Source organism: Monodelphis domestica, chromosome 1, assembly GCF_027887165.1.
Source record: "Monodelphis domestica isolate mMonDom1 chromosome 1, mMonDom1.pri, whole genome shotgun sequence".
Taxonomy (NCBI): Eukaryota; Metazoa; Chordata; class Mammalia; order Didelphimorphia; family Didelphidae; genus Monodelphis; species Monodelphis domestica.
The window spans coordinates 202,728,404-202,795,819 of NC_077227.1; the positions used below are offsets into that span (position 1 = coordinate 202,728,404).

General features: G+C 38.4%; 2 protein-coding genes across 2 annotated transcripts in view; both read left to right on the forward strand.

Annotated features, from left to right (window-relative positions):
* Window positions 1-6,305: 6,305 nt before the first annotated feature.
* KNSTRN (kinetochore localized astrin (SPAG5) binding protein) lies at window positions 6,306-18,649 on the forward strand. Its single transcript, XM_007480048.3, has 9 exons — window positions 6,306-6,503; window positions 6,732-6,826; window positions 15,209-15,329; window positions 16,058-16,102; window positions 16,297-16,402; window positions 16,592-16,685; window positions 17,545-17,606; window positions 17,936-18,010; window positions 18,411-18,649. The coding sequence occupies exons 1-9, from the start codon at window positions 6,445-6,447 to the stop codon at window positions 18,540-18,542; spliced, it is 789 nt and encodes a 262-aa protein (XP_007480110.1). The 5' UTR covers window positions 6,306-6,444; the 3' UTR covers window positions 18,543-18,649.
* A 45,403-nt stretch (window positions 18,650-64,052) lies between these two features.
* The window catches only part of IVD (isovaleryl-CoA dehydrogenase), a 17,953-nt gene continuing 14,589 nt past the window's right edge, over window positions 64,053-67,416 (forward strand). Inside the window, exons 1-3 of the mRNA XM_001381031.3 lie at window positions 64,053-64,272; window positions 66,306-66,395; window positions 66,697-66,748. Coding sequence (XP_001381068.2) covers window positions 64,132-64,272; window positions 66,306-66,395; window positions 66,697-66,748 — 283 coding nt within the window. The 5' untranslated portion in view covers window positions 64,053-64,131. The remainder of the gene's footprint in view (window positions 64,273-66,305; window positions 66,396-66,696; window positions 66,749-67,416) is intronic.

Consider the following 67,416-nt stretch of genomic DNA (forward strand, 5'->3'; position numbering starts at 1 on the left):
ATTCGTAGCTGTGCTCTTTGTGGTGGCAAAAAATTGGAAAATGAGGGGATGCCATTCAATTGGGGAATGGCTGAACAAATTGTGGTATATGTTGGTGATTTAATACTATTGTGCTCAAAAGAATAATAAAGTGGAGGAATTCCGTGGGAACTGGAATAACCTCTAGCAAGTGATCCAGAGTGAAAGGAGCAGAACCAGGAGAATATTGTACACAGAGACTGATACACTGTGGTACAATAAAATGTAAAGGATTTCTCCATTAGTGGCAATGCAGTGATCCTAAACAACCTGGAGAGATCTATGAGAAAGAACACTATCCACATTCAGAAGAAATACTGTGGGAGTAGAAACACCAAAGAAAAACGACTGCTTGAATACATTGGTTGAGGGGGATATAGTTGGGTATATAGACTCTAAATGAACATCCCAGTGCAAACATCAACATGGAAATAGGTTATGATCAAGGACACATGTAATACCCAATGAAATTGTGTGTGGGCTACCGGAAGGGTAGGGGTAGGGGAGGGAGGGATAGAATATGATTCTTGTAACCAAGGAATAATGTTCTAAATTGACTAAATAAAATTTTAAAAAATAATACCTTTCCTGCAAATATGCAAATCCTCACCTTGTTTGGGGAAGGGCTGAGAGTCTGATGGCCCACCTCTTAATTAGTGATTACTAATTAAAGATGTCTTGGGATATTCAAAGGAAAAGCTGAATAATGAGTTCCCAAAAATGTATATATGTACCTGGGCCAGGTTTTTCCATTTGTATGATAAAGATTGAGAGAGTCTTGATCAGTCAATTAATATATTATTTTAAAATTAAGAAAACCAGCCTCAAGGTAATTTTAATCACTACATTATCTATTTCTATCTGCGTCTCATTTAGCTTTTCCTTTTAAAATCTGGGTGCTATCTCACTTGGTACATATAGGTCCAATATTGATAATGCTTTGTTTTCCATAGTAAATCCCCACCCCCACCCGCATCATAATATATGTTCATCCTTTCCAATTATATCTATTTTAACCCCAACTCTGTCAGTGATCATGACTGCCACCCCTGCCTTTTCTGGATCAGCTGAGGCATGGTATACTCTGCTCGAGCTATTTGTCTCTCATTTTTAAAGTATTCCTTATAAATAACACATTGGCACATCTTGGTTTTTTATCCTTTCTACTATCCATTTTCTTCACGTGTTTGAATTCATCCCATTATATTAAAGATCAAAGGTACTAGTTGTGCATTTCCATTTACTCCATTTCTCCTCCCTGTTTGTACCCCTCTTCCTTTCTTTCTGTTGTATCCCTCCTCAGATGTCCAGTTTCCTTTGACCAATACCTCTCCTATTCACATCCCTTCTCCCAAATCCTCCCTTATCCTGTCCCCTTGTCCTCCTAGTTCCAAACTGGTCCACCTTTCCAAAAATCACTCTCATCCCTTGCCCTTCACCTTTTATTTCTTTCCACCTTTCCCAAAATCCTTTCCTTATTACCCAACTGTACCATCCTATTTATTATTCCCTTCCTTACCCCCCCTACTCTTGATATTCCCCTCCTTTCCTTCCCTCCCTTTTCTTATCTCCTTATCCTTTTTTTCCCAGTCCTTCCTTTATCCCATCTCCATTCCTTCCTGTTTCTCTATATATTAAGAAAATTTTTACCATTCTAATTGTGTATGTTGTTCTCCCTTTACCCCAGGTCTGATGAGAGTTGAGTTCTAATATTCCCAGCCCTCCAGTCCTTCAACCCCTTTTTCATAGCAAATCCTCTTCTCTTTTCTCCTCCATATGAGATAGTCATTCCACCCTTACTTGTCCTGATTTAGTCCATTACCATTTGGGCTCATTCTATTACATTCCCTCAACCTTGAGTCTTCTATTTATATCTGCCCCTTCAAAATACCTGGGCAATGATACCATCTCCTATAATATTTTGCCATACCAGAATCAAACAACTTGACCTTTTGGGCTGCTTATGATTAGTCTTTCATTAACATTGTTTGTTTCTTGTAGATTAAGTTCTCTGCTGATTTCTGGGTTTTTCTCCAGGAATAGTTGAAATTCCTTTAGTTCATTAAATATCTATTTTTTTCCTTTTGTAATTATGCTTATCTTAGCTGGGAATGTTATTCTTGGTTTAAGCCCAGTTCTTTTGCTCTGTGAAATCCTATGTTCCAAGTCCTGTGTTCTTTTAATGTTGTGGCTACTAAGTCTTATATTATTCTGACTGTAGATCCCTAGCATTTCAATTTTTTTTTATTGTGGTTTGTAGTATTTTCTCCTTAACCTGAGGACTATGGAACTTAGCAATGATATTCCTATGCAGGACTCTTGGTCCTTTTTGAGGTGGTGATAGGTGGATTCTTTTGATTTTTATCTTACCCTCTCAATCTAGAATTTCTGGTCAGCTTTCCTTGATGATTTCTTGAAGTATGGAGTCTAAACTGTTGGGTTTTTTTATTGTAACTTCCCAGCAGAACAATTATTCTTATATCATCTCTCCTTGATCTATTTTCCAGGTCAGGTGTTTTTATAATAAGCTATTTCATATTCTCTTATATTATTTCATTCTTTTGATTTTGGTTTATTATTTCTTATTGTCTTAGGAAATCATTACCTTCTCTTTGTCTAGTTATGGTTCTTAAAACATTATTTTCTTCCAGAAGTGTCTGGATCTCTTTTCCCATTTGGGTGATCTTTCTTTCATGATTTTCTTGCATTGCTCCTATTATTTTTTCTAGTTTTTTCCTCCACTTCTCTCATTTCGTGTGAAGATAGGATTAATTCTCCCCTTGTCTATTTTTAGCTAATAAAGTCAAGAACTTAAAGTACTCCTACTTACCATTAAGTATGAGAGTTCACAAGTCACTTACTAGAGTAAACTCACACCTCCAAAGGCCACTGCTCCCCTCCCCACCCCCACCCCACACAGTGCAAACTGAAAGATGGTCATTGGTTTTTGTGAAGAAGGGGGAGTGACATGAAGTGAGGTGGGAAAAAAGAAGCACAAAAGAAGAGACCAGCATGGTCTAGCATGCATTCCTTTCCTGTTTTTCAAGATATTGGTTCTAGAGATTCCTGGCATTTGGAGTGAGTGGTTAAGATTCTTGCCATGGCTTTGGATGAGGCTGGGTTGGTGGAACTCTAGCTGAGGATTACTAGGAAATCCACATGGAGATTGGACTTGGGGAAGCCTTGCTGGGGCTGAGCTGGACATGGGAGCAGCACTTAGGGTGGTAGGCTAGATAATTCTCTACCTTCTTCTGAAAGGGTAAAATTAGGGGTTATTGACTGAAAATATTATACTAGTGGTTGCCAGGGATTAATTCAATCCCAATAAAATACCAAAGTCAGTTTGGAATTTTTTATGGTGTTTTAATTACAACAGAGGGAAGAAATTAAGGAGAGAGAGAGAGAGAGAGAGAGAGAGAGAGAGAGAGAGAGAGAGAGAGAGAGAGAGAGGGAGAGGGAGAGGGAGAGGGAGAGGGAGAGGGAGAGGGAGAGGGAGAGGGAGAGGGAGAGGGAGAGGGAGAGGGAGAGGGAGAGGGAGAGGGAGAGGGAGAGGGAGAGGGAGAGGGAGAGGGAGAGGGAGAGGGAGAGGGAGAGGGAGAGGGAGAGGGAGAGAGGAAAGAGAAATTAAACTGTTCCAGCCCTGGCTGAGCAGGGGCCTTCTCAATCTATCTTGGCTACCAGCCATGAGGCCTCCTCTGAGATGAGGGGTCTCGTAGGAGGATAGTGTTTAGGAGGTAAAGGAAAAAAGGAATCAGCCTAAACCACTCACCAAGCATGATAAGAACTTCTCCCAGTCACCTCACCAGTGTAAAATTGAGATTTGAACTCTGGACTTCAATCCCCACAAGCCCTTGCTCCACTTCCCCAAAATGCTTTGTAATCCCAAGGAATTCTGAGGTGGGCAAGATCGAGAAGGTATTTAAGTTGATTACAAAGGCTTTTGAGGGCTCTTTTGGACTGCCATTTTAGTGCAGATGTGTCTCTTCTGTGATGTGAGGTTATCTGGCCTAGGCTTCTGGCCTAGGCACGTGTTTTTTCTTATTCTGTATTTTCTTTAATCTTTAACTTTTAATAAACCTCTAAAAAATATAATACTCCTTGCAGAGAGAAACTAATTTCTACCTGCCTCAGTCTCCCCTAAATTTTAACTGTTACACCAGAAAGCAACAAACTGCCAAACCACCAAGACTCCCTGCACACTGCCACGAGCCACACAAGAGAGAACCACATCTCTGCAAGAGAGCCCGGAGAGAGGAAGTGACATGAAATATATAGACCATTCTTTACATCACTTCCTGTGTCTCACATGTACCACTGGTAGCTTAAGCTTGACTTAGGACAGCCCAGGAGGTCTGTCAGTTGTTTCTTATTCGTCACTTGCTAGCACATGTCTGTCATAGGCCATCCTCCTCAACACTTAATCCTTAAGTAGGGGTGTATACATTACTGGTTGCTAGGATGTTAAAGACTAATCAGGGTGGAGAAAATCTGAAATTCACACTTCTTACATTTTTCTACTTTCACTCTTTCCACCTCTTTGTAAATGAAGTTTCTAAAAATCTTTTTGACTTAAGTTATAATATTTTTAAATTGGCGACCACAATATTACTTTATAATTCTCATATTTAGCATAAACCCTAAATTTAAACTCTTACTCGTGTAAACAACAAAATTTTTGCACTGATCTTGTTTTTAAAAAAGTAATTTAAAAAATGCAAAAATTGGGAGACGTGGAACACCGTCTTATACTGTCAGACACAATAGATGGAGCTAAGTAGCACAGTGAATAGATCACTAGGCCTAGAATAAGGAAGACCTGGAGTAAAGAAGACTTGAGTTCAAATCAGATCTGAGATACTTAGTAGCTATTACCCTGGAGAAGTCACTTAACCTTGTTTGTCTCAGTTTCCTCATCTATAAAATAAGCTGGAGTAGGAAATGGCAAACTACTCCAGTATCTTTGCCAAGAAAAACCCCAAAAGGGGTCACAACAACAACACCCACATATATATGATATTATTTATATAGCCTATAGAAATGTGCTTGGATTTATTATTATTTAGTGAGATAACTGGTTTACATCTGGATTCTGGAATATCTTTCAATCTGACTCTCCACCTCCTTAATTTTCCACTCTTGTCCTTAATGCCAAAATTCTAAAAGGATTTGATTAATAAAAACACAAGATCACAGAATGAGAATATTGTACACAGTAATAACAATAATGTATAATGATCAGCTGTGAATGACTTAACTAACAAGGCATGGATCCAGAACTACTCCAAGGGACACATGACAAAAAAGAATATCCATCACCATAGAAGGAATAAATGGAGTCCAAATGTAGATGGAAACATATCATGTTATTTTCTCCATGAATTTTTCTCTAGCAGAAACAAAATGTATTTTATTTCTTAACATGGCAAACAGGGAAATATATATTATATGATAATATATGTCCAACCTATATCATACTACCTGCCATCAGGGAATTTTTGTACATAGCTAATGTAAGAATTTGTTTCTTTTGAATAAGCACATTTATTATAATTTATTACATATTATAACAAATCACATGTATTATATATGTTATATGTGTGTTGTATATATTCTATTGTTATAAATAAAACAAATGGAAATTTAAAAAATAAAACAATTGAAGGAAATGCTCAAGCCCAGTTAGAAGTTAATAAAAATAAAGGTGTATATTTTTCCTGTTTTAAATTCATGAGCCTCATTAAATCTATCCTTGTACCAACACACAAACACCTTTTGGGGGCCTATAGAGCTGGAGTGAAGAATTGTTGTTTGCTTGAGATCATATGCCTGAGAAATGACTAGACTTGGACATACCTAGGTAGATCTTATTCATTATTAAATAAGATACTTTATTAAACCCATTTTCATGTATCGAATGGGACACTGGACTTGGGAGTCAGGGAGCCCTGGCTACCAATCCTACCCTTCGATACTTCATAGCTGTGTGTCTCTCAAAAACACAACTAATGGCTCAATGACTCAGTTTCCTAATCTGTAAAATGAGGGACTTAGTCTTTGATGCTCCTCTCAGACCTAAATCTACAACCCCCGTAATATTGAAAATAACTTCAACTAAAAGGCTTCTGAAGGTGGCTATGCCCGCACCTCAAGGTCTCCTCCAGTTCTTAATCTCTAAATCCACAAAACTCTTATAATTCCTTCCAAAGCGAATTTCTACAGACTCATCTCCAATCTTTCCCAGACCTACTTCAGACTACGTCGAGACCACGCCTGACGTACCACATGGAGACGCCCAGCTCTTTTGTTCCGTACATATGGCTGCCGCCTATACTCAGAGCCCGCCCCCTCACTCCTTCCACCGGAAGTTTCTGTTTGAAATAGTGGAGGCACACGCGGCTGGCGGTTTTTGTAACTATTTGGGTGGTGATGGAGAGCGGGTGCAGATTAGGAGCTGGGGACCCAGCCCCTGCCATTGAGCGTCCGGGGTAAGAGTCCGGTTGAATAGAGGATGGGGCTCGGAGTCTTGGGGAGAGGGAGGAAAGGCGGCTTCAGGGAGTTGACGGGGGAGGGCGGGTCTCCTCCCGGGAGGTCCCGGGGACCAGCCCTGCGGGAGTGCCGCCCTCCGCACCCCTTCCCTCCAGCTGGCCAAGGCTCCTGGACTCGCTGCGGGCCGAAGCGCTGCGCCGCTTCCATTGAATCCTTGTTCACTGCAGGATCCAGCCTGGCCCCACTGCGAGAGTCAGCATATCCAGATCCGCGTTCACCTACTCGGCTCCATCGGCAGCGTTGGGTGGTGGTCAGGCCATGGGTGAGTGATTGGGGGAGGCAGGGGCTTGGCTTTGCAGACTAGCGTGGGATAGCAGATATGACTGCGTATGGCGTCTCCACTGGCATTCAGCCTACTATGCTATGCCCTAGGAGCTGGGAATACTAACACAATGAAGAAAATCCTTGCTCTCCGTGAGCTAACATTTAAGCATCCTGTTCTAAGTCTGGTGATAGACCACAGATAATACAAAGAAGAGAAAAAAAAGATCTGTAATGGGATGGAGGGTGAGAGGGGCAGTGGGATATAGGTAATAATAACAATAACTGGGGACAACTAACTAGTGGTTCAGTGGCTAGAGCCAGCGCCAGAGACAGAAGGTCCTGGGTTCAGACATTTCCTAGCTGTGTGACCCTGGGCAAGTCACTTAATCCCCATGACCTAGCCTTTACCGCTCTTCTGCCTTGGAACCAAACTTCTAAGATGGAAGTTAGTGATAGTGGTTTTTTTTTTCAAATAATCATAACAATAACATATAACTCTTACTATATGCCAAGTTTTTTACAATTATTTCTTCACTTGATCCTCCCAGCAACTATGTTATTATCCCATTTTACAGATGAGGAAATTGAGGCAAATGGAAGGAAATGACTTTCCTAGAAAGTGGCTAAGGTGAAATTTTTATTCATGTCTCCCTGACTCCAGAAGGACCTGCAAAATAAAGCATACTAATTAGGAAAGGGCACTTGGGCTCCTTTATTCTCCCTTTACTTTATTACAATTTCACTACAGTCTCATCTCTCAAGTATTTAGTTATTTAGTTAGATGTCTCTCAGATCTGTGTATCTAACCCTGATCTCTGCTTATCTCCAGCCTCACTTCTCCCACTTCCTGTACTAGATTCAACATGTCCAAAAATAAACTCATTATCTTTCCTCCCAAATCTTCCCAATTACTGTGGGAAGGGAGCCTCTTAGCTAAGTGTCATCCGCACTCACTCACCCCTCCCCTTCCACATGCAAACTATTGCCAAGACCAGTTGTTACTTTACCTGGCATCTCTTGCATATGTCTTCACTTCTCTGATGTTGCCACTATCCAGGTGCAGGCCCTCCTCTCCTTAGGCCTGGAGTACTACCAGAGCCTACTGGGTACTCTCTTGCCACAAATTTTCTCTAGTCCAACCTCCACTCAATTGGCAAAGTGCTCTTTCTAAACACAGATCTAATCACATCACCTGATTTGCCCAGTAAACTTCAGTGACTCCTTATCATTTCTAGGATAAAATATGAAAACATCTTTGGCATTCAGTGTTCTTTATAATGGATTCCCCCACCCTCAATTCTACTTACCCCAACCTGGACAACAAGAACAGTTTGTCCTTTTTGACTTTATACCACTAGTCCTTAGTACAGTGCTTTGCAAAGTGCCAGAAAAAGAGAAAACCGGTGTGAATTCTCTGAGAACCTTCTGACTTAGACTTTATTTTTTTTTTTAATTCTTACCTTCCATCTCAAAATCAATACTATGTATCGGTCCCATAACAGAAAAGCAATAAATAAGGCAATGTTGGTAAAGTGACTTACCTAGTGTTACACAGCTAACATGGTTAATATGGAGTTGAAATTGAAAATAAGTAAGGCATTTGAGTATAAGAAAGTATCTGACTGCCCTCAAATCCCCTGGCCAGGACTACTACCACTGAAAAAATTGGTGGTTGTGATTGAATTGATGTAAATAATCTTAGGGGAATTGTAGAGAATGGGTGGGGTATCATATAACCAAAGGCAGCAGTTGGCCTGATTTTGAAAAAAGGAGAAGTAACAAGAACCTTCAAATTACAGGCTAGAGAGCATGAAAAGGAGCGACTAGATGCTGGGAGACAAATTGGGAGTCTTTTGTTACAATGCAAGTGAAAAATGACATGAGTTTCAGTGAGAGTGGTGGTCATGTGAATAGAAAGATTCAAATCCCACCTCTGAAACCCAGACTTGTATGAACTTGATGCAAAGAAAAATGAGCAGAATCTAGAGAATAATCTATACAGTAACAGCAATTTTAGAAGAATAATTAATTTTGAAAAACTTAGCAATTCTGACAGTAACCCACCACAATTCCAAAGGACTCATCATGAAAAAGACTATCTACCTCCAGAAAGATAACTGATCAATTCAGAGTACAGAGAGATATTTTTCCTTTTTTCTTTTTTTGCTTATTTTAGAACAAGGTTAATGTGGAAATTTGTTTTGCATGACTGTGCATTTGTAATGGATTTTGTTTTTCTTGTCTTATTGGTGAGGGAGTGGGTAGAGAAGAGGTAGAGAATTTGTAACTGAAAATAAAAGAATTTTTTAAATCTCTGCTTTAAAAAATAAAATTTTAAAAAGATATATTAATAAAATCCATTTTAAAAAAGAATGAAAGAAAGTGGTTAAAATGAAATAGCAAGTTCTGAGATACTGCTATTGTGTGCTTAGTGAGTTTAAGCCTATTCTCTGCCTTCCTGTCTCCATTCCTTTTTTTCCCATCTTAGTCCTTTTGCATGTGTCAGCTATAAAGATTAAAATTTTAGGGGGGAAACTGATGGAGGTAGAAATTAGTTTCTCTCTGCAAGGAGTATTATATTTTTAGAAGTTTATTAAAGGTTAAGGATTAAAGAAAATTACAGAATAAGAAAGCACGTGTCTAGGCCCAGAGAGGCCTAGACACAACCTCACCTACATTATGAAAAGAGCCGTGTCTGCTTGCAAGCGGAAACAGGAAAAACAAAGACAAAACCCTTTCCAATCAGGTTAAATACCCCATCTCGATTGAGAATTCAGTGATATTACAAAGCATTCTGGGGAAGTGGAACAAGGACTTATGGGGATTGAAGTCTTGGATTCAAGTCTCCATTTTTACATCCCCTTTTGATCCTCTGGGAAGAAGTACTTCCCCAAAGGATCATAAAAACATAATCAATTTAAAGATTACAATAATTTAAGGATAAGAGGAAAACAACAAAACAAAGCAAAACCAATAATTGCTAGACGCATTGACAAAAAGCCAGTTAGGGGGCAGTCCCCTTTGGCATGAAAGTATACATACAAATAAATGTTCAATCAACCACACCCAAAGTTCAATTTGGATTTCTTTTTTGTGCAGCTTGTGATCTGGAGGCATCTTCATGGTGTCTTCTCCAACAGTTCAGTTTCTGGATTCGGAGAGATAGTATCTTTCTTTACCTAAAATTCTTCTAAAAGGAATTTAAACTTTGCAACTTAAAATAATGATATTTTTTACATTCCCCTGTTAAGAGGGTGATTGAAAAATACAGGATTACTTAGGGATGCGTGGCTGAGGTATAATGTATATGAATCAATTGGTAAGAGAAATTAAAAAGACATCAGAAAATCCAAATAAAAAAGAAAATACTGGATGAAAATAAAAGTCTTATGTGTAAAAATTTTAAGTAAAAGAAAAATAAATCTATAACAGGTTCTTGAATCAGGGCCCAATCAAAATGATCTAAGCAATGATACATTTACCTAGTCAGTAGCCAGGACTACAGAAAGTTACCACACTATGAAAGACAGAGTGGAAAAAAAAAAAAGGACCAGATTATAAAAGCCAAGTAGGAGCCAAGTTTGAGATACTTGGTAGAATGTGGAACAAGGAAGACCTGCCTTTAACACATGTTAAAACAGCCGCAACCTCAAACCCCAAACATGTTCAAGTCCTCTTTATCTAGGTTCAAAATTACATCAATCCCACCAGGATTGGTTGGTCTCTCTGACCTTGTGCTCAATTGGCACTATGCAGTTTAGCTTTGTGCTTCTTTGGCACTGTGCAATGGCTTTTTTGTGTATATCTTGTCCTGGAATCAGATAGAATCATTAAGCAAAGTTCTATAATTCTTTTAAATAATCAGTGGCATAATTTTTATAGTCTGTAGCTTTTTTGGCATGCTTTAGCAAATGTATTTTAAACTTATAGTACTGAAAAGTCAAAAAGTTAAAGAAAATCTTAATGCTGGTGACATGTGCTTCAAATATAAAAAAGGAGAGGGAAAAAAACTGAAAAAGTATATTGTACATGCAAGAAAAATATAATAATAAAAGTCTTTAAAAAATTCAAAAATATAGCTTATAATCATTGACACACTGTGTCAGCTAAGAAAATATAGAATACAAGGCTTTCTCACCAAAAATGAGGTCCATTTCCTCCTTATATTTGGCCATGATCCACTGTAAGTATGAGCAAATGAATTGAACAAGGTAACATTTTTCATTGTTAAAGAACAGTACAAATATGTAGTTATCAATATCCCCAAAATTCTCAATAGCCCAATTAATTGCAATAGCAAACAAACACACTATCATATTTCACATGAGTTGCTGTATGACATTTTAAAAAACCTATGAACTGATGGATATTTGTCACAATTTTTACAAACATAGCAATCTTTCAACCTTGGTGAATAAACATATTTTTAAACAAAGTAAAACTCATGTTGGCTTTAGAACATTGTCGAGAAATATCATTCTGGTGGAAGTAGTGAGCTGAAGAGTATAAATGAGAGGTGCTCCTTTTTTGGAGGCTTTTTAGGGGTACAAGTGCCCTGAGATTAACTGCCCCAATTTCCATTCACATATTTAGAAATGCAGGAAGGTTGGGGGGTTATAAAATGTATTTCACTTCAGCTACTAAAATGTGCCTTACCTCATGGTAGGGGCAGGCAAAAATGACCAGAGATTGTTAAAAAAAAATTCCAAAAATCATGTTTAAAAAACCCTTAAAATCAGTTGAGATATTTAGCACATTAAATTTTCCAAAAGTTATTATACAATTGTAACCAGTTCTGATGAAGTCTATCTACAAAGTCGAAAATAGTAAAGCTCTTTTTTCATATATGGGCTTAATTGCAATGATCTCAATATGGTTATAGGGGAAAAGCAACAGAATTTAACAGTAGTTAACCCAGTACATTACAATGATTCAGTGTAACAGAATAATATTGAATGCAGTAATATATGAATTTAAAATCACAAAGTTAAACCTTAAACAAAGCAATCAGTAAAATGCAATAGAATACAGAGATTTGTATAAACCATTGGAGTCTGAAATGCCTTAAAACTTTATAACCTCCAGTCTTTTTAAAGTTCCTTGGGTTATTATCCATTTAAATGCCTATTGTCAGAAGGCAAATTGATAAGGGGTAAGAAATGAGGTCCAAGCCATCTGCTCAGGGCCACACGGCCATGAAGTGTCTCAGGCCAGATTTCAACCAGAGACCTCCCATTTCTAGGCCTGGCTCTCAGTCCACTGAGATACCCAGCTGCCTCCCCAAAGTTAGCTAAAAGGTTGTATAGAGCTGAATAGCCTCCCTGACACGCAGGTGAAATCAATAAAAGGATCAATGCAATTAAAAGATATCCTTGTAAAATAGCCATGCTTTTAAGTTCCTGTTTTGAAAGTCTCTTCTCTCCCTTTTTCTCTCTCCCCTCCGATATCGCCCATGTGGAGGCCAATACCCCCGTTTTTTTACCAGCTAGTAGAAATGAGTCCTGAGTGATGAGCGGATCTGTTGGGCAGGCAGGTCACCAGGTGGTCGAGATCTGGGGTTAAACAGGGACCGGGTGAGCGAGAGAGAACACCGGGGTGGGCAGGGCTGGGACAGGAACATAGACAAGCAGGGCCAGGAGCCAGAGCGGGCAGCCAGGGTGGGAAAGTGAACTGCAATCTGGGTCAAACAGCAAACCAGTCTGGAGCGGATGGCTGCAGGCAGGCAGGGAGAAGTGGCCGAGCTGGGTGGGGTGAGCTATCTAATGGCTGGAATGAGCAGCAGCTTTATGAGGGTAAAAAGCCTTGGCCAGAGAAACGTGCTTTAAAAAAAATTCTAGGCAGTAGCTATGAAAAGCTGAACTAAAGTAGAGAAAAGAATCAGAAGATTGAGATATTTCATTTACCCTTTGTGGTCTCCAAACTGTAATGATTAAAATTTTAGGGGGGAACTGATAGAGGCAGAAATTAGTTTCTCTCTGCAAGGAGTATTATATTTTTAGAGGTTTATTAAAGGTTAAGGATTAAAGAAAATTACAGAATAAGAAAGCGCATGTCTATCACCTACAAGAGCCATGTCTGCTTGCAAGCAGGAACAGGAAAGACAAAGCCAAAACCCTTTCCAGTCAGGTTAAATACCCCATCTCTCAATCTGGGCCCAGGTGAGAGTTCAGTGATATTACAAAGCATTCTGGGGAAGTGGAGCAAGGACTTCTGGGAATTGAAGTCCTGGATTCAAGTCTCCATTTTTACACAGCCATTTAGTTACATTTATATCCCCTCTTTTCCAGTCTTGGAACTTCACAAATGGGCACTCATTGAACCCGTGTACTATCTTGAGTAGTATTACTTAGATGTGACCTTTTTTATCCCAAGGAGATAAAATTTAGTGATTCAAAGTTCCTCTTCCTAGAACCCTGGTGGCAAACCTATGACACAACACGCATAGCCATTTTCAATGACCTGCAGCCTCATGGGGCCGCATAAAGAGAAGTATGGGGCGGCATGCCAAGAAGGACGTTTCATCCTTGGCTCCTGCACAACCAGGCTACTGTAGTAGCCGAGGATAAAACATTTGCTGTAGTGTAGTGTAGACACTCTGTGCTAGAGGTCTGTAAGACAAAACAACAGAACTCTGGCACTGAGCATCTAGTTCTGGGACTTCCAGTTGGGCCATTAGGAGATCTTTGACCTCACTTCTGGCTGGCGGAGTAGGGAGCCGTGGAATGCCAAGGGGGACGCATCTCTGGGGACCCTGTAATTGCTGTTACCAGTTACCACATAATCGCAGCAACCATCATCCAATCTACTGTTCTGGGATGTCTTGGATTTCTAATTGACCATCATTACTGAGATAAGTGAGGGGGAGGCTGGGAGAGACAAGGGCCTATGCTATGGGTGCCGTTTATCCATCAGGAGGCTTTATGTGCCCAGGTAGGATTCACCGACTTAAACGACTTAATTTCAGTTGTTACAAAAATAGTTAACTTAATAGCTGCTCACTCCCTTCACAAGCAAGAATTTTCTGCACTTTTACTAGAGGTTGATTACACCTACAGTGGACTGCTGATGTACAGTAATATAAGATGGCTGAGCTGAGGCAAAGTTCTGGAGTGCTTTGAAGAAATTAAGGTATTTCTTGGGAAACTTTCCTCAGTTCAGTGACGATAAGTGAGTCAACACCCTGATGTTTTTTAAGAGTTCTCTGTTCATATTAATGAACTGAACTTAAAGTTACAAGGTTTTGGCAAAAAGTATTGATGTTATGTTTGGATACGTAAAAGCTTTTTAAAGTAAACTTAAAATTTTCAAGCAAGTTGTAGAAACTAAAACTTCTAAGTATGTTCCTCAAGTAACAAAGTATTTTGAGAAGACTAGTGCAGCTGTACAAAATGAAGTGGAACCCTTGCATATAAAGTAGCAGCATGCTTTAGGCTCATTACTTGACCAGTTCAGTGATAGATTTAATCAATTTGGAAGCCTAGAACAGACCAGGAAAATAATTAAGTATCCTGATGTAGTAGTCTACAGTAGTTTGGAATTAAGTGGTTTCCAATGGATGCAAATTGATGATTTGGAGATGCCACTTCCAGAATTTCAAGACAGTATCTTGGCTCGGGTGTTTGTCCACTTGAGGTCAAAGCTTGAGAATCTGGAAAGGTGCTGCTTGGAGAATCAAGAGGAGTGCCACTACAAACAGGAAATTTGGAGTGCCTAGAACTGATTACTAGACTCTTAGCACCCTGAAAAATATAGCAGTGGCTTTATTCACAATTTTTCCCTCTACATACTTTTGAGGGACCTTATTCTCAGCATTAATCAAAACCAACAAAAGAAACAGATTGACAGATGAAGTTAGTAGTGCTTGCTTGGGCTTGAAGTATACAAAATACCAACCTTCAATTGAAGATTTAGCCAATGAAATTCAGCAACCAAAAAGTCACTAATAGGCAGGTTAGTTAAAGAATTTCCCCTCCCCCTCACTTATCTTACCTCACAGCACCCCACACAAGTTTAATATCAAGACCAACAAAAGAAACCAATTGACAGATGAACAAAGAAGTCACTAAGCAAGCAGGTAAGTTAAATAATTAGTTTTTGGTTTATTAAATACAGTTATATATTATAATTATGCATTTTTGTCATTTAAAATATAAATATCGTGAAATTATGGTTTTTTTCTCAAAGTGACACACCACCTGAGTTATGCTCATTTTTTTTGACGAATTTTGATACACCACACTCCAAAGGTTTCCAATCACTGTCATAGAACAAGGTTGACTAGAATAGAATGTTGCAGTGGATTAAAATACTGACCATGATGATTTGAGTTAGAATTGGGTCAGTTGATCAGGTTTTCACCCTCTTTAATTGTCCTCCACAGAAACACAATCTCGGACTGCTTTTAAGAGTCAGATACCCCAGAGGTCCAAAGAGATGGAACTCCACAAGGCTCTCAACTCAACAGACCCAGAGAATGAATTGAATAAAACCACCAGGCAGAGGTCAGAACATAGAAATAGACCAATTGCATTCAAATGGATAATTTTGTTAGAAATTATTCAAATGATCCAAACTTGAAAGGGGGAGGGGGGAGCTAATAGCATAAAAAATGAATTATTGTACCCTGTTGTTGAACTGTCAGTTCTTACACAATCCCCCAACTCCCTTTTTTGGACTATCCTAGAAAAACGAAATTTAAAAAATATAACAGAAGATGTTTTAAAGCCTTCCTTTCCTATTTCATCACAGCCTTTTATATGCCCTTACCAAAAAGTCTTTGTAGGTAGTGTAGTATAAGTAGTACTGGAAACAAATCATTTAGTAAGCCTTGTTTGTTTGAATGGAATCATAATTTCAAATTTAAACTCATCTTTTTGTAGTGGGATTTTAGCCTATTTCTTTTACAGTAGAAAATGGAGAGTTCCTACCAAAAAAGGCCTTCCAACAGTTTGAACTGAAATAAATGACTCTTCAGCCCTGAGATTTGGAACTGGTTAGAAATAAATTTGAGGGATATCAGAGAAAATCCCTTTAATGACTGGTGTGGCTTGACGTCCCCAGTCTTTCCTACTGACTTGTGAGGGTCCCCATGTTTTGTTTCCATGATGTTCATAGTAAGGAAGAGTTAAATGACTGCTAAGGGCCCTTCCAGCTTTAACAGTCAGTGATTCTCAGTTCAAATGACACTCAAGTTGTTCACTGGTTTATTTCTGTATTGTTGACTCCCTAGGCAGATGAAGACTATGGATCCTGCTAAGAAGAACATTAGAAAGAGGTGAATCTTGGAACAAATGAAACTCTTTTTCTTTTCTAATTTAGTGTCCTTTTATTCTGGTCCTATTTATTATTAAGTAGTGCTATCATCTGTAACACCTGAAAAGTGGTTTTATTTTTTTATTCCTTTTTGGCGGGGGAAGGGGTTACTTTATTAAAAAGAAAATGCAATCTAGATTCAAATTATCATTGTAGCTACAGACCATTAAGTCGACAGAAAGCTGAGGAAGAGCTCAAAGAGAAGAACCAGCTGTTAGAAGCAGTTAACAAGCAGTTGTACCTGAAGCTGACTGAAAGCCAGGTAAGAAGCCAGTCACATGCAACAGAAATTATCTGGAATTCTAAGGGATGGCCCTCCGAGTGGCCTGCAGACAGGGTCACCCGGAGCAGAGATGGAGGAAATCAGACTTGTGCCCCAGCTACCCAGAAAGGAGAGATCATAGAGGCCAAGTCGGATAGGCAGGACTGATTTGAAATTATGATCTCACAGGAAGAGCTGAAGGTGCTGACTCAAAAGGTGGAATTGCTGGAGGAATCTCAGGATAGCTACTTGGCAATTTTGGAGAGTGGCAATATTGACCCAGGTGAGAGGCCTAGACCCAAACCTTTCCACGAAAGGTTTCAGGGGTGTTGTCTATAGCTCTAACCACGAAACGGTTGGGCTCCACATTGTTAATTCTTATCATTAGCTAGTTGTCAAAGTTCCAACACAGTCAAAAGATTCAGAGAGAAAGAGAAGGCTAATGGGGTTTTAGCCTTGCTCAACTGCTTCCATTTTTCTTCTAAAACCTCAACTGAATTTGGTTCCAAGGCAGAAGAATAGTAAGAGCGAGGTATTTGGGGCTAAGTAACTTGTCTGAGACTATTCAATATTGAGTTCACAGACATAAGTACTAATAGCTATCATTTATATAGTGCTTTAAGGTTTGCAAATTTTTATCATCATAATGACCCTGGGAGCTATTATCTCCATTTTGCAGATGAATTTGAGTCAGACAGATTAAATGACTTGCCCAGGGTCACATCTGTCAGTATCTGAGACAAGATTTGAACTCAAGTCTTTCTAACTCCAGGTCTAACACTCTATCCACCACACTGCCTAGTTGCTTAGATAGCAAATACCTGTTAGTTTTGGTAATAAGGATATTTTTATTTTCCTGTAAATTCTTAGTAAGATTCATTGCCTATACTACTCACTTGGTACCTTGCATATACCATATATTTTTTGTATACCATGTAAATAGTAGGTATTCAAAAGATGTTTATTGCCTTCCTATGTTTTGTCTTCTCAATTGGAAAATATGTTTTGCTTTTTATCTCCCAAAGTATTTAACATAGTTTGTTGTACGTAATAAATACTCCAATGTATTGGAGGTGGGTTGAGATGAAGGGGAAGATGGAGAACTTCAGTATCAATCAGTTCACTGGAAACATGTTTATCAGTTACAGGCAAACAGATCCTGGAAAACCATCAAGAAACAATGAAATGTCAAAAGGACTCTGTGGTGAGGAACAAGGTTTAGATGGGAGGGAAGCAAATAGAACATTTTCATATATGTGTATGTATATCACATGAAAAGAGGGCTTTGGGGGGAAAACACACACACACACAGTCAAAATAGTTCAATTGATCAGGCTTGCATCTTATTATTCATGTTAACGGAAGGGAACGTTAGTGTCTAGTCCTAAATAATTTCTCTTTAAAATCAGAAAGTGATTATTTATTGATTTCTTATCAGTGAGTAAATCTGAATCCCATGATCTAGTTTCCTCATTCAGATTCCTTAATCAAATCTCTGACACAAGGATTGGCCTTTGTTTTATTTTATTTTAGTTGCTCTTGGAAAGTCTGAAAGATGAACTGAAACTTTTTAACCAGACAGCTACAAAGCAAATGGAGGAGTTACAGGTAAGAGAGTTGTCTTCCCTATCTTCTCTTCCTCTTATCCCAATGCCATGATTTGTCAAGAGCTCTATCCCAACAATTGGGATGAGAGATTATATGCAGCTCACTGGATTGACAAAAGATGATCTTTTAGCAACACATTTGAACCCTCTGCTTTGAAGCTTGAATATGCATTTAAATTTTTCAAGGAAATGGTCTTACAGGGAGAAACCTAGAATTCTGGATTATCCATGGTATTCCTTCTGGTATTATAGCAAAACTACATTGAGTTTACAGTGTTTTATGTTCTATGTCGTTTGGTTTTAAGAATTTAGCCATCTAGGTTACTGCCATTCCGACTTTGTAGAACCCAGATGGTCAATCACAAAAGCAAAAAATTTTCTAATGACTCCTTTTTTTGTAGGCATTGAAAGTGAAGTTGAAGGTGGAAGAAGAGAAGAGATCTCATTTCCTAGAAAAGCAGGCAGCATTTAACAACAAAAAAGATGATCTCACAGCTACCCTTAAGCAAATGGAACAATTACTAGCACTTTGAGCAGAAAGAGGGTTCGTTCCTTCAGCTAAGGCTGAACTGTAAGAACATTCATTTCCTAGGACAGGACTTCTCTTTAGTCTCCCAACTAAAATATCTTCAGAAACAAAGTTGGGGTCATCCAAATTTGTACTGAGTGGCATTCCTGCCTTATAATTCCTGTGTTGCCAGATGTTTGAATTTTGCATAAGTGGACAACCTTAAGATTCAACAAGGAAAGCTAGAACTTGAGCTGCCTTGCCATAGTTATTAAGTAGCTCAGGGACAAAATCAGAAAGTTAAATGTTGGAATGCCAGAAAAATCAAGAAGGATCATTCTCAGATTGAGAGTTGGAAATCTAAAATGTTAAAAATTAGTCAAACAAAAGAGGCCTGAGTCCCATATTGTCATATTCTAATTCAAGCTATATTTTGTTGGTTAGACCTACCTAGGTGGGATTTAAGTATACCTTCTGATATAAACTGACCTTAATGTTCTTTCCTTTCTGATCCCCAGCCAAACTTCTGGTCTTGAAATGCGTTAGTATAGATTTCCCTAAACAAAGAGGGTAGATATATGGGTAGATGATTAACATCTTCCTGAAATAATTTAATAGAATAGTGGGCTTGGAATGAAGTCATTACTAGGATCCTCTTGGTCCAAATTGCCTGCTGTTGGTTCTTTTTTATTTTTTTTAAACTAAGATACTTCTACAAATAAATATTATTGGACTGGAATAGAATGTAAAAGGATTATTTATTGAAACACTTAATGTGTGCCACTCTGTACTACACTGGGTATATAATTAGAAAACTGCTTTCAAAGAGCTTCCATTCTGCTTGAGAGAAACATTAGATATTAGAGGGTTCGGTTTCAGGGCTGATGGAAAGGTCCTTAGGACTCAGTGGCAGGCCAGATGATAAGACTTAATGGGCTTCCACCTTGCCAGAAGGATTGTATTTGGTAACTACATGCTTGTGAAAGTAATGTGATCTGAAGAAGTGAAGAGACTATGCTCAGACCCTTGGAAAAGGGATAACCTTGCAGTATCCAAGCAGGAGACAGAATAGATTAAGTATCCCTCCAGGTTGGTACACTCAAGAGAGGACTTGGGATTGGGTTGTGTAGCGATAATTGTGATGTAGGTGTAATTAGCTTAATTAGAAATGTAGTGTGTAGTAAGAGAGAGTTTAAAGAAGATTTGAGGTACTAGGATGCTTTAAGAGATTTCTTTGGAACCCTGATGAGGTCAGAGATAGAGAATTTTGGAGGGTGCCTTGAGGAAATCAGTTGAGTAACAGCAGCTCTACTTCTGGGAGAGAGACTGAGAGGGTGGCTGGCCGTTCCTGACTTTCCTCTTAAATCAGGTTTGGAGAGTTTGTGGAAGACTTATAACATCTAAATCTGATCTAAAATTGAATGGCTGTTTGGATCAGAAAGGAGAGCTTACTGAACTCCTACTCAGAGTTCCTCTGGGTCCACTAGAGAACAGCTGCTTGGTGAAACAACTTCCAATTCAGATTATCAGAGCAGATCTTTCGCCAAAGGGAAAGGAGGATCTCTATAGCATTAATATTTTGCTTTTGGAAATAGGTTTAGTAAGATAGAATTGTCATTTAGCTAGTGTAGATATAGGAAGGATTACCATTTAGTAATCATTGAAGAATTCCTATAAGGGAAAGATTTGGTGGGGAACTTATATAGAATTATTAGTTAATAGGGAATCTTTTATAAATAAATACTTTCCTTTACTCCCTTTTACTTTCCCTTTATATAATTAATAGTTACAATAAATAAGTTTTTTTGATAACTGGCCTGAAGAAGATTTTTCTTTCTTTTTTTTTTTAATATATTTTATTTGATCATTTCCATGAAGAAGATTTTTCTACACATGCCTAGCAGCCATATTTTTTCAATGGTCAAGCCTGGCGAGATAGTAACATCCATTCATAAAGGAATGATGACAATCTTTTAAAAACCTAACTTGTCCCTCTCCACAAAGTTGACCTTAATAGACTAGCTATTTTTCTTTTTTCTATTCTTCTTAAACCCTTAGCCTCTGCCTTAGAATGGAAGAAAGAAGAATGGTATGGGCTAGGTGGTTGGGGTTAAGTGACTTGCCCAGGGTCACACAGATAAAACATATATGAGGCCTGATTGGAACCCAGGACCTCCTATCTCTAGGCTTGACTGTCTATCCTTTGAGCCACTTAGCTGCCCTATCTGGCTATTTTTCCCTGAGCCATAAATAGTCTATTAATCTAACTGAGAAGTGTTGTTTGGTCTTAAGTCTCTGTGACCAGTTCAGTAGCAGCTGGTGTTTCCCTCTATTCTCCAGAGCTATTGTCACTTACTGCCAACATTCTGCTTAAACTCTGTGCAAACCTTGCTGTCCCTATCAAAAACACCCTCTGCCCCCTGATGGCAGCAGCACATCACAGGGCCCTTGAGAGGCCAAAGGGCCATGCACCTACACTAAAGTCAGTTCAGGTTTTCTATAGCATCCCCAGTTGTCCAGGCCAGTACTCGGGGCAACTGAGACTCTTTTTTCAAAGGAAAGCTTTTTCCATCTGATAACAGGTGTGAGAGAAAAATCCCCTCCCCCCTTATAGGAGGATTAGATTTTAATGTTGAGATCATCATAACTATAATTCTAAGATAGTTAAATAATGTTAGGGTAAGTGAGGCCAATTGTGATCATGTTAGTATAACCATTAAGGGTTTGAATTAATTAAATAACTGCTTTAACATAGGCCTTAACCTTCAGGTTTGCTCTATCCTGCACCCTGGGCAATCATGGCCTTCAGGTTCTCCACTCTTCCCACTTCTATCATGTGACCCCTTAGTCATTGTCAAATGACTTCTATCAATGAGAAGTATTTCCTGCTTACTTCAACCAGTCCATATCACTTTGTTTTTATCACTGGCCTGAATTCTTTTTGTACTGGTATATAAGTTGTGATATTCTTTGGGTCATATAGGAAGATTTCTCACAGTGCTTTTGAGGTCTTTTGGTCATGACCAGAAGTCCAGCTTTATTGTTAGACTGGCCCTCTTACAATAAACCTGATTTCTTTATGGCTTGGAGACTCAGCTTCTCTTAATTACATTCCTGTAGTTAGAAATTACACAACAGGGCTAGGACTTCCAGGTAATCATGGCTGCAATCTAGACGCCACATGCTTCCTCTCCCCGGCACCGAACGAAATAGACTACATCAAAGGAGCATAAAAATCACCTTTGGAGGAACAGAAGGACACCCCAGTACTCCCAGTACTCCACTGAGGTGAAGGTATGAGGGGCTTGAACATTTCCACACTATAATAAGGAGGAAAAGCTTGCACAGAAAAGTGAACTGAGCCGCCCTTCCCCCACCCCACCTCCCCCACTAAACCAGCGTGAGCTACCTGAGCACTCACCGGGACAGCGAGTGAGTGGGGAACATCTCTGTTGGGGGGGGGGGGCGCACTCCAGGGTCCTTGGGATCTGGGGACTGCCAGGAAAAAACGTCTCAGGGCGGTTTCACTGGAGAATCCAGCGCTTCAGCGGAGCTGTACTTGGGGCGGCTTTGCTGAACATCTCCGCGGAGCTAAACACCAGGGGCGGACCACACGTTGATTATCTGGGCGGAGCTGAATACCTGGGCAGTGTGGCTGTGATCAGGGACCCAGCGCTCTAAGAAACCTCGGAGGCTGGGAAGAACTAGTCTGAAGCAACCTAAATTCACAGAAAAACCGCCCATATAACCCAGATCCCAGACCAAAAAGGAAAGGGAAATAAAACCACCAAAGGGATGGCTCACATGGCCCAAAATCAAGCCTCCAGGAAGAAAGGGAAAAAAGTGACTATTGAAAACTTTTATGGTGGAAGTACCCAAAGAAACGAGGAGAATGAGGAGGAAATCCAAAAAAATTCAGAACACGCCTCCCAAAATGGAAACTATCAACAAGCTCTGGAAGATCTCAAACTGGAACTTATCCAAAAGATGGAAACCTGGAAAGAAAAACGGGAGAAAGAGATCAGCTGTCTGACAGATAAGAATGCTCAATTGGAAAAAGAACTCGAAGCATCCAATAGAAGGGCAGACAAGGCTGAAAAGCAAAACCAGTCCCTAACGACCAGAATTAAGCACCTCGAAGAAAGTGAGATGATAAAACAGCAAGAATCAATAAAGCAAACCCAAAAAATTAATGAATTAGAAGAAAACATAAAATATCTCACTGAGAAGGTCACAGATCTGGAAAACAGAGGGAGAAGAGAAAATCTCCGAATTATCGGTCTCCCAGAAAAACCAGAGATAAACAATAAACTCGATATTATTCTACAGGAGATTATAAAAGAAAATTGCCCTCACGTTCTGGAGCAAGGGGGCAAAATAGAAATAGAAAGGATTCATAGAACACCTTCTATACTAAATCCCCAAAAGACAACCCCTAGGAATGTAATTGCCAAAATCAAGAGCTTCCAAGTAAAGGAGAAAATCCTACAAGAAGCCAAGAAGAAGAGCTTCAGATATAAGGGGGCTCCCATAAGGATCACACACGACTTAGCAGCTAACACACTAAGAGACCGCAAAGCATGGAACACGAGATTTAGAAAGGCAAGAGAGCTGGGTCTCCAACCAAGAATCAACTACCCAGCAAAACTGACTATATACTTCCAGGGGAAAATATGGGCATTCAACAAAATAGAAGATTTCCAAGCATTTGCTAAGAAAAGACCAGAGCTCTGTGGAAAGTTCGATATCCAAGCACAGAAAGCAAGAGAAACATGAAAAGGTAAATATGAAAGAAAGGGAAAAGGAGATAAATCTTATCTTTTTCTTTAAGTCAAACTCTCTTCTATAAGGACTACATTTACATCAAATTATATATATTAATATGTGGGGAAAATGTTTTGTGTAACTCTCATAAATTGTATCATCATAAGAGTAGTTAGAAGAAACATGCATAGGGAAAGATTGGGGCATTAAGAAGATTTGGGGAAAGTGGGGGCAAAAAAAGGAAAAGGATGGGGGGGAACCATCGATAATACTAAGAATAACTTCAAGAAATAGGGGGGGAATCAATAGAATAATCTTTCCCATATAAAGATACACATGGGAAGGGGAAGGGAAGAACTCTCATATGAGAAGGAGAGGAAGAGAGCGTGAAGTGGAATTACTTAAACCTTACTCTCGGTGAAATCAAATCTGAGAGAGAAGAATATCTAGATCCAGTGGGATCCTGAATTCTATATTATCCATTAGGGCAAGAAAGAAAGGAAAATTAAGGAGGGGGTGGGGGGAGGGAGTACAAAAAGGGAGGGAAGGAGAGGAGGGAGGGGAAGGGAGCATAAAAAGGGAGGGGCTAGAAAGGGAAGCATCTCAAGGGAGGGGACTAGGGGGACTGACCTAAAGTAAATCACTGGTTCAAAAGGAGAAAGCTAAAGAAGAAAGGTCAGAACTAGGGGAAGATATCAAAATGCCAGCGAATCCACAAATGACAATCATAACTTTGAACGTGAATGGGATGAACTCACCCATAAAACGTAGACAAATAGATTAGATTAGAACCCAAAACCCTACCATATGTTGTCTTCAAGAAACACATATGAGACGGGTTGACACTCACAAGGTTAGAATTAAAGGTTGGAGTAAGACCTTTTGGGCCTCAACTGATAGAAAGAAGGCAGGAGTTGCAATCATGATATCTGACAAAGCCAAAGCACAAATAGACCTGATCAAAAGGGATAGGGAAGGTAAATATATTCTGCTAAAAGGGAGTATAGACAATGAGGAAATATCACTAATCAACATGATTGCACCAAATGGTATAGCATCCAAATTTTTAATAAAGAAACTAGGAGAATTGAAGGAGGAAATAGACAGTAAAACCATATTAGTGGGAGACTTGAACCAACCACTATCAAATTTAGATAAATCAAACCAAAAAATAAACAAGAAAGAGGTAAAAAAGGTGAATGAAATCTTAGAAAAATTAGAGTTAATAGACATATGGAGAAAAATAGGGACAAAAAAGAATACACCTTCTTTTCAGCACCACATGGCACATTCACAAAAATAGATCATACACTAGGTCATAGAAACATGGCACTCAAATGCAGAAAAGCAGAAATAATAACTGCAGCCTTTTCAGATCACAAGGCAATTAAAATATTGATCGGCAAGGGTACATGGAGACCCAAATCAAAAATTAATTGGAAATTAAATAACATGATACTCCAAAATCGGATAGTTAGAGAAGAAATCATAGAAACAATTAACAATTTCGTTGAAGAAAATGACAACGGCAAAACATCCTTTCAAACCTTATGGGATGCAGCCAAGGCAGTACTTAGAGGAAATTCATATCCCTGAGTGCATATATTAACAAATTAGGGAGGACAGAGACCAAGGAATTGGAAATGCAAATCAAAAAACTTGAGAATGAACAAATTAAAAACCCCCAGAAGAAAACCATACTAGAGATCCTAAAAATTAAGGGAGAAATTAATAAAATAGAAAGTGACAGAACTATTAAGCTAATAAACAAGACTACAAGCTGGTACTTTGAAAAAACAGACAAAATAGACAAAGTACTGGTTAATCTAATTTAAAAAAGGAAAGAAGAAAGGCAAATTAACAGCATCAAGGATGAAAAGGGGGATCTCACCTCCAATGAAGAGGAAATTAAGGCAATCATTAAAAACTACTTTACCCAACTATATGGCAATAAATATACCAACCTAGGTGATATGGATGAATATTTACAAAAATATAAATTGCCTAGACCAACAGAAGAAGAAATTGTTTTCTTAAATAATCCCATATCAGAAAAAGAAATCCAACAGGCCATCAAAGAACTTCCTAAGAAAAAATCCCCAGGGCCTGATGGATTCACCTGTGAATTCTATCAAACATTCAGAGAACAGTTAATCCCAATACTATACAAACTATTTGACATAATAAGCAAAGAGGGAGTTCTACCAAACTCCTTTTATGTCACAAGCATGGTACTGATTCCAAAACCAGGCAGGCCAAAAACAGAGAAAGAAAATTATAGACCAATCTCCCTAATGAATATAGATGCAAAAATCTTAAATAGGATACTAGCAAAAAGACTCCAGCAAGTGATTAGAAGGGTCATCCACCATGATCAAGTAGGATTTATACCAGGGATGCAGGGCTGGTTCAACATTAGGAAAACTATCCACATAATTGACCACATCAACAAGCAAACCAACAAGAACCACATGATTATCTCAATAGATGCAGAAAAAGCCTTTGATGAAATACAACACCCATTCCTACTAAAAACACTAGAAAGCATAGGAATAGAAGGGTCATTCCTAAAAATAATAAACAGTATATATCTAAAACCATCAGCTAATATCATCTGCAATGGGGATAAACTAAATCCATTCCCATTAAGATCAGGAGTGAAACAAGGATGCCCATTATCGCCTCTATTATTTGACATTGTATTAGAAACACTAGCAGTAGCAATTAGAGAAGAAAAAGAAATTGAAGGCATTAAAATAGGCAAGGAGGAGACCAAATTATTGCTCTTTGCAGATGACATAATGGTCTACTTAAAGAATCCTAGAGATTCAACCAAAAAGCTAATCGAAATAATCAACAACTTTAGCAAAGTTGCAGGATACAAAATAAACCCACATAAGTCATCAGCATTTCTATATAATTCCAACACAGCTCAGCAGCAAGAACTAGAAAGAGAAATCCCATTCAAAATTACCCTAGACAAAATAAAATACTTAGGAATCTATCTCCCGAGACAAACACAGGATCTATATGAACACAACTACAAAACAATTTCCACACAACTAAAACTAGACTTGAACAATTGGAAGAACATTAACTGCTCATGGGTAGGACGAGCCAATATAATAAAAATGACCATCCTACCGAAACTCATCTATTTAGTGCCATACCCATGGAACTTCCAAAAAAACTTTTTACTGATTTAGAAAAAAACCATAACAAAGTTCATTTGGAAGAACAAAAGATCAAGGATATCCAGGGAAATAATGAAAAAAAATACAAAGGAAGGGGGTCTTGCAGTCCCAGATCTCAGACTATATTACAAAGCAGCGGTCATCAAAACAATTTGGTACTGGCTAAGAGACAGGATGATCAGTGGAATAGTCGGGGCAAGCAACCTCAGCAAGACAGTATATGACAAACCCAAAGATCCCAGCTTTTGGGACAAAAATCCACTATTTCATAAAAACTGCTGGGAAAATTGGAGGACAGTGTGGGAAAGATTAGGCTTAGATCAACACCTCACACCCTACACCAAGATAAATTCAAAATGGGTGAATGACTTGAACATAAAGAAGGAAACTATAAGAAAATTAGGCGAACACAGAATAGCATACATGTCAGACCTTTGGGAAGGGAAATACTTCAAAACCAAGCAAGAATTAGAGTTACAAAATGCAAAATAAATAATCTGGATTACATCAAATTAAAAAGTTTTTGTACAAACAAAACCAATGTAACCAAAATCAGAAGGGAAACAACAAATTGGGAAACAATCTTCATAAAAACCTCTGACAAAGGTTTAATTACTCAAATTTATAAAGAACTAAATCAATTGTACAAAAAATCAAGCCATTCTCCAATTGACAAATGGGCAAGGGACATGAACAGGCAGTTCTCAGCCAAAGAAATCAAAACTATTAATAAGCACATGAAAAAGTGCTCTACATCTCTTATAATCAGAGATGCAAATCAAAACAACTCTGAGTTATCACCTCACACCTAGCAGATTGGCTAACATGACAGCTATGGAAAGTAATGAATGCTGGAGGGGATATGGCAAAGTAGGGACATTAATTCATTGCTGGTGGAGTTGTGAATTGATCCAACCATTCTGGAGGGCAATTTGGAACTATGCCCAAAGGGTGATAAAAGACTGTCTACCCATTGATCCAGCCATAGCACTGCTGGGCTTGTACCCCAAAGAGATAATAAGGAAAAAGACTTGTACAAGAATATTCATAGCTGTGCTCTTTGTGGTGGCCAAAAATTGGAAAACGAGGGGATGCCCTTCAATTGGGGAATGGCTGAACAAATTGTGGTATATGTTGGTGATGGAATACTATTGTGCTAAAAGGAATACTAAAGTGGAGGAATTCCATGGAGACTGGAACAACCTCCAGGAAGTGATGCAGAGCGAAAGGAGCAGAACCAGGAGAACATTGTACACAGAGACTGATACACTGTGGTACAACTGAAGGTGATGGACTTCTCCATTAGTGTCAATGCAATTTCCCTGAACAATCTGCAGGGATCTAAAAAAAAATACTACCCACAAGCAGAGGATAAACTGTGGGAGTAAAAACACCAATGAAAAGCAACTGCTTGACTACAGGGTTGGGTTAGAGGAGATAAGACTGAGGAGAGACTCTAAATGAACACTATAATGCAAATTCCAACAACAGGGAAATGGGTTCGAGTCAAGAACACATGTGATAACCAGTGGAATCATGCGTCGGCTATGAGAGAGGGAAAGGCGGGGGGGGGGGGGGGGTGGGGGGGGGAGGAAAAGAAAATGATCTTTGTTTCCAGTGAATAATATATGAAAACGACCAAATAAAATAATGTTTAAAAAAAAAAGAAATTACACAACACAGGGAAGAAAGGAATACAGCATTTCAAAATAGACAAAATTTGGTGGAGTCAAGATGGCAGCTTAGAAGCAGCAGAAGCTGAATGCTCTTGACTATCCTTCCATACCAATTTTTTTTAAAAGTGCTTCAAAAAAGACAGAAGTGGGTGACTCAGTGGTTTGAGAGCCTGGCCCAGAGATGGGCGGTCCTGGGTTCAAATTTGACTTCAGACATTTCCTACCTGTGTGACCGTGGACAAGTCACTTAACCCCCATTGCCTAGTCCTTACCACTCTAATGCCTTAGAACCAATACCCAGTATTGATTTCAAGACAGTATGGGTTAAAAAAAAAAAAAGTCCAAACCCAACAAAGCCATAGGACTCACCTACTCAATACAACTTGAAAGGAACACAGAAAGTTGAATTCTAGGGTCTAAGGCTATGATGGTGAATCTATGACACACACGCCAGCACTGACACAGGTAGCCATTTTTGATGACATGCATGGGGCCACATGCTGAGAAAGATGTTTCATCCTCGGCTCCTGCACAGCCAGGTGCAGTAGCCGAGAATAAAACATTTGCTATAGTGTAGTGTAGACACTGTGCTAGAGGTCTGTAGATCAAAACAACAGAACTCTGGCACTGAGCATCTAGTTCTGGGACTTCCAGTTGGGCCATTAGGAGATCTTTGACCTCACTTCCAGCTGGCAGAGTAGGAAGCAGCGGAATGCCATGGGGGACACATCTCCAGGGACCCTGTAATCACCATCACCAGTAGCCTCATAACCACAGCAACCATCATCCAATCTACTGTTCCAGGGTGTTGTGGATTTCTAATTGACCATCATTACGGAGATAAGTGAGGGGGAGGCTGGGAGAGGCGAGGGCCTATGCTATGGGTGCAGTTTTCCTGCCATTAGAAATAGCCGCATCCATTTTAATTTACATAAGGAACATCATCTTGCAACATAGTACATACTCCATTTCACCACTATTACTGTTGTGCAACCTTATTAACCCCTATTTCTGCTTATTAACCCTGCCCTTTCCTAAAAGACAGTTACATGTGCCATCGTGTGGTCAGTTAAGGCTAGTTAACGCCTAATTGACTGCAGGGCTAACAGGCTATAATTCTATCTTCTGTCACTGTCCTCCCCCCCACCCTAACCCACAATGGAGAACCCAAAAAATAAAAAACCAAAGTTAAGTAAAGTAAGTGGTAGTAGCAGTAGCTAACCCTTTCAAGAGACATGGACTGATATGTATGGCATTATAGAAAAAAATGTCAGATCATTTTGCCAGTAGTGAGCAGAATGTGGACTATAAGTAGACATTTTAAAACTAATCATTCCCACATTTTGAAAAAAAAAGTGAGGATGAAAGGAAGGAATGGATTTCCAGGCAGCTATCCCTTTATAAGAGCCAATCTAATTTCATCCTTAAATTTGTAAAAGACTACAACTTTAACATTTGCAGGTTTGAGCATTGCTCACGCCATAGTTCAGCATGGAAAAGCACTTTGAGAGAGAATTTATTAAATAAATTCTCCTAAGATGTGCACAAGTTCTGTTTCACAATATGCAGAATAAAGATGCAATTAAGAGAATATCTGAGTTACCACTCAGTAGAAATATAATAAAAGACCGAATGAGACTGAACACAAATGTACAACATCAATTAAAGAGAGACATAAGTAATTGTAATATTTTTCAGTCTCTCTTGATGAAACTACTGATGTCACATCACATGCTCAGTTGGCCATTATTGGTCAATATTCCGATGGTCTCACAATGAGAGAAGAGTTGATAAAGTTAGTATCAGTGCCAACAAGTACATCAGGAAGCAAAATATATAAGCTTGGTATACAAACATTCCATGACCTAAGCACTGATATCTCTAAAGTTATGTCATTGACAACAGATGGAGCACCAAACGTAGTGGAGGGAAAAGTCGGATATGTCAAATTGTTTACAGAAGCTATTGGACATCCTATTTTGCCTTTTCATTGTATTATCCATCAGGAGGCTTTATGTGCCCAGGCAGGATTCACCGACTGAAACGACGTCAGTTGTTACAAAAATAGTTAATAGCTGTTTGCCCCTTCACAAACAAGAATTTTCTACACTTTTACTAGAGGTTGATTCCACCTACAGTGGACTGCTGATGTACAATAATGTAAGATGGCCAAGCCGAGGCAAAGTTCTTAAGTGCTTTGTGAAGTGCTTTGAAGAAATTGAGGTATTTCTTGAGGATAAGGATCTGGGAAACTTTCCTTAGCTCAGTGATAAGTGGGTCAAAACCCTGATTTTTTTTGTTTTCTTTTATTTTTATTAAAACTCTTACCTTCCGTCTTGGAATCAATACTGTGTATTGGTTCCAAGGCAGAAGAATGGTAAGGGCTAGGCAGTGGGGGTTAAGTGACTTGCCCAGGGTCACACAGCTGGGAAGTGTCTGAGGCCAGATTTGAACCTAGGACTTACCATCTTTAGGCCTGGCTCTCAATCCACTGAGCTACTCAGCTACCCCCCAACCCCCAATGATTTTACAGATCTCTGTTCATATTAATGAACTGAACTTAAAGTTACAAAGTTTTGGCAAAAAGTACTGATGTTATCTTTGGATATGTAAAAGCTTTTTAAAGTAAACTTAAAATTTTCAAGCAAGTTGTAGAAACTAAAACTTCTAAGTATTTTCCTCAAGTAACAAAATATTTTGAGAAGACTAGTGCAGCTGTACAAAATGAAGTGGAACCCTTGCATATAAAGTAGCAGCATGTTTTAGATTCGTTACTTGACCCATTCAGTGATAGATTAAATCAATTGGGAAGTCTAGAACAGACCAGGAAAATAAGTATCCTGATGTAGTAGTCTACAGAAGTTTGAAATTAAATGGTTTCCAATGGATACAAATTGATGATTTGGAGATGCAATTTGCAGAATTTCAAGACAGCATCTTGGCTCGGGTGTTTGTCCACTTGAGGTCAAAGCTTGAGTATCTGGAAAGGTGCTGCTTGGAGAATCAAGAGGAGTGCCACTACAAACAGGAAATTTGGAGTGCCTAGAACTGATTATCAGACTCTTAGCACCCTGAAAAATATAGCAATGGCTTTATTCACAATTTTTCCCTCTACATACTTTTGAGGGACCTTATTCCCAGCATTAATCAAAACCAATAAAAAATACAGATTGACAGATGAAGTTAGTAGTGCTTGCTTGGGCTTGAAGTATACAAAATACCAACCTTCAATTGAAGATTTAGCCAATGAAATTCAGCAACCAAAAAGTCACTGATAGACAGGTTAGTTAAAGAATTTCCCCTCCCCCTCACTTATCTTACCTCACAGCACCCCACACAAGTTAAATAAAATCAAGACCAACGAAAGGAACCACTGACAGACAAACAAAGAAGTCACTAAGCAGGTAAGTTAATTAGTTTTTTGGTTTATTAAATACAGTTATATATTACAATTATATATTTTTGTTATTTAAACTATCAATATCATAAAATTATGGTTTTTTTCTCAGTGACACATCACCCAAGTTATACTCGTTTTTTGTTTGTTTTTTTGGCGAATTTTGACACACCAAGCTCCAAAGGTTGCCTATCACTGGTCTAAGAGGAAAGATCCAATACCCCTCCCCCACCTACTGAGCTGAGACCTGGGGCAGGACTGGGAAGGCTGCAACCCTGTGGAAAGGAAAAAAGAATAAGTTCTGGACTTTCTGCCACTGTGTTGGAACAGGCAACAATGGGAATATTAGAGAGAGAAGAAATTGTCAAGACAGACAGTTGGTGGGGGAAGGGGTAACTGGGAGTGGCAGTGGGTCTTGTGACTAGGACTTCCTTCCTGGTGTGGGCAGTGGGAGGAGCTTTGGCTTCCCAGTCTGGATAGGAGTGCCTCAACTTCTCCAGCCTGAAGAGACAGGTCCAGCCAGCTCTGAAGTTCAGAACTGTTCTTGTTGCTTGCTGTCTACTGCTAAGATTCTGAAATTAAGAAAGCTAGCACAGATATAGCATAGACAGGAATAAGAGAAACCCTCCACCAGCCTGTGAGGCCTGGCCTCAGCTCCAAAGATGAGAAAGACTCCAACCTTATTTAGGGACATTCCTCTTCCCTTTTCCCTGATACTTCTCCAATCTAAACTGGTTATTAAAATTTATCTTATTTTAATATCTCAGACAGATAAGTGGATTATATTTTCTGGGCATAGAGGGAGCTGAACCTCAGTTCAGGCACCCAATTACAAACAGTCCTTATCGGACCCCTGCTGGGCAACTGTAAACTCCAAAACCGTAAGGATAATTTTAGTGTTTTGACTTACAATCTAAAATAAGTGGTTGCCATTGGAAATTCCCAAATATGAAAAATACCCAAGTCAGCTGGGCTTTATGGAGATTTTAATTAATAAAGAAAAAAGGAATTAAGGGAAGGAGAGAGAGAGAGAATTAATTTAAACTGCCAAAATGGCCTAGGCCTGAGCCTAACAGAAAGTGAGTCAGTCTTTTATCACTCACCACAAGACCATTTCCAATCTGGGTTTTCCACTCTGAACTGAAATCCTCTCCAAACTGAATTCAATTGTCTCCTGACTTTTTACCCCTTCCTTTTAAAGACATTTTCTCTTATGTCACCTCCCCTAAATTTTCACGTCTACCAATCACAGTAGACGCTTTTTTCCAGGACTGCCCATTCTTAGTTTTCACCTTCTTTGGTTTTCACCTTCTCTGGTTAGATTAAATCTTCTGAGTACTTCACACCTCTTTGTTAAGCTTGCCCTCTGCAAGTTACTTGACCTTTTTAGGTACTAATTTAACCTTTACAAGTACTTAACACCTTTTTGTATTAGATCTAAAAATAGACCTAGCTTAAAGTTCTAGCTTTACTATAAGGTATGACTTGGGGACTTTCATTGTTCAATCATCAGTTTACAACTTTATCTTCCCCTAAGGCACTGTCTGAGTGGGGTGGAGTAATTTCCAAGTTCACAGCAACCAAATTGTGGGGAAAGGCTTGTTCCTCAGGAGGGTCCATGTTTACCTGCTCTGGGGCAACTTCAGCAGCAGTCCAGCGAGAAGACATCCCCACAGGCTATCATAAGTGGTTCTTTTCTTGGACACCCCATTTTGTTCAAAATATAGCCTCTTAAGGAGGTGGAGTCAAGATGGCCACATAGAAGGAGCAGAAGTTCAGACCTCTGAATACCTCTCCTTACCAATCACAAACTGAATGCTCCTAGGGGACTGAAATATAGGGAGCAAAGAAGGGGTAAATATGAGCAAACAACAGAAAAAGAAGAAAGAAATTACAATTGACAGCTTCTGCACAGGCAACGAACCAAGAACAAATAATACACAGGAGGACACAAGTATAAAATAGAAATCCCAGCGAATTGGACACAGGCTTTGGAAGAATTCAAAATGCAATTCAAAACAATTAAGAGAGGCTGAAGACAATTGGGACAAAAATTTAAAAACTAAGATAAGTCATCTGGAAACAGAAAATAGTGTCTTGAAAGCCAAAATCAACTAGCTTGAAAATGAGGCAAAGGAGATGAAAGAAGAGGCAAAGGAGATGAGAGATGAGGTAAAGAGAATGAAAAATGATCTCCAAAGAAAATCAGACCAGAAGGAGAAGGATGACCAAAAAGCCAGGGATGAAATCCAGTCTTTAAGAACCAGAATACAACAACTAGAATCAAGTGACCTCACAAGGCAGCAGGACACTACAAAACGAAGGACAAAACAAAAAGAATGAAAAAATTGAGGAAAATATGAAGCATCTCTTTCACAAAACAGAGGATTTAGAAAATCATTCAAGGAGAAACAATTTAAGAATCATTATATACCAGAAGACCATGACAAAAGAAAAAGCCTGGACATAATACTACGGGAAATTATTCAGGAAAACTGCCCTGATATTCTGGAACAAGAGGGAAAAGTGGAGATTGAAAGAATCCACAGATCACCTCCTGTTCTTAATCCCCAACTGACAACACCTAGAAATGTTATAGCCAAACTCAAGAACTATAAGACCAAAGAAAATATATTACAAGCTGCCAATAAAAAGTCATTCAGATACCATGGAACCACAGTGACGATAGCATAGGATCTGGCTGCATCCACACTGAAGGACCAAAAGGCATGGAATATGATATTCTGGAAGGGAAAGGGACTAAGTCTACAACCAAGAATCAACTACCCAGAAAAACTGACTATATTCTTACAGGGGAAAGTATGGTCATTCAACAAAGTAGAAGAATTCCAAGAATTTGTAAAGAAAAGACCAGACCTAAACAGAAAATTTGATACCTAAGCACAGAACTCAAGAGAATCATCAAAAGGTAATTTTAAAAAGGGGGGGAAAGAAAATCAAAAGAAAACAAACAAAAAACCCTTTTATTAAGAGACTCAATAAGTTAAAATGTTATGTATCCCTCTAAGTAAAGAAGTAATTGGTAACTCTTAAAAACTTAGAACAAGGGCAGCTAGAAGAATTACACTTAGAGGGAACAGTGACAAACTGTATAGGATGAAAGGACAAGACAAAAATAGGTATATAGATAATAGGCATTTATAAATACATATATATGTGTATACATACAACTAGAGCTAAAAAAAGAGGTTAATACTAAAAGAAATGGGGGTAAATTTATATGTCACAAAGAAGCTCATGGCAGGAGGGGGGAGAACATCAATACACTGGAAGGGTAAAGAGGTTGGAGATAGGAAATACTCAACTCTTACGTACATTGAAATTGACCCAAAGAGGGAAGAACAATTCAATCCATTGGGGTAGAGAATAGATTTGCACCTTATAGGGGAGTAGACAGCTAACAAACAGACTGGTGGGGAGGGAAGCAGTATAAGGGAGGGGGGTGGGGGTAGTTTTAGAAAGACTACAGGGAAAATAAGAGGGGAACAAGAAGGGAGTGGGGTAGAAAGGGAAGTAAAATAAGGGTGGGAACTAGGAGGACTGATTAAAAACAAACATTGGTGTAGAAGGAAATAGTGAAAAAAGAAAAGGCAGGACCAGGAGTAGAAATCAAAATGCGAGGAAATACACAGGAATGAACTCACCCATAAAACACAAGTGAATAACAGAGTGGATTAGAATCCAAAACCCTACCATATGCTGTCTGCAAGAAACACACATGAGGAAGGTAGATACACATAGAGTGAAAGTAAGAGGATGGAGCCAAATCTATTGGGCATCAACTGATAAAAAGAAGGCAGGAGTCGCAATCAAGATATCTGACAAAGCCAAAGTAAAAATACATCTAGTTAAAAGAGATAGGGAAGGTAATTACATCCTGATAAAAGGCAGTATAGACAATGAAGAAATATCAGTACTCAACATGTATGCACCAAATGGCATAGCATCCAAATTTCTAAAGGAGAAACTAGTGGAGCTCAAGGATGAAATAGATAGAAAAACTATATTAGTGGGAGACCTGAACCTTCCTCTATCTGAACTAGCTAAATCAAACCAAAAAATAAGAAAGAGGTAAGAGTAGTAAATGAAATCTTAGAAAAATTAGAATGAGTGGACATGTGGAGAAAAATAAATAGGGACAAAAAGGAATACACTTTTTCAGCAGCACATGGTACATTCACAAAAATTGACCATGTATTAGGGCATAAAAACATTGCAAACAAGTGTAAAAGAGCAGAAATAATAAATGCAACCTCAGATCACAATGCAATGATAATAATTAGTAAAGGTACATGAAGAGGCAAATCAAAAATTGGAAATTAAACAATACGATTCTCCAAAACCGGTTAGTTAAAGAACAAAACATTAAAACAATAACTTCATTGAAGAAAATGACCATGATGAGACATCCTTTCAAAACCTATGGGATGCAGCCAAAGCAGTACGGGGGGGGGGGGAGGGAAATTTATATCCTTGAGTTCATATATTAACAAATTAAGAAGGGCAGAAGTCAATGAATTGGACATGCAAATTAAAAAACTAGAAAGTGAACAAATTAAAAATTCTCAGATGAAGATCTTAGATCTTAGAGATCCCAAAAATCAAAGGAGAAATTAATAAAATTGAAAGTCAAAGAACTATTGATTTAATAAATAAGACCAGAAGCTAGTACTTTGAAAAAACAAATAAAATAGACAAAGTACTGGTCTGTCTAATTTTAAAAAGGAAAGAAAAAAATCAAATAGACAGTATCCAACATGAAAAGAGAGACTTCACCTCTAATGAAGAAGAAATTAAGGCATTCATTAAAAACTACTATGCCCAATTATATGGCAACAAATATAGCAATATAGGTGATATGGATGAATACTTACAGAAATATAAACTGCCTAGATTAACAGAGGAAGAAATAAAATTCCTAAACAACCCCATATCAGAAAAAAAAAAATTGAACAAGCCATCAAAGAACTCCCTAAGAAAAAATCCCCAGGTCCAGATGGATTCAAAAATGAATTTTATCAACCATTCAAAGAACAACTAATGCTAATAATACACAAACAATTTGACAGAATAAGCAAAGAAGGAGTTCTACCAAATTCATTTTACAACACAAACATGGTACTGATCCTAAAGCCAGGCAGGTCAAAAACAGAGAAAGAAAACTATAGACCAATCTCCTTAATGAATATAAATGCAAAAATCTTAAATAGGATACTAGCAAAAAGACTCTAGCAAGTCATCATGAGGGTTATTCACTATGACTAGGTAGGATTCATACCAGGAATGCAAGGATGGTTCAATATTAGGAGAACCATCCACATAATTGACCATATTAATAAGCAAACTGACAAAAATCACATGATTATCTCAATAGATGCAGAAAAAGCCTCTGATAAAATACAACACCCATTCCTACTAAAAACACTAGAAAGTATGGGAATAGAAGGGCCTTTCCTAAAAATAATAAACAGTATATATCTAAAACAATCAACAAACATCATCTGCAATGGAGATATCTCCAAACCATCGCAGCAGCAAGAATTAGAAAGAGAAATTCCATTTAAAATCACCCTAGACAATATAAAATACTAAGGAATCTATCTGCCGAGACAAACACAGGAATTATATGAACACAACTACAAAAAAATCTACACACATTTAAAACTAGATCTAAACAATTGAAAAAACATTGATTGCTCATGGGTGGGATGAGCTAACATAATAAAAATGACAATCCTACCCAAATTAATTTACTTATTTAGGGCCATACCCATTGAACTACCAAAAAAACTTTTTTACTGATTTACAAAATATAGCCTCTCCACAGGGGGAATCTCTCTCCTTTGCCTCACTGGCAGCCATATTCCTTCTCACCCTTCAACTCCTCCATTCCCTGCTACAAACCTTCCATATCCCCTGTTGTTTTTCAATTCCCCATCTTTCCTAATAAATATTATAGTGTTTTTTTCAAGTACTATAAATTTTAATAACCAGTTTGGATTGGAGAGGTATGATGGAAAAGGGAAGAGGGATGTCCCTAAATAAGGTTGGAGTCTTTCTCAGCTTTGGAGCTGAGGCCAGGCCTCACAGGCTGGTGGAGGGTTTCTCTTATTCCTGTCTATGCTATATCTGTGCTAGTTTTCTTAATTTCAGAATCTTAGCAGTAGACAGCAAGCAACAAGAACAGTTCTGAACTTCAGAGCTGGCTGGACCTGTCTTCAGGCTGGAGAAGTTGAGGCACTCCAATCCAGACTGGGAAGCCAAAGCTCCTCCCACTGCCCACACCAGGAAGGAAGTCCTAGTCACAAGACCCACTGCCACTCCCAGTTACCCCTTCCCCCACCAACTGTCTGTCTTGACAATTTCTTCTCTCTCTAATTGTGTTGCCTGTTCCAACACAGTGGCAGAAAGTCCAAACTTTATTCTAGTTTCCTTTCCACAACCCCCACGGATCACCAGGGTACCAGCATGCAAAGCTTAGGCCTTTGACTGTAACTGGAAGGGTGGGGGCTGGCAGAAAGAAGCAGGGGGAAGGGCCTGCTGGTTACCTTCAACCTCTTCAGTAGTTGGGGAAGTTTTGGCCTTGGGGTGGTCCAAAGGGTTGTGGTGGTGATGAAACAAAAATGTAGAGAACCAATGAAACAAAATTTAGATAGAATATTATCTAAAAAATAAGTAATGAACATAAACAACAAAAATTAATAGTACTTCAATACATATGGGAAGAAATAAAAAGCAATTTGAACATAGGTTTCAAACATTCCAAAAAGGTTAGAGGATACTCTTAAGAAATAATGAACAAGGGGGCAGATGGGTAGCTCAGTGGATTGAAAGCCAGGCCTAGAGACAGGAGGTCCTAGGTTCAAATCTGGCCTCAGACACTTCCCAACTGTGTGACCCTGGGCAAGTCACTTCACCCCCTTTGCCTAGCCCTTACCACTCTTCTGCCTTGGAGCCAATACATAGTATTAACTCCAAGATGGAAGGTAAGGGTTTAAAAAAAAAAAGAAAAATAATGCACAAGATTTCTGGGTAAGCATGGTGGCAGTCTAGGCGCAGGACACTTCCTCTCCCCAGCACACACTGATAAAGACTACCCCAAAAGACCAAAAAAAAAATACCATTCTCATAAGAATGGAGGGACTCTGCAGTAGGGCGCAGCATTGAAGGTACATGGGATTTGAGCATTTCCACATGATAAGAGGGTGAAAAAGCTCCCAGCCAAACATGAGTCAATCTACCCACCCCACCAATGGAACCAGACTCAGAGCCAGCGCATGCCAGAATCAGCAAGTGAGTGAGGAGCACCTCTAGAGTGAGCAAGGGGAGCCTCTAGGTCCTTGGGAACTGACTAAGGCCACCAAAGACTTACCCCTGAGAGCAGCTACACCTGAAACCCCAGCGGGCAGGGGAGCGCAGACCACAGGCGTTCCCAAGAAGGTAGTGCAGAGAAGAGCACCAAACAGCGGAGGCTGTGGAGATTCTAGAGATTACCTCAGGCAAAATCCTTGCTCCTTAACTCCATACACAGAGAACCTGCCCTGCTCACTCAGATTTCTGACTAAAAAGGGAAGGTAAAACCTTCACCGTGATGGAAAATTGTGCACAGGAACAACAAGCACTTTCCAAGGAAAAAAAAAGGCAGTGACCCTAGAAAAAATTTACAGAGAAAAAACCCAGGCTACAGAGGATATACAGGAGGAAATTCAAACACAGACAAAACCTTCTTTAAAAAATGGAAATTGTCCACTAGATCTGGAAGAATTTAAATTGGAGCTTATCAAAAAGATGGAAGCCTTCTGGCAAGCGAAGTGGGAAATGGTTCAAAGAGAAAATAAAAAAATTAAAGCAGAAAGCCAGACCTTAAGTACCAGAATTGAGCAACTGGAAACCAATGATCTGACAAAACAGCAAGAATTAATAAAGCAAAGTCAAAAGACTTGACAAAAATAGAAGAAAACTTAAAATATCTCACTGATAAGGTGACAGATCAGGAAAACAGAAAGGAGAGACAATTTGAGAATCATTACCTGAAAAGCCAGAAATATACAGAAATCTTGACATCATACTACAAGAAATCATCCAAGAAAACTGCCCTGATGTTCTTGAACAAGGAAGCAAAATAGACATTGAAAGAATCCACAGAATGCCCTCTACACTAATTCCCCAAAAGACAACTCCCAGGAAAGTAATTGCCAAATTCCAGAGCTTTCAAGCTACAGAGAAAATCCTACAAGAAGCCAAAAAGAGACAATTCAGAAACCAAGGAGCACCAATCAGGATCACCAGACCTAGAAGCTTCCACACTAAAGGACTACAAGGCTTGGAACACAATTTCAGAAAGGCAAGAGAACTGGGTCTTCAACCAAGAATCACCTATCCATCAAAAACTGACAATTTACATCCAGGGGAAAGTATGGGCATTCAACAAAATTTAAGATTTCCAAGTATTTGTAAAGAAAAGACCAGAACTAAGTGGAAAGTTTGATATCCAAACACAAAGATCCAGAGAAACATGAAAAGGTAAATAAGAGAGGGAAAGGGGGGGAAATTTTTTTCATTCAAACTCTTCTTTAAGGGCTACAATTTGATCAAATTATATATATTAATATATGGGGAAATTTTTATTTGTAACTCTCAAAAATTGTATTCATTATTATAGTAATTAGAAGAATCATTCACAGGAAGAGATTGGGGCATTAAGGGCTGATGTATATTTGATATATATATTTGATGATATCCAAAAAAAAAAGGAGGGGGGAATTGAAAATGGTACCAAGAGATACTCAAAGAAATAAAATAAATAAGATAATCTTTTTCACACAAAGATACACATGGGAAGGGGAGGGGAAGAATACTCTTATAAGAAGGAGAGGAAGAGAGTACTAGTAGATAATACTTAAACCTTACTCTCAGTAAAATCAGTTCTGAGAGGGAAGAGCATCTAGATCCATTGGGGTCTTTAATTCTATTATATCCTACTGGGTAAGTGAGAAGGGAAAACTAAAGGGGGTAAGGGGGATGGAATACAAAAAGGGAGGGAAGGAGAGGGGGAGGGAACTTAACAGACCCTAAAAAGGGGAGGGAAGGAGAGGAATGGAGGGAATGTAACAGACCCTAAAAAAAAAACAAGAAGGGAACAAAAATGGAGGGAAAAGAAAGGGAAGCATATCAAGGAAAGCAATTAGGGGATTAATTAAAAGTAAACCACTGGTTTAAAAGGATATAGCAAAAGAAGAAAGGACAGAACTAGGAGAGGATATCAAAATTCTAGGGAATTCACAAGTGACAAACAATCATAACTTTGAACGTGAATGGGATGAACTCACCTATAAAATTTGGATGAATAAGAGAGTGGATTAGAATCCAAAATCCTACCATATATTGTCTACAAGAAACACACCTGAGGTGGGTAGATACTCAGAAGGTCAGAATTAAAGGTTGGAGCAAGACCTATTGGGCCTCAACTGATAGAAAGAAGGCAGGATTTGCAATCATGATATCTGACAAAGTCAAAGTAAAAATATACCTAATTAAAAGGGATAGGGAAGGTAAATACATCCTGATAAAATGAAATATAGACAATGAGGAAATATCACTAATCAACATGTATGCACCAAATGGTATAGCATCCAAATTTCTAAAGGAGATAGTAGTAGAACTGAAGGAGGAAATAGATAGTAAATCTATACTAGTGGGAGAACTGAACCTACCACTATCAAATTTAGATAAATCAAATAAATAAATAAGAAAGAGGTAAAAGATGTGAATGAAATCTTACAAAAAAATAATAGATATATGGAGAAAAATAAATATGGACAAAAAGGAATACACCTTTTCAGTAGCACATGGTACATTCACAAAGATTGACCATATACTAGGTCATAAAAACATGGAATACAAATGCAGAAAAGCAGAAATAATAAATGCAATCTTTTTAGATCTTAAGGCAATAAAATAATGTTCAGTAAGGGTACATGGAGAGCCAAATCAAAAATTAATTGGAAATTAAATAATATGATTCCCCAAATTTGGTTAGTTAGAGAACAAATCATAGAAACAATAATTTCATTGAAGAAAATGACAATTGATGGGACATCCTTTCAAACTCTATGGGATGCAGCCAAAGCAGTACTGAGGGGAATATTTATATCCTTGAGTTCATATATTCACAAGTTAGGATGGGCAGAGGTCAATGAATTGGACATGCAAATCAAAAAACTTGAAAGCAAACAAATTAAAAACCCCCAGAAGAAAACCAAATTAGAGATTCCACAAATTAAGGGAGAAATTAATAAAATCGAAAGTGATAGAACTATTGAACTAATAAGACTAGAAGCTGGTATTTTGAAGAAAAAAAAAACAAATAAAATAGACAAAGTACTGGTCAGTCTAAATAAAAAAAAAGGAAAGAATAAAACCAAATTAACAGTATCATAGATGAAAAGGGAAAGCCCACCTCCAATGAAGAGGAAATTAAGGCAATCATTAAAAACTTTTGCCCAATTATATGGCAATAAATATGGCAATCTAGGTGACGTGGATGAATAGTTACAAAAATAGAAACTGCCTCGATTAACAAAAGAATAAATAGAGTTCTTAAATAATCCAATATCAGTTAAAGAAATTGAACAGGCCATCAAAGAACTCCCTAAGAAAAAATACCCAGGGCCTGATGGATTCACAAGTGAATTCTATCAAACATTCAAAGAACAGCTAATCCCAATACTATACAAACTGTTTGACATAATAAGTGAAGAGGGAGTTCTACCAAATTCCTTTTATGACACAAATATGGTACTGATTCCAAAGCCAGGCAGGTCAAAAATGGAGAAAGAAAATTACAGACCAATCCCCTTAATGAACATAGATGCAAAAATCTTAAATAGGATACTAGCGAAAAGACTCCGACAAGTCATCACGAGGGTTATTCACTATGATCAGGTGGGATCTATACCAGGAAAGCAAAGATACTTCAATATCAGGAAAATCGTCCACATAAATGACCATATCAACAAGCAAACCAACAAAAATCACATGATTATCTCAATAGACACAGAAAAAGCCTTTGACAAAATACAACACTCATTACTATTAAAAAACACTAGAAAGTATAGGAATAGAAGAGCCTTTCCTAAAAATAATAAACAGTATATATCTAAAACCATCAGCAAACATCATCTGCAATGGGAATAAACTAGATGCATTCCTAATAAGATCAGGAGGGAAACAAGGATGTCCATTATCACCTCTATTATTTAACATTGTACTAGAAACACTAGCAGTAGCAATTAGAGAAGAAAAAGAAATTGAAGGTATTAAAATTGGCAATGAAGAGACCAAGCTATCACTCTTTGCAGATGATATGATGGTCTACTTAAAGAATCCTAGAGAATCAACTAAAAAGCTAGTGGAAATAATCAACAACTTTAGCAAAGTTGCAGGATACAAAATAAACCCACCTAAGTCATAAGCATTTCTATATATCTCCAATCCATCTCAGCAGCAGGAATTAGAGAAATCCCATTCAAAATCACCCAGACAATATAAAATTCTTAGGAATCTATCTCCCGAGACAAACACAGGAACTATATGAACACAACTACAAAACATTTTCCACACAACTAAAACTAGATCTGAGCAATTGGAAAAACATTAACTGCTCATGGGTAGGACGAGCCAATATAATAAAAATGACCATCCTACCCAAACTTATCTATTTATTTAGTGGCATACCCATTGAACTTCCAAGGAACTTTTTACTGAATTAGAAAAAAACCATAACAAAGTTCACTGGAAAGAACAAAAGATCAAAGATATCCAAAGAAATAATGAAAAAAAAATGCAAAAGAAGGTGACCTTGCAGTACCAGATCTCAAAATATACTATAAAGCAGTGGTCATCAAAACAATTTGGTACTGGCTAAGAGACAGAAAGGAGGATCAGTGGAATAGACTTGGCCTAAGAGACCTCAGCAAGACAGTCTATGACAAGCCCAAAGATCCCAGCTTTTGGGACAAAAATCCACTATTTGATAAAAACTGCTGGGAAAATTGAAAGATAGTGTGGGAGAGATTAGGGCTGGATCAACACGTCACACCCTACACCAAGATAAACTCAGAATGGGTGAATGACTTGAACATAACGAAGGAAACTATAAGTAAATTAGGTGAACACAGAATAGTATACATGTCAGACCTTTGGGACAGGAAAATTTTAAAACCAAGCAAGACTTAGAAAGAGTCACAAAATATAAAATAAATAATTTTGATTACATCAAATTAAAAGGTTTTGTACAAACAAAACCAATGTAACTAAAATCAGAAGGGAACCAACAAATTGGGAAACAGTCTTCATGAAAAAAAACCTCTGACAAAGGTCTAATTACTCAAATTTACAAAGAGCTAAATCAATTGTACAAAAAATCAAGCCATTCTCCAATTGATAAATGGGCAAGGGATATGAATAGGCAATTCTCAAAGAAATCAAAACCATTAATAAGCACATGAAAAAGTGTCATAAATTCCTTATAATCAGAGAGATGTAAATCAAAACAACTCTGAGTTATCACCTCACACCTAGCAGATTGGTTAACATGACAGCAAAGGAAAGTAATAAATGCTAGTGGGGATGTGGCAAAGTTGGGACATTAATTCATTGCTGGTGGAGTTCTGAATTGATCCAACCATTCTGGAGGGCAATTTGTAACTATGCCCAAAGGGTGATAAAAGAATGTCTGCCTTTTGACCCAGCCATAGCACTGCTGGGTTTGTACCCCAATGAGATCATAAGGAAAAAGATTTGTCAAGAATATTCATAGCTGTGCTCTTTGTGGTGGCAAAAAATTGGAAAATGAGGGGATGCCCTTCAATTCAGGAATGGCTGAACAAATTGTGGTGTATGTTGGTGATGGAATACTATTGTGCTCAAAGGAATAATAAAGTGAGAATACCATGGGGACTGGAACAATCTCCAGGAAGAGATGCAGAGTGAAAAGAGCAGAACAAGGAGAACATTGTACACAGAGACTGATACACTTTGGTATAATCGAATGTAATGGACTTCTCCATTAGTGGCAATGCAGTGTTCCTGAACAACTTGGAGAAATCTATGAGAAAGAATACTATCCACATTCAGAAGGAAAACTGTGGGAGTAAAAACACCAAAGAAAAACAACTGCTTGATTACATGGATAGAGGGGGATATGATTGGTGATGTAGACTCTAAATTAACATCCTAGTGCAAACACCAACAATATGGAAATAGGTTCTGATCAAGGACACATGTAATACCCAGTGGAATTGCACATCGGCTATGGGAGGTGGTTGGGAGGGAGGAATAGAAAATTATTTTTGTAACCAAGGAATAATGTTTGAAATTGACCAAATAAAAAAATAATTTTAAAAAAGAAAGAATGAACAATAAATATATAACCATAATTAGTTTGATTTTTTAAAAATTCTTTCATCCTTAGTATTTATTAAATGTATATAATATCTTTGCAAAAACTTTTGGTTTTCCAATTTTACACATTCAAATTCCAAAAATTAGTCATTACAAATTAAGAAAATAACATTCTGAGATTTTACATATAAAGTGAATAAATAACAGCAGAAAATATTTCCTTCATCACATAGTTTGATTGGGGTATGATTGGGGATGTAGACTCTAAAAGATCACTCTATTGCAAATATTAATAATACAGAAATAGGTTTTGATTCATGATACATGTAAAACCCAGTTGGATTGTATGTCGGCTACTGGAGGAGAGGAGTGTAACCATGAAAATGTGTTTTGCCAAGACTGTGAATTGCCAAAACTGTAAAGGTTTCAGCCAAACTGTAAAGATAATTTTTAGTGTCTTGATTTAAAAATCTAAAAGTTAAGTGGTCGCCATGGGAAATTCCCAAATATAAAAATACCCAAGTCAGCTGGGTTTTATGGAGATTTTAATGAATATAAATGAAGGAATTAAGGGAAGCACAGAGAGAGAGAGAGGCCAAATGGCCTAGGCCTGAGCCTAAGGGAGGGTAAGTCAGTCTTTATCACTCAACACAAGATCATCTCAAGCAAGCTCCAGTCCTCCACTGAACTCCTGAACTCCTGAACTGAGTTCAGACTCCCAACTGAATTCAATTGACCTCCTTTTAAAGAGAATTTTCTCTTATTTCACCTCCCCTAAATTTTCACATCTACCAATCATAGTAGATGCTCTTTCCCAGAACTTCCCATTTTTAGTTCTCACCACTCTTTAGTTCTCACCTTCTCTGGGTAGATGGGTAGATTATATCTTCTGAGTACTTCACACCTCTTTAAGCTTGCCTTTTGTAAGTTGCTTGACTTTTTATGATTAATATAACCTTTATAGGTACTTAGAACCTTTTTGTATTAGATCTAAAAATAGACCAAGCTTAAGGTTTTAGCTTCACTATAAGTATGAGTTAGGGACTTTCATTGTTCCATCAGAAGTTTACAACTTTATCTTCCCCTAAGGCACTGTCTGAGTAGGGTGGAGTAATTTTAAAAGTTCTCAATACATTTCTGATCAAGTACCTCAATTGTTACAATAGGGGAATTTGCTTAACCAAATCTTCTAAGGTAAAGTCTGAGCAGTTTTAAGATTCACAGGAGGGAAGGGGAGGGAAAGAACATGAATCTTGTAACCATGGAAAAATATTCTAATTAATCAAGTTAAAATAAAGTAAATAAATGCATGTGTTCACTCAAAACACAGAGACTGTCCTCTCTTTATCCAAACTGGATAGCCTGACAAACTGCACCTCAACCCAAGAACAACAGAGAAATCTTTGAAACTTTGATCTAGTGATCCAAAGTTAACTCAAAGACATAATGCTGATATATACTAGTTGTATCATAATTTATTTCAGTTTGCTTTCATAGATTTCAGAATAACTATCATTTCTATGACAAGCAAACTTTTAATCCTTCCACTTAGGCCAAAAATGTTTGTTAAGAAGAAGGGATTTTAGATTTTTAGGAAGTGGAACTAACTTCCAAATTATCTCTAGTCTCAGAAAATAATTTACTACATTTCCATTTTATATATTCTTCCCAGTAGCTTCTTTCACAGAGTGGATAAGGGCTTACTAAAATACAAAACTTTCAAGATCTGTCAAGGTCTCACAAAATTTCTCAATGACAATGAACAACCAGAACAGTAGCACAGCACAGGTACAATGTCTCCCTGGCATGGTAGGGGAAAATAGAGTCCAGAAGTAATATCTTTTACTTTAAAATCAAAAGGTTGTCTCAAGGAGCCAAAAAAAAAAGAGTATAGGCTATTGTTAAATTTCCATATAGGTCAGTGGTTCTAAAACAATAAAAAACGATAACACTCTCTTGGGCTATACCCTGAATGAAAGTCCAGTGCTTCATGCTGTATAAATGGAGATTTTGAACCCTAGACTTCAATCCCCAGAAGTCCTTTGTATTTCCCAGAATTTCCTATAACCTCACCTGAGTTTCCACATAGGTGAGATCAAAATTGGTATTTAACTGGTCTACCACACGGTCTCTCTGCCATTGCAATGATGTAGAAAGTATAGTGGTAAGCTAGGCTCGGGGACTTTGAATGGGCTAATCAGCCATGGGCATGTGGTTTTATTTTGTATCCTTGATTTCTAATAATCCTTAATAAACCTCATAAACATATAGTATTTTTATTAGTAGAGATATAATTTTAAATTTTACAATGCTGTAGCCTATGTATAGGTGGCAGAAGATACAACTTCTGAATGGCTGAGAGAAACTGAACATGACTCCATACAACTGTTGTTAGAGACTTCCTTAGTTTTGTTGAGGATATGCTTTAAGAGAAAACTTTCAGGGAGATGAAGAGAGAAATGTTTGAAGTTCAGAAAAGAGCCTTCAGAGACAAGGATTCATATAGGAAACTGGACCCATCATGCTATTTGGCTTCTGGGATTTGCCAATCTAGTGGACCCCTCTTGAGTGAGATGTTTCTTTCTCTTTCCTGGTTTGAGCTGAAATCTTTTCTCTCATCAACATGAAAAGTTCATTTATTCTTGTATAATCTTTGGTATATTATCATCTATAAAACTTCTTTGGTTTCTATTTGCTAAAAAAAAAATCACAGCATTCAGATCAAAAAAAGGAACTAACTTCCTAAAGATGCGTTTGTAAATGCACCATAATCTAGATATCATCCCACAATTAAATAGTGTTCCTGTGCAAAGATATTACTCATAAAAATGCAATACTAACAAAATATGACTATAAAACATGAAAACTAACTAAATAAACTAACTTAAAATTTAAAAATAAATAAAATAAAATAAATGAATATAAAACATGAAATATGAAACAAAACCTATTGCCAGTCAAATGACATTAATCTAGTTAAATGAATCAGGTCAGCTATATAAACCATTCTATTCCTCAATCAACTTTTTGCATTGAGAGAAGGGGAAGGAAAGGGAATAAACTCACTATATGCTAGGTACTAAGTGCATTTTTACAAAAATCATTTCACTTGATTCTCACCACAACCCTACAAGGTAGATACTATTATTATCTCCATTTTACAGTTGAGGAAACCATGGCAAATTTTAAATATTGCCACATGATTCCAACTACTTTACATGTCCATAAGAATAAAAAATCTTTGAAATAAATCATAAAAAATCTCAAAAATTATTGATTTTCTGAGGACAAAAAAGCCCTTCTCCAAAGGAGTTCACAACTTTATAGACACCTTTCCCAGTCTCTTCATTCAATAAGATATCTAAAACTTTATGCAAATCCTCTACTGATTCCTGGCTTTTATTCTTTGGGATGATTTGATAAATGGCATTGATAAAGACTTTGTGTTGTCTCAAGTTGGATAAAAATTACTAGTTCTATATTTCTGTTCTATATTGAAAAATCAAAGCTATTTCTAGAGGGCACCTGGGTGGCTCAGTGGATTGAGAGCCAGGTCTAGGTTCAAATCTAGCCACAGATACTTCCTAACTGTGTGACCCTGGGCAAGTCACTTAACTCCCACTGCAGAGCCCTTACCTTCTTTTCTGCCTTAGAACTAATACATAGTATGGATTCTAAGACAGAAGGTAATGGTTTAAGAAAAAAAAAAAAGCTCTTACTTAATAGTGATCTCCAGTTATTTGACACCTACACCCTTCAGTGCCAACAATTAATTTCTAACCTCCTTTAAGTTCCTTTTCCTTTCTTTCAATGGACTGGTTAATGACCTCTTTTCATGCTCCGCTGGTTCAGCACTATATCCTCCTTCATTTCTACTCTGTCAGTCATTCATGTGTTTATTTTCCAATCTTCTCCTAAGTCCATGGTAATGAACCTATCGCATATTGCCAGCCATTGCCCTAGCACAGAGTTCACCAGAGTTTGTCACTAGAAAGCCAGAGAGAGGGACCCAGGGGCCAAGCCGCCCCTCTCTCCCTCTCCATGCACACCTGAGGACATCTCTCACATGATCCTCCCCTCTGAGAGGTTTGCTGTCACTGGCCTAAGTCACCTTCACAACTAGTTTTCTTATACAACTGAAACTTATTGCAAAACTTTTTCTCAATTTCCCAAGCAAAACACTTCCCATTTGCTTTCTTATTTAAGAGCTTGCAAGTACATGGCCTATTTTAATTTCAAGATGGCCTTGATTCTATCTGTCAAACCATTCACAGAAGATCACAACTATCAATTTTTTTAAATTTTTTAAATTTTTCTAAATTTGCCTTCGACTTAAGTTATTTGCTGAGTTGGAGAGTTGTTCATCCCTGAGGTAGGTAGTTCTCAAGAATCAGATAAGACCGAAAACTTCAAAATACAAAATCACTTTTCCCTTTGCTTTTAGGGTTAATAGAGGAAAAACTTTTAGACTGACTTTAATTCAGTTTAGGATTGGGCACTCTCTCACTGGTCAAATCACCATCCCGGGGAAGAGGGAGAAGTGCTTATATGCAAAGTCCATAAAGTTTCTGTTTTTAGCTATCCTAAGTATCTGTACCCCCAAACCCAATAAGTGACAGCAACATAAATAAAACTAAAAACTACAATCCTATCATAATTTGGAAGTACATATTAGACCACATTTCAGACAAATTCAATCTCTATTTTATCATACTGCCATATTTTGTCATAAATTTCTGCAAATAAAAAAGGATCTCTTTCCTTTTTATTTGTCTTTCAGTCTTTCTTATTGAATTTTTTCTTATTTATTGTTTCTTATTGAATTGAATTTTAATGGGGCGAGAATTACTAATACAGAGATCAGGCACAGATCTTTTGAAAGTTTTGACACTTGAGCAGAAACTTTTATTTTTACCCTTTTCCTTTGGCTAAGGAGGGCACAGGAAAAGTTAACTGCATTTAGGCACAGAATCTCCACAGTGCTAACAGAATAAACTTTACATTACATATAACACAAAACAATGCTCACTTTAGGGAAAGAAAAAACAGTTACCTTCTGTCTTAGAACCAATTCTAAGTATCCGTTCCAAGGCAGAAGAGTGGTATGGGCTAGGCAATCAAGGTTAAATGATTTGCCCAGGATCACACAGCTCGGAAGTATCTGAGGTCACATTTGAACCCAAGACCTCCCAACTAGTCCTAACTAGCTGCCCTAACACTGACTCTTAAACTACCAATAAATAGTCTTGCTTTCTTTTCCCCAAATATATCAAGTCTTGCCAAAAATAGGGAACTTCTAAAAATTCTTACAAAAACTAAATTTGTCAGGATTATAAACTAGGATTTTCATTAGTATATCTGTTCCATGTGCTACAGTTACTAAACACTTTAGACAACAGACCTAGAATTTTGTTTAATTTGGGGTTGGGGGGAAGTATAATGATTCAGTCTATCCTCTATCCTGAGAGGTGTTTTCTTTCCTTTCATCTATTAGAATTATCTTCATGTTCTTCTTTCATCTCAGAGCTGATGACAAAGATTCCAAACTAAGAATAGAGAAAACAGGGGCAGTTAGGTATAATGGTGAATAGAGAACCAGGCTTGGAGTCGGAAAGACCTGGGTTCAAAACTGACCTCAGAACCTTCCTAGCTATTTAATTGAGCGAGTCACTTAACCCCAATTGCCTAGCTCTTACCACTCTTCTGCGTTAAAATTCATAGACAGAAGGTAAAGATTTAAAAAAATAAGTAGATAGAAGAGACAAGTTTCTTACTAGTCAGTGGAGTACCAGGTGTGAGGCCAAGGGTTCCCATTTCTCTGGCTCAGAGAGCCACTTAGAAACAAAAGGTCCTTCTGTCAGAGCACAGGGTTGGGATTCTTGGAATGAGCCCTTGCTTTCTATTTTCAAGTGACTGCAAATTGCAAGTCAGGAAATTGGGGCAGCTGCCCAAGCTAAGAGTACCAGCTCTGGGTAACAGTTCATACCTTAAGAGATGTTCAAAGTGCAAGGAACTGTGACAGGGAAAACCGAAGGAGACGCAAAGCAGTCCATATGTACAATTAAATTCTGACAAGAAGGGTTGCCATAGTTAAGAAATCTGAAAAACAGCCTACTATTTCCAGAATGAGCATCTGCCTTTATTTAAACAACTCTACAGCCTCCATTTCTCTGCCCTCTGAGGTTACTTTCAAATATTGGGAAAGAGATGAGTCCCCTAGATCCCTGGCACACAGATTTTCTTCCTCTTCACCATATAGATTTAGAGTTGGAAGGCACTCCAGAGGCTGACCAGTCTTACCTCTTCTTTGTTGTTGATGTTGTTAATATTCTTTTTAAAAATTAATATTCGACTTCTGGTCAAGATGGCGGCTTAGAAGCAGCAAAAGTTTAAACCTCTGAAAACCTTTCCTTACTGATCACAAACTGAATGCTCCTAGGGGACTGAAATTCAAACTTAATAACAGGACAGAGGTGGGGAACCCTCCTTCTGGACTCAAATCAAAAGGTATGCCCCCCCCAAAAGCCAGAATCCGAGAATACTTGGGTCTAAGGCAAAGGCAGAAGGAAGGTCCCAGGACCCCTCCCCCCCAACCCAGAGTGCTGAGCCCCCAGCAGCAGCGGGAACCTCTGGGCCAGAAAAGGTGCTGTTCTGAAGGGTGCACCTGGAAAGCAACCTGGGCCAGGCTGGGGGCCTCCAACACAGGTGGCAGGGAGAGAGAAGGGGGGAGCCTGAAGCCCCGTGGCTGGGTCCTTCCATCAGAGTCTCACCAGAGGCTTTTGCCTCGGGGCACATCCAGACCAACAGAGTTTGACCTAATCCCATCAGGAGTCCTCAGAGCTCAAGGAGGCCAGGACCCCTCCCTCCCTAGAGTACAGGGCCTCCTGAAAGGACAGGAACCTCTGGGTGAGCAAAGGCACTGGAGTACCTTGCAGACAGTGCTGTGTCAGGCTCAGAGCATGAAAGTAAGGCAGCAGAGAAGCAGCTGGAGAGAACTGAAAGCAGTAACACCCGAAAAGCCAGCAGGCAGGGGAGGGCAGACCCTGGGCTTCCCCGAGAAGACAGCGCAGCTGCGGAGAATGGACAATTTGCCTGGGGCTAAAGCCTTGGATCATCAAACCCATACATGGAGAGCCAGCCCTCCCCACTCAGATTTCTGACTGGAAAAGGGAGGAAAAACCATAGAGATGGCAAACAGTGCAGAGGTGCAACAGCCTCCAAACACCAAGAAAAGCAAAGAAGAAGGGGGTGACTTTGGACACATTTTATGGACCAAAAATACAAAATACAGAGGAGATAGAGGAGGAAACACAAACAAATGCTCCAAAACCTTCCAAAAGAAATGGAAACTCTCCACAAGCTCTTGAAGAATTTAAATTGGAAATTATCAAAAAGATGGAAGCCTTCTGGCAGGAAAAATGGGAAACAATGCAAAAGGAACTCAGCAATCTGAGGGACCAAAATATGCAAATGCAGAAACAACTTGAAGCCTCAAAAAACAGGTCAGACCAAACTGAAAAGGAAAACCAGTCTTTAAAGGTCAGAATCAGGCAAATGGAAGATAATGATCTTGCCAAAGAGCAAGAATTAATAAAGCAAAGTCAAACGGCTAAAGAATTAGAAGATAACATAAAATATCTCACTGACAAGGTAACAGGCCTGGAAAACAGAGGAAGGAGAGACAATCTGAGAATAATTGGTCTACCAGAAAAGCCAGAAATAAGCACTAATCTTGATATCATAATACATGATATCATCAAAGACAACTGCCCAGAGATTCTAGAACAAGGGGACAAAATATGCATTGAAAGAGTTCACAGAACACCCTCTACACTAAATCCCCCAAAGACAACTCCCAGGAATGTAATTGCCAAATTCCAAAGCTTCCAAGCAAAAGAAAAAATCTTACAAGAAGCCAGAAAAAGACAATTTAGATATAAAGGAACACCAATCAGGGTCACACAGGACCTAGCAATTTCCACTCTGAACGACAATAAGGCATGGAATATGATATTCAGAAAAGCAAGAGAGCTGGGTCTTCAACCAAGAATGAGCTATCCCTCAAAACTGACTATATACTTCCAAGGGAAAGTATGGGCATTCAACAAAATACAAGATTTCCAAGTATTTGTAAAGAAAAGATCAGAGCTCTGTGGAAAGTTTGACATCCAAACACAAACAGCAAGAGAAACTTGAAAAGGTAAATACAAAGGAAAGGGAAAAGGAGAAAAATGTTATCTTTTTCTTTTATTCAAACTCTCTTCTATAAGGACTACATTTATATCAAATTGTATATATTAATATGTGGGGAAAATGTAATCTGTAACTCTCAAAAATTGTATGCATCATTATAGTAGTAAGAAGAATCACACATAGGGAAAGTTTGGGGCATCAAGATGATATGGAGAAGGGGGGGAATAGAAAGAAAAAGGAAGGGGGGAATCATTTATGGTACTAAGATATAGTCCAAGAAATAGAAAAAAAAGAACTAAACAGAATAATCTTTCTCACACAAAGATACACATGGGAAGGGGAGGGGAAGAATTCTCCTATAAGAAGGAGAGGGAGAGAGTTTTTACTTAAACCTTACTCTCAGTGAAATCAACTCTGAGAGGGAAGAGCATCTAGATCCATTGGGATCTTGAATTCTATCTTATACAACAGGGTAAGGGAGAAGGGAAAACCAAGGGGGTTAGGGGGGAGGGAACACAAAAAAGGAGGGAAAGAGAGGGCAGAGGGGAAGGGAACAAAAAGGGAGGGGCTAGAAAGGGAAAAATATCAAGGGAGGGGACTAGGGGGACTGATTTAAAGTAAATCACTGGCTTAAAAGGTTATAGCTAAAGAAGAAAGGCCAGAATTAGGGGAGGATATTAAAATGCCAGGGAATCCACACGTGACAATCATAATTTTGAATGTGAATGGGATGAACTCACCCATAAAACGTAGACGAATAGCAGAATGGATTAGAATCCAAAACCCTACCATATGTTGACTTCAAGAAACACACATGAGGTGGGTAGACACTCACAAGGTCAGAATTAAAGGATGGAGTAAGACCTTTTGGGCCTTAACTGATAGAAAGAAGGCAGGACTTGCAATCATGATATCTGACAAAGCCAAAGCAAAAATAGACCTGATTAAAAGGGATAGGGGAGGTAAATATATTTTGTTAAAAGGGACTATAGACAATGAGGAAATATCACTAATCAACATGTATGCACCAAATGGTATAGCACCCAAATTTCTAATGGAGAAACTAGGAGAATTGAAGGAGGAAATAGGCAGTAAAGCCATATTCGTGGGAGATCTGAACCAACCACTACCAAATTTAGATAAATCAAATCAAAAAATAAATAAGAAAGAGGTAAAAGAAGTGAATGAAATCTTAGAAAAAATAGAGTTAATAGACATATGGAGAAAAATAAATAGGGACAAAAAGTAATACACCTTCTACATGGCACATTTACAAAGATTGACCATACACTAAGTCACAGAAACATGGCAAACAAATGCAGAAAAGCAGAAATAATAAATGCAGCCTTTTCAGATCATAAGGCAATAAAAATAATGATAAGTAAGGGTACATGGAGAGGCAAATCAAAAATTAATTGGAAATTAAATAATATGATTCTCCAAAATCGATTAGTTAGAGAACAAATCATAGAAACAATAATTTCATTGAAGAAAATGACAATTGGTGGGACATCCTTTCAAACTCTATGGGATTCAGCCAAAGCAGTACTGAGGGGAATATTTATAACCTTGAGTTCATATATTCACAAGTTAGGAAGGGCAGAGGTCAATTAATTGGACATGCAAATCAAAAAACTTGAAAGCGAACAAATTAAAAAACCCCAGAAGAAAACCAAATTAGAGATTCCACAAATTAAGGGACAAATTAATAAAATCGAAAGTGATAGAACTATTGAACTAATAAGACTAGAAGCTGGTATTTTGAAGAAAAAAAACAAATAAAATAGACAAAGTACTGGTCAGTCTAAATAAGAAAAGGAAAAAAGGAAAGCAAATTAACAGCATCAAAGATGAAAAGGGGGAACTCACCTCCAATGAAGAGGAAATTAAGGCAATCATTAAAAACTACTTTACCTAATTATATGGCAATAAATATACCAATCTAGGTGATACGGATGAATATTTACAAAAATATAAATTACCTAGACTAACAGAAGAAGAAATAGAATTCTTAAATAATCCCATATCAGAAAATGAAATCCAACAGGCCATCAAAGAACTCCCTAAGAAAAATCCCCAGGGCCTAATGGATTCACAAGTGAATTCTATCAAAAATTCAAAGAACAGCTAATCCCAATACTATACAAACTATTTGACATAATAAGCAAAGAGGGAGTTCTACCAAATTCCTTTTATGACACAAATATGGTACTGATTCCAAAGCCAGGCAGGTCAAAAACAGAGAAAGAAAACTATAGACCAATCTCCCTAATGAATATAGATGCAAAAATCCTAAATAGGATACTAGCAAAAAGACTCCAGCAAGTGATCAGGAGGGTCATTCACTATGATCAAGTAGGATTCATACCAGGAATGCAGGGCTGGTTCAATATTAGGAAAACCATCCACATAATTGACCATATCAACAAGCAAACCAACAAGAACCACATGATTATCTCAATAGACGCAGAAAAAGCCTTTGATAAAATACAACATCCATTCCTATTAAAAACACTAGAAAGTATAGGAATAGAAAGGTCTTTCCTAAAAATAATAAACAGTATATATCTAAAACCATCAACAAACATCATCTGCAATGGGGACAAACTAGATGCATTCCCAATAAGATCAGGAGGGAAACAAGGATGCCCATTATCACCTCTATTATTTGACATTGTACTAGAAACACTAGCAGTAGCAATTGGAGAAGAAAAGAAATTGAAGGCATCAAAATTGGCAAGGAGGAGACCAAGCTATCGCTCTTTGCAGATGATATGATGGTCTACTTAAAGAATCCCAGAGAATCAACCAAAAAGCTAGTCAAAATAATCAACAACTTTAGCAAAGTTGCAGGATACAAAATAACCTGCATAACTCATCAGCATTTCTATATATCTCCAACACAGCTCAGCAGCAAGAATTAGAAAGAGAAATCCCATTCAAAATTACCTTAGACAAAATAAAACACTTAGGAATCTATCTCCCGAGACAAACACAGGATCTATATGAACACAACTACAAAACACTCTCCACACAACTAAAACTAGACTTGAGAAATTGAAAAAACATTAACTGCTCATGGGTAGGACGAGCCAATATAATAAAAATGACCATCCTACCCAAACTTATTTATCTATTTAGTGCCATACCCATTGAACTTCCAAAAAAATTTTTTACTGATCTAGAAAATACCATAACAAAGTTCATTTGGAAAGAATAAAGGATCAAGGATATCCAGGAAAATAATGGAAAAAATACAAAGGAAGGTGGCCTTGCAGTCCCAGATCTCAAACTATATTATAAAGCAACAGTCATCAAAACAATTTGGTACTAGCGGCTAAGAGACAAAAAGGAGGATCAGTGGAATAGACTTGGGGTAAGTGACCTCAGCAAGACAGTCTATGACAAACCCAAAGACCCCATCTTCTGGGACAAAAACCCACTATTTGACAAAAATTTCTGGGAAAACTGGAAGACAGTGTGGGAGTGATTAGGTTTGGATCAACACCTCACGCCCTACACCAAGATAAACTCAGAATGGGTGAATGACTTGAACATAAAGAAGGAAACTATAAGTAAATTAGGTGAACACAGAATAGTATACATGTCAGACCTTTGGGAAGGGAAAGATTTTAAAACCAAGCAAGACTTATAAAAAGTCACAAAATGTAAAATAAACAATTTTGATTACATCAAATTAAAAAGGTTTTGTACAAACAAAACCAATGAAACCAAAATGAGAATGGAAGCAACAAACTGGGAAACAATTTTCATAACAATAAATAAATAAATCAATCGTACAAAAAATCAAGCCATTCTCCAATTGATAAATGGGCAAGGGACATGAACAGGCAGTTCTCAGCCAAAGAAATCAAAACTATTAATAAGCACATGAAAAAGTGCTCTACATCTCTTATAATCAGAGAGATGCAAATCAAAACAACTCTGAGTTATCACCTCACACCTAGCAGATTGGCTAACATGACAGCTATGGAAAGTAATGAATGCTGGAGGGGATGTGGCAAAGTTGGGACATTAATTCACTGCTGGTGGAGTTGTGAATTGATCCAACCATTCTGGAGGGCAATTTGGAACTATGCCCAAAGAGCAACAAGAGAGTGTCTGCCCTTTGATCCAGCCATAGCACTGCTGGGTTTGTACCCCAAAGAGATAATAAGGAAAAAGACTTGTACAAGAATATTCATAGCTGTGCTCTTTCTGATGGCAAAAAATTGGAAAATGAGGGGATGCCCTTCAATTGGGGAATGGATGAAAAAAAATTGTAGTATATGTTGGTGATGAAATACTATTGTGCTCAAAGGAATAATAAAGTGGAGGAATTCCATGGAGCCTGGAACGACCTCCGGGAAGTGATGCAGAGTGAGAGGAGCAGAACCAGGAAAACATTGTACACAGAGACTGACACATTGTGGTACAATCGAAGGTAATGGACTTCTCCATTAATGTCAATACAAAGTCCCTGAACATTCTGCAGGGATCTAGGAGAAAAAAACACTACCCACAAGCAGAGGACAAATTGTGGGAGTGAAAACACCAAAGAAAAGCAATTGCTTTACTACAGGGCTGGAAGGGACATGAATGAGGAGAGACTCTAAATGAACACCCTAAGGCAAATACCAACAACATGGAAATGGGTTCGAATCAAGGACACATGTGATACTTAGTGGAATAGCGCACCAGCTATGGGACAGGTGGTGGGAGGGTGGAAGGAAAAGAAAATGATCTTTGTTTCCAAGGAATAATGTTGGAAAATGACCAAATAAAATAATGTATAATTTTTTTTAAATTAATATTCATTTATTTTGACATTCTTTTCTCTTTTAAATTTTGAATTCCAAATTCTGTTCCTCCTTCCCACACCTTCTCTACCCACTGAGAAGGCAAGCAAAATGATATCAATTAATTATACATGTGGAATCATGCAAAAATATTTCCATGTTAGTGATATCACTAAAAAGGGGGGAGGGGGGAATAAAGCAAGAAAATTATACTTAAATTTGTACTCAGAGTTCCTCAGTTCTCTCTCTGGAAGTGGATAACATTTTTTCAACATGAGTCATTCAGAATTGTCTCAGATCATTGTACTGATCAAAGTAACTGAGTTTTTCAATTAATCATTACAACATTGCTATTATTGTGCACAAAGAACAACTGGTTTTTCTCACTTTGCTAAGGTTTACATAGGTATTGCCATATTTCTTATCAAACCAATGCCCCCCTTTCCATTTCTTAGAGCATAATAATACTCTGACAATCACATATCGCAGTTTTTTCAGTCATTCCCCAACTGATGAGAATTCTCTCAATTTTCAATTCTTTTCTACCATAAAAATTTTGATATAAATATTTTATACACATAGTATTTTTTCCTTTTTCTTTGATCTTTGGAACCTACTAATGGTAGTAGGCATGGTTTTATAGCTCTTTAGCCATAACTCTCCAGAATATTTGGACCATTTCACAACTCCACCAACAATTTATTAGTGTACCTATTTTTCTTCAATCGTTCTAGCATTTCTCATTTTTAATAGGTATAATGTAGTACTTCAGAGTTGTTTTAGTTTGCATTTCTCTAATCAATAGTCATTTAGAACATTTTTTCATATGAATATAAATAGCTTTGATTTCTCCTGGAAACTGTTCATATCCTTTGGGGCAACTGACTAGTCCAGTGGATAGTGCACCAAACCTGTACTTTAGAAGATTTATCATTCTGAATTCAACTCTAGCCTCAGACACTTACTAGCTGTGTAATCATGGGCAAGCCACTTAATTTTGTTTGCCTCAGTTTCCTCATCTATAAAATGAACCAGAGAAGGAAATGGAGAACTACTTTTTTTTGCCAAGAAAATCCCAAATGAAGTCACAAAGAGTTGGATATAACCAAAATGACTGAACAACATATCTTTTGATCATTTATCAATTGGGAAATAGCTCTTATTTTTATAAATTTGACTCAATTCCCTATACATTTGAGAAATAAGGCCTTTATCAGAGAAACTTACTGCAAAAAAATTTTATATTACTCCACTATTTATGATATCTCTTAGCAAAATGTAGTTTCCCTGATCTCTTTTATAGGTCTACTTTTGCTTAGTGTGATGTCATAATTGCTTTTCTACTTATGCTGAAGCATAATATATTCTGTTCCAACTCTTTATTTTAATTTTGCATATGTCTTTCTGTCTCAAATGTATTTTTTTAATTTTTATTATCATGCAAATTCCATATTGGTCATTGCTGTAAGAGCACACTCATACATAACCCAAACCCCAAAATAAAACCATTGATACATGGATGTGAAAGATGACTCTAACAGTTCTTCCTCTGGAGGTAGGTAGCATTCTCTGCTATAAGTCTTTCAGTATTATCCAGATCAGGGCATTGTCATTCATAGGTAATCATCGTACAATATTGTTGCTATTGTGTACAATGTTCTCCTAGTTCTGCCTATTTCACTCTGCATCATATCTTTACATCTTTTTCTGAAATCATCTTTTTATCATCAAATGTATTTCTTATAAATATCATATTGCTAGGTTTTGGTTTCTAATGCATTATTCTATCTTCTGCCATTTTATAGGTCAGCTCATCCCATCATTCACATTCATTTATGATTGTGTTATCCTCCATCATATCTTCTTCTTCTTCTTCTTCTTCTTCTTCTTCTTCTTCTTCTTCTTCTTCTTCTTCTTCTTCTTCTTCTTCTTCTTCTTCTTCTTCTTCTTCTTCTTCTTCTCTCTCTCTCTCTCTCTCTCTCTCTCTCTCTCTCTCTCTCTCTCTCTCTCTCTCTCTCTCTCTCTCTCTCTCTCTCTCTCTCTCTCTCTCTCTCTCTCTCTCTCCTGAAAAGGCTGATTTGCTTTTGACTATTGCCTCCCTTAATCAGCCCTCTCTTTTATCATCTTCCCTCCCCCCCCCAGACCATCTCCTATCTACTTCGTCTTTTATTTCCCTATTGGGTAAGAGAGTTCTATACCTATATGAGTGTATATATACAGTTTTCCCTCTTTTCCCTCAATTTCCTATGAGTTTCCTATGAATTCCCATAAATTTCCCTCAATTCCTATGAGAGTGAGGTTCAAGATTGCCCTTCCTTTCCGCTCCACTATAAAATCTCTTCCATACAAGACTCTTTTTTTGTGAGAAAGTTTTCTCCATTCTACCTCTCTCTTTTTCCCCCTTTTCCAGTGCATCCCTCATTCTCATCTCTTCATTTTTTTAGATCTCAATATAATCAACTCATATTCATGCCCTCTATCTATGTAGACTCCTTCTAACTGCCCTAATGATGACAAAGCTCTTAGAAGTTAAATATATCATTTTCCCATATAGGAATTTAAACTAAGTTTAGCTTTGAGTCTCGTGATAATTCAGGTTTACCTTTTTATACTTCTCTTCAGTCTTCTGTTTTAATGTCAAATTTTCTATTCAGCTCCAATCTTTTCATTAGGAATGCTTAAAAGTCCTCTGTTTCATTAAATAGCTATATTTACTCCTGTATAAGGAAGTAAGATAGTTAGTAAGAGATGATGGTCTGCAGAGGACAGAGGCATGGAAAAGATTCTGGAATGTTGAAAAGGAAGGTTGAGCTGAGAACTCAGGAGCTGAGAGTGGGGGGGGGGGGGGGAGCAGTGCTGATTGCAAGCACCTGGAAGGATTTACTGCCAAATACTTGGTGGGGTTCTTGTACCTGTCCTTGCTGTTGATACCTGTGTTTCACTTGGAAGATATCTTTGAACCTGAAGCTAGCCTGAAACAACATCCAGTCATCTGCAGCTGTCAGTGAGCAGGAGGTCTGAGTCCATCTGGATTTGGGATCATCCTCTTTGGGTTTCTGTCTAATACGCTACAGACCAATACCTGTTGTACCAATCAAAAGAGGTTTGGGTTAGTGTAGAATAGCTAGTTCTCGGGTTTGGGATTTTTAGGTGAGAGAGGAGAGGGTGATAAGAGTAGTCCAACAACTCTATGAAGACCCTTCTCAGGAAGGTGTAGTTCTTGGGCTCATTAGCTAGAAATATAGTGATAATTATTCCCTTTTCCCTCCAAACCTCTCTTAAAGAATAAATTACAACTTCCAGTGACTTTTGTCTAATCTGTGACTGAGTGGTCTGTGTGTTGGACCCTAGACCAGGCTCTGGCCTGGGCAAGCCTGCCCTTTCACCCACAGTGCAAACTTTTATTACTGGTCCAAAGAAATTCATTTAATCCAATCCAATCCCATCTTCCAAATACCCCCATAACACCCCTGAAGCATTATACTCAGTTTTGCTGGGTATGATATTCATGGTTGTAATCCTAATTTCTTTGCCTTCTAGAATATTATATTCTAAGCCCTCTACTCTTTTAACATGGAAGCTGCTAAATCTTGTGTGATCCTGACTGTGGCTTTGGGGTATTTGAGTTTCTTCTTTCTGGCTTCTTACAATATTTTCTCCTTGAGCTGGAAACTCTGGAATTTAGCTATAATATAGAGTTTTTATTTGGGTATCTCTTTCAGAAGGTGATTGGTGGATTCTTTCAATTCCTTTTTTACCTTTTCGATCTAAGATATCAGGGCAGTTTTCCTTTATAACATGAAATAGGATTTCTTGGCTCTTTTTCATCATATTTTTCATGTAATCTAATAATTCTTTTTTTATTTAAAAAAAACCTTACCTTCTGTCTTAAAATCAATACTATGTATTGGTTCCAAGGTTCCATTTCTTTTCCCAGTTTTTCTTCCATTGGTCTTAGCTCTTTATTTAACCCTTCAAAGAATTCTGAATAGGCTTAGGTCCAATTAGCATTTTTCATATTGCTATGGTATGTCTTGATCTTCCCTGTCACTATAGGACCATTTTGTGGTCAAGCTCTTTTATTGATGTTTTCTCATTTTCCCAACCTATTTCTTACTTTTAAACTTCATGTTCAAGTTGGGCTTTGATCATTTGGGGGTGGGAAGGCACTGTACCAAGGTTTTGGGGGTCGCTGTTTAAGAGTTTGCTCTGAGTGTCTGCAAGTTTTCTGTACTTTCAAAGTGGCATAATCTGGGGAGAGGTGTGGTCACTGCTCTCCCAGTCTACACTCTGATCTTTACCCAGAAAGTACCCTGTTCCCCCACAGCTACAGGGGCTGACACTCCTCTCTACCTTGGTATTGTGACCAGAACCCCTACTTACTTATGACAGATACAAGAGTTTCTCTTTTTCCTGAAACTGTGACCCAGAACTGTAATAGGCAGTCAGTACCAGCTGTACCCAGTGCCAGCAAAGGGTCCCCTGTAATCTCTTTCTGACTGGTTGTCTGATTCCCCCTTACTCTCTGTGGCCTCAGAGTTCTCAAAGCTGCTGCCCTGGTCAACTCCAAGACTGGTGCTTTCACCCAGGCACTCTGCTTCCAAGTTGGCTCCCACCCCTGGCTTCTCAGACCTCTCCTGCCAGCTTCCTACACTGACTTGGGCATTGATTCTGACCTTTTATTGACTCTGCCACTCCAAAATCTGATTTAAGGAGTTATTGAAATGTTGTTTAGAGTTCAGCTGGGTTTCTGCCTCTAATCTGCCATTGTAAGGACACAAGATATGTAGAAGAGCAAACTATCCTGCCAACTATGTCAAATGTGAGGGGACAGATCTGTTCTGAACTAACTATGCCAATTGTAAGGTGGGCTACCCTCTAGGAAATACTGAGATACCAAAGAAAGAGGGACCCATGTCAGCTTGGTTATTAACAGGTTTTGTTAAGGTTAATTAAAGGAGTGTACTCACATGAAGCCATTTCATGGCAGACCAGACCCTAGGTCAGATCATATATAGAAACAGAACAAAAGGGATACCAGGGATGGTCCAGGGTCACATGCAAATTTTCCCATTTGATATTTGGAGCTTCTTTTGCTGTTTATATTTTATCAAGGTAGTCAACAACCTTTGTGGAGTCATAGGTCATTTTCTCACTTTGGCTATTACCACATATACCCATTCTGGCCCCAACCTTTCCTCTGACGGAGGGACTTGCCTACACACAATAGAGTGAGGAGTTGAATTAGGTTTGAACCTAGCTCATCTGACTCCAAGTCCAGCGCTCCCTCCACTATTCTGTGTTTTTGGAACAGGAATGTCATAGGCAAGATTGAAACCTCCAAATCTAGTTCTCCTCCAGCCCATGGACTATCTTTTACTTATCTCTGAAGCCCTCCAGACTCAGTCTAGGTGATAATTCCTTAAACATAAACGTTCTTGGAAATCTCTAGGCTAATTGTTTGTCTAGGAAGGAAAGAAGGAAACAGTTGATTTAAGCCAGGCTGCTGTGGTCTCCCGGATGACTAAAAGGGGACTTTTAGTTATTAACATTTTTTAAAAACTAATAGAAAGTCCATCTCCACTCCCTTGCAAGCCCAACCCCATTTCAGGTTGCATTTTGCTACATTATTTACTTCAATGTCCATTTTGTCCTTATTTTACCTTTTATTAAAAAAATATTGGCTGAAAGGTGATTCTCGGACTGACACTCCACCCCACCTCGCCCCACAAGCCCAAAAGAACAGTCCTAGAGAAGCCAATATTCTCTGGGAATGTTGTAGTCTAGTAACTGAGAGTTAACCAGGGAATTGTTTTGATTTTCTTTGAGGAGGCAGAGGGAGGAAGGGATGATATTCCGCAGGAAAGACTCCCCGGAAACTTGGCTACCGCTTGCTGTAGGCACTTCCCTGCTTTTTTCGCCGGGAGGGAGAGAGGTCGGGGGAGGGAGGCTTAACCCCACAGGTCCAGTTGCTAATTGGTTTGAAGGTACATAGTGTGAGTGGTGGGGGAGGTTGGGGTAGAATGTTGTCTGGAGAACTGGACGCTGATAGGCTACTCGGTACCCACCCCCCTCACTGATTGGACGGAGGAAGCTTACTTTAAGATTGGTGGAGTTGCTAAGTGTGGGCCTGGCCTAGAGGCTGAGTTCGGGATTTGGAGCTGTGATGGCGCCTGCTGCATCTCTTGTTTGCGCCCGCCTGCCTTGGTGGAGATTGCGGCCGTCTGTTCCCTTTGCCTTACGGCGGGGTTATTCCGCGATGTGTGTGGATGACACGATAAACGGGCTGAACCCGGAGCAAAAACAGGTAGCCAAAGTGTTCCCCGGGCCCTCTTTGTGGGGTCTCCCCGCTCGGGAGGCCGTCCTAGGTGGCCCCCGGACTCGGCGCCGTCCCCGGACGTCCTCTCTCAACTCCCATCCCTGCCCGCAGGAGCCCAGAACTCCCAGACCGGGCCCAGGCCCAGGCCCAGGCTCAGCCTCAGTTTTTCAAATGTCAGATGACCCGAGGTAGATGGACGATTCTAGGCCTCCTCTACTTCGAGCCTCGATCTGATAAGTGAGGGGAGCGCCTCGGGGCCTGCCTCCAGCAGAGCGACAGGGGCACGGCTGGTGAACTGGACACCCAGAACCCTGGACTTCGCTGACCCCCGAGGAGGAGTCAAGGCTCTGACCAGGTGGCTTCCCCTTTTAGATTAACATTAAAAGTCACCCTTGTAGGAAAGGACTTTATACAAGGACGCTCTGGGAGCATTTAGACATTGGAAATGGAAGCACATTTCTAACCCTTTTGGAGAATTTGGCTGTGGTTCTGTCCAGTCATTATGGAAAAATAATGTTTATATAGAGTCTGGTTCTATTGCCCACAGCTCTCTCTTTTCAAGTACATTTACCCTGTAGGACTCCAGAGCCCCCTGCTCCCTCATGGCTCTAGGAAGATTTGCAGTGACTGGTTGACAATGAATTTGATCAAGATTGAGAATTTAGAGAGACCCCTTCAGCTAGGTGGCATAGAGGATAAAACACCTGGCCTGGTCAAAAAACTCATCTTTGAGTTCAAATAATACTTCAGATACTTAATAGCTGTGGGACCCTGGACAAGTCACTTAACCCTTTTTGCCTTAGTGTTCTCATCTGTAAAATGAGCTGGAGAAGGAAAGGGCAAACCACTCCAGTATCTTTTCCAGGAAAACCCCAGTGTCATGAAGAGTCAGATACAACTGAACAAGGGTTAATCTATTCTTCATTCTGTAGATCCATCTGCACCGGAACCATCTCAAGTAGCATCTTCCATGCCATTTCTTATGCTTTCCCAGATGGATAGTTACTCCATTCTCTTTTGTTAACCTTTGCTAATATTTAATAACAATAGCACCTAAGTGACTTAAGAAAAGTGCTAGTTTGGAGTCCAGAACTCCAGAGTTCAATTCTTGCCTGGTACTTACTGGCTATATAGCCTGGGCCAGCAAGGAAGTTAATTTCTCAACCTTAGTTTCCTTATGTGTAAAATGAGGATAAAAATGGCACTTACCTTACAGGGTTGATGTGAGGATCAAATGAGACAACATTTGCAAAGCAATTACAGACCTTAAAATGTGATAATTCAAAGCTTACAGAGAACCACTGGGTTACAACATGGTTGAGTGGAAAAAAATACTGAATCTAGAGCTCAAGAGCCTACTGAGTTTGAGTCTTGGCTCTGGAACTTAGTAATTCATGTGACAGTCAAATTAAGCAACCTGTTTGAGATCTCCATTTCTTCCTCTTTAAATGAAAGTGTTAGACTAGATTATATATATATATATATATATATATATAAATTTTCTGACAGCTACTCTCTGTGACCAAGGGCAGAGGTTATCTTAAGAAATTTTAATCAGTTCTAGATCATACCCAATATATTGATCATCTGAGTTGCTGTCATGGCAAACTGGAGAGAGAAGTCAGAGGACAGGTTCCAATCTAGCCTTTTCCACTTGTTATTACCTTTATAAATTTGGGCAGTTCACTTCTGTTTCCTAAAGTATAAATATAATAAGGGAATAGGACTTGATCACCTTTAAGGTCCCTTCCTGTTTCTAATCTCTGTTCCTGTGATCATTTTGATAATTCTAGAGCTAATTTAGAGATTTTTATTCTCCTTGTGGAATTACATTTCATTTCTAAGCCCACACCTCAGCATCTGGGTCAGCATCTGTTTTAATGTCTCTCTTCAAGGGGAGACTTTAGTGGGGTTGCTGGCCTCCAGATGATGAGAATGTGAAAAGAATACATAGTCTACAGTGAGTAGTCTCTTCAGCAATTGTTATTCATCTAGTTCTCTCCTTCCTTTTCAATTTCTAGCTCCGAGAGACCATGTTCAAATTCTTTCAGGAACATTTAGTCCCCAAGGCTCATGAAATTGATCAGAACAATGAGTTCCCCGACCTTCGGGTAAGTCCAGAATTTTGTCCTATATCTTCATTGTCCTATATCTGAGGAATCTCAGAGGAAGACTTGGGAAGAAGAAGCAAAATGTGCTGTGCTCCAGGATTGCTGAATTAGAATGATTAGGGACTCACCTTGTTACCTGTGATGATTATTTTAGTGTTGGCCACTTTGCTGAAATCTACCAAGTAATAATAGATACTTTCTTTAAGTGGTCTGGCATTGAATGTTTTTCTTCTGTACAATTGTTTTTCATGTCAGATGGTTGCTTGTTTTGGAGTTTTGTAACTCCTTTTCTTTTTTGCAGAAATTCTGGAAGCAACTGGGAAATCTAGGAGTATTAGGCATTACAGCCCCCGGTGAGTTTGTCCTCTGAAAAAAACAAACTTTCCTACTGTCTTTATGCCCAGTATTCCCAGAAGGAGTGGAAAGAGTTAGTTTTTAGTAACAACATAAGAGATTTCTCCCTTTATCCTCCCCGGCTTTTCTCAGTGTACTCAACTTCTACCTGCCCCTAGTTAGGACATCTTCTCTTTCTATCTAGCATCTTCTTTCTTCCTTTAAAACTCCAGGGTCACCATGATCACCAGCTGGTTGTGATTGGCTCCCAATTATCTACAGTGGCTCCCAGTACCCTCCTTCATTCTTGTGTCTGGGCTTGGGAGTAGTCTTGATATCTCAGAGCTTGAAATAGCCTGGAACAGATGATATCTGTCCTCCTTCCTCTCCCCTCATCTTCATCTTTGACTTAGCCAGAATCCAAGCAATGGATTAGCATTGAATGATACCAATGGAGAGATATCAATCAATGGATAACATTGAATTCAGGCTTTGATGGAGAGAGAACTGAATCAAGAAATGAAATCTAATTAATTTAGTAGAATTCAACCTCCATTGCCCCGGATTTTCCAAAGACTAGAAGACTTTTGCGCTAGATTTCTGCCCAGGGGACTCTTCTCAGTGGCACAGTCAGAAAAGGGTGAGAGGAGATGAGATGACTGCTTTCATATCTAAGCTTTGCTTCATT

What these genes read in the sequence shown, in the direction of transcription:
- KNSTRN (XM_007480048.3), top strand. Translation starts at nt 6,445, where the DNA reads ATGGAGAGCGGGTGCAGATTAGGAGCTGGGGACCCAGCCCCTGCCATT. An exon ending in CCTGCCATTGAGCGTCCGGG is followed by an intron (nt 6,504 to 6,731) that starts GTAAGAGTCCGG and finishes TGTTCACTGCAG; the next exon opens with GATCCAGCCTGGCCCCACTG. An exon ending in GGGTGGTGGTCAGGCCATGG is followed by an intron (nt 6,827 to 15,208) that starts GTGAGTGATTGG and finishes TGTCCTCCACAG; the next exon opens with AAACACAATCTCGGACTGCT.